A 70999-nucleotide genomic window follows, 5' to 3' on the forward strand; every position below is an offset into this window, starting at 1 on the left:
GTGCTTTGCCACTGTCCTCGATACACCGGCTGTCACTAGCGACCGCGTTGGCACGCCTTGACGACAGGCCACTTTCAGAACAGTCAGTTTTGGAATGCCGACGTGAACTGTCGTCGCAGCAAAAGTCGGTCAAGGCACTGTTGACTTTTCTACGTGACAGTGGCCTATTAGAAAGACTATAATGACCCCATTTCGTCCCTTTTCATATTTTTTTTCTCACGCTTTCATTTTTGTCACGCTCTTTGCGTCTTTACTTCCCCTTTCCCTTCCCCTAGCGCAGGGTAGCAAACCTGACGTTTTAAGTCTGGTTAACCTCCCTGCCTTCCTCTCATTTGCATCTCTCTCTCTCTTATGTGTACTATTAGATGCAATTCACATAATTGTATTATCACTTCTCGTTGCTGAGTTACAGAGTTGTAAACATGATAATATAGTTTTTTGAAAATTTTCGATTTTTTCCAATGTTTAATAAATAATTGACGACCTAACTAAACAATTCGACACCAGCAGTCACTATATCTTAAGTTTTTCTTTTAAATGCAACAAACTTCGTCAAATTTGGTGCAGTGGTTGCCGAGAAAAACTAATTCTCCTTTTACATGCATTTAGATAGGAGCACCCGAGCTAAAGCTTCCGCTTAAGATGAAGACGAAGACGAGGTCCTGAAGTGATATTTTAGAAGACAGGTTCCCTTAAAAGCAATTTCGAACACCACTTAAGTAAAATGTTCCCCTCGCGACTTCTGAGATGTCCCTCGATTGACTAGACTTCAGGAGAAACCTGCCTCTCGAAATTTCAATCCAGCTCCAAACGGACGTCTGCACTTTACTGCAGTAATTGAGCATTCTTCGCTACCTACCATCGTCTCGAGAGTGAAAAGCTCCGAAACCTGCCGTGGAACACCGCCTTCTCCATTCGCGAGTTCGTGTTTAATGCTTCACCGATAAATTTATCGGAGTCCTTGTTTGGAAGCGTCAACTTCATACGGTCTTTGCCTTACTTTAGTGCTCAGAGTTACTGGGACAAGAAATATTTTGAAGAGCGGTTCGTAATGATGTTAGCCTCTGTTCCACTGATTTCATTTGGAACAATTTAATCTGCCTGTCTATAAAAAGGCACCAAATAAATTTTCTACAATAATAGTGCTATAGTGAGAAAGATCTGGCTTCTTTGACATGCTGACAACATTGAAAACACCGGCATTCAACTGATGACATGTGTCTAATGCCGCAAACACTACACGTTTGATGGCCCCTCCACACATGCATGTGTCACCTCGCACACTTCACAAATTTCAGCTAAGAAAACAATCCTCGAAACAAATCGAGGATTGTTTTCTTTCGCGGTTATTTATAGTAACTGAGTCTCAAAGAAAAGCCCCATTCCAAGTATATGTTCGAAACAAGCAACGGCTGGCTTCATTGTGAGAACATCTGAAATTAACATGAATACAATTAGAATTGTACCGCAAAATGTCGCCTATTCTTGCATATTTTATTGCTATGTAATTGTAGTATTAGCTCTTTCTGTATTATCTGAGCGTATAAATGTGCTTGATGTTTTTGATATACTCGAGCCAGGAGTATTTCTTGTCTAAAGAATTAACTTTCTTCAGTCGTGCGCTGATAATAGACTGAAAGGGTTAACAGATGAACGTATGTGGCTCTAAGTAGTAAAGTCAAGGCGCAGAAGACTAGGACTCAGGAAGAAGAACACAAACGACAGGACCGGCGCCTGACTGCGGCCAATATAATATGCTGTAAGGTAGATGAAGGCAGAATGGTGCTTATTTACAAACTAAACCGTCGGCACTTTAACATGATGTTTTAGTGCGGCAGCTCCTATCTAAATATATGGGAATGGACAAAACATTCTTCCCAGCCACCACTGCACCACATTTGATTAAGGATGAAGTTATAACCTGGTGATGCAAGAAGAGCATCTTTTATTTAGGCAGTCAGGTTTTTTAGAAAAAATTCTTCAATATTACAAAACCTCAAACGGAATCATCAAGTTTCATATCTAACTCAACAACGAAACAAGCTGTCTTAATTCTTTTAAACTGTACCTAATAGCGCATCTAAATTGGCCAAAATTTATATAATAAACACCGCTTTCAAATATGCCACTAATTTGTGAGTAAGGCTTTTGCAAAGCCTCGTAAACAACACAAAAAAATTCGTCTAAGCTGCAAATTTATATACAAATATTTATCCACTTTGCATGCCCTAAGAGATGCAGTTTACAAAAGTGCGACATTTATTCGTGATGTAGAATTACGAAAGCGTACACATCAAGCCTCACCTTCCTTTACACTTGTGAATTTTGGAATTTTTTTTATTGTGCGCATGAAAACAACATTCCGTTTCCTACAGCATCTAAAAGTTACTCTTTTCTCTCAAATGCAACAAACTACATTCAAATCATTGCATCTGATTTCTCATAAAAGTACTTCTGCGTTTTACATGTATCGGAATTCGCGGCGTCGGAGGCGACCCCGAGCTAAAACTTCCTCCTAACATGCGCGCAACAAGAGCGGCGAAAAGAACTGCCCGGCGAACACGGATGACAGAACCACCTGCACGCACACAAGAAAACCTATTTCAATTATTTCACATATCTTGCTCGTTGTGTTGCTATGTGATTCTGTCGGAATGTTTAGCTTCAAGTGTCTATGTAATTGCAGCATTAGCTCTTTCTGTATTATCTGAGCGTCTGTCAACGTAATAATATGTAGAGATGTAAAGTTTTTTCTCGTTAGGCGTGAGCTAGAAATAAGACATTCGAACAGGAAGTACATCAAACTCCTTCACACAAGCAAGTTTTCGTTGCAAACCTGCGTAACTAAAATGCGACTTTTTTTTTATGCTTCAGCTGGAATTCAGCAAAAGAAGCGATAGAGCTATAGTGATTGAACAATAAAATGAAAGAAAGAAACGTTAAACTCTTTTTATGCCCATTGAAACTGATTAGAACAACGGTGACGTGGATCCGCCCAATTAGTACTATTGATGACAAAAACACTATCTTCCATCCTCTAATGGAATGATGAGAAGACTTATACGCTCGCTTTTATCCGGCGCACCCACACTAAGTGCCCAACCAATTCTCTGATTACCCGAACGGTAACCCAGTGAGTTTCCGATGGGCCCACTCTTTCCACTTTTTCTCTTTCCTTTGACATTTTAATGCCTGCGGGAAGTAACCGCTACTCGGCGATCAATAAAAAATCGCCGCTCAATTTTTCTTTTTGTTGGCTGCATTCAAGCAACCTGCTTTAATGGATCGATCAAAATCCATTTCTCCTCCACCACAAAATTGAAGTGGCTATGTTGACCGGCAAAGTGCACGATATATAATATTGTCACGTGTATGTTGTTTTGCTTTCTGATGTGGACAGTGTCGTGCGAGATATTAGCTGTGATCGGTTTGCAACTCGATGTAAGAAACGCCTGCTGTAACCGAATATTGTCGCGGATTCAGCAGAGTAAGAGTCTAATCTAATACGGTTGCGCACTCCCACCTCCGACACTATTTGGTTTTTCACCGCAACTATAAAGTGATATTATACAGGTTGATTTTTTTATTTTTACACTTAGTCTTCAAATGATTAGAAGTTGTGCAAAAGTGAGATTTTTATTTTCGTTTATGATGGAAGTACAATACCCAAAGATCGCTACGTTCAGAACTGAATGGCAACGGTTGTCAGCGGCTCTTTTCACATTACAGCTTTCACATAAGCCGTAAGGTGAAATGTACAATTTATGTATCAGCTGTATTTCTTTCGCCATAAGAAGCAAACAAAGCTCCTAACAACCTCCATCGTTAGGGTGGTTGGGGCTACGTTGTATAATTTGTCGGTGTACAAAGTGACCTAAGTGCAGTACATTCTAGCTCACCCGCAAGTGCAAATGTGCAGAATATTATGACAGGTGAAAGAAATTACGCAAGCTATGCCCTGCCCAAATATTAGTTCAAATAGGAATGTCTAAACAAGTAAACTGTTCGTGAGTGGCTGGCAGCTATAGCCAATATATGTCGTATTACGACTGGCAGGCAGCATTTCCCACCATCATGTCTCGGGAGGGAAACGTTCCATGAATACAGATGTTGGGCTCATGTTTATAAAACAGTTGTAGGTCTGAAGGCGTTCAAGAACAGACACTGAATAATGGCGAAAAGGAATGCGGCATAAGCGAAGGGAACTGGCGAATGAAAAAGAGTTTCGCAGTAACAAAGTGTTTTTTGAATTAACTACTTTTTCTAGTCGAATTTCCTCACTGACCAGCTTTCGGGTGGGCGCAAGTCATCATATAGGTCAGTGTAATATAAACACGTCTGTCGTGTTCGGTAAAGATACAGAAGAAATAAATCTTTCGTTCTTTTTCTTTCTTTCTTTCTTTCTTTCTTTCTTTCTTTCTTTCTTTCTTTCTTTCTTTCTTTCTTTCTTTCTTTCTTTCTTTTTTTCTTTCTTTCTTTCTTTCCTTCTTTCTTTCTTTCTTTCTTTCTTTCTTTCTTTCTGTCTTTCTGTCTTTCGTTTATTTGTCCTGGCAATAAAGACTTCCTTTCGTTCAGTACTCATTTCGACACTGTGTGTGTCCTCCTTTTCCTTGTGTTTCACCAGAACGCTGGTCTTCCGAAACATGAGCTGCGCTACAACCGGACCAAGTTCCTTTTTTTTTTTCTTTTTCGTGCAATTTCCTTGCGGCACAGAAAAATGGTTTAAACAATATTTATAGCGTATAATGTGGAATTAAGGAATTATCGTAGTTGTTTAGCAAACTTGTCGTTTATGAGTAAACGCCTATAACTGGCTATCAGATCCATTCGTACACCTTGGCGGCTCTTAAATTTCAAGTAACCCACATTTGTCGGCAGGGGCATACAACAGGCGGTTAATGTCCGCTGTGCAGGAGAAGCGGAAACGTTTGGAAAGTTCAATAGGTCTTCGAGTGTTGGATGTAATGACAAGCCCAAGTGACTGTGAAGTTTCTACCTTACGGAAGTATTATATCTGTCGCATAGCTTTTCGCATTGCTAGAGCAGCTTCCTTACGTGCAGTGTGGGCCTGAAATATCAGGCTTTCGGCATCTTATCCGTATTTGTCACTGAAAAGGACATTTCTACCATGAATCCAGAACATTCCGTCCCATATATGAATCGCGGATGCTCAAGGTAGTATTAAATCGCCAAAAGAAACTCCAAAATCATGTGGACTAGGTCTCATACACATAATAAGAGCGAAGTGTAGGCGGACTGCTGCCTTCCGCGATTGCGCACATTTCAATGTGGTCCCTAGTGCTATGGAATTGCCGCGGTTGGGTTTCGAACCGGCGACTTTGTTGTTAGCAGCATTGCGCCAAACCCCTTGAATAAATGTGTTCGGTGCACATTACCCTTTACGGAGCGTCTTACCTTGTCGGTTATCTATACCATTCTGTTTTACTACAAAATATAGATTTAACGAAGTTGAAAGTGCAACTTGTTTTTCTCTAGGTGACTTGTAGACTATAGTGTGTGGCCCATATAATAACCCTTCATCTTGTAAATTCCAGGTGCTATGGACTGTCATCTTCTTTTGTCTTTATGGTCAGTGCGCAAAATGTACAAGTAGTTTCATAACGATAGTTACAAAAGGTAACCATAAACAGTGATGGTTCAGTAACACCTTTTACGCTTACGCACAGGAAGTATATTTAGATGTGAAAGCGCTTTTTTACATTTCGTTTTCCCGCGGCAGTATAAGTGATTCGGGAAAATAAAAAACACAGTAACTTCCTCATGGCATATTCAGAGTTTTCTAAACTCTCCCAAATTGCCACGAAGAAGTGGGAATCCTCGGCAGGCGCAGTGACAATAAGAAAAGCCTTGAAATGTTGACGGCATCGTCAAAAGGTACTAAACGGACTCGTTGTCCTAGCGTTTTGAAAGGGTCGAAAAGGACGTCTGCGACGTCGTCCTCATTAGCGACGGGCGACCTAGTGCAGGGCGCACGGGCGATTCTCGACCGGGTGCCGCCGCCGGATGCTGCCCTGGTGGACGCGTGCGGACGGCCGGCGGTAGCAGTCCCGTGGGCGGCGTTGTCGTCGCCACCCCCGTACCGCCAGTCAGAGCGGATACCGTGCGCGCGGACCGATACTGCTCGGACGACGAAGACAGCGAAATGCCCGACGTCTCCGTGGCGGTGGCGTAGACGTCTCGCTCTGGCAGTGTCGTCGCCGCCGTCTTACGTTGCGCGTGATCGACGGTCGAGACGCGAGCGGCGTCCGACGGCGGCATGAGGTTCGCGAAGGCGGTCTCCATGGACGGCGCCACGACCGGGAGGTCTCTTCCGGGTAGGGCTAGCGCCAGTTGCCGCGTGCGCTGCCGAAGCAGCGGCAAGATGGCGCTTTCCGGGTCCGGGTAGAGTTTTGTTGGGAAGCAGACGCCGTCTCCCGGAGTGCTGTGCACGGGGAAGGGCCACAGGATGACGCTGGAGCCAAAGACCTGGAAACCGTATACGACGGGCCCGATGGTGTCAGTCAGCGCAGCGAAAGTATTGCCTCTTTCGCTAAGTCTGCCTGGGCGGCGTAGACACGTCAGGATGCTCACAGATTCTCGGGCCTTACAAGTCTCGAGAAACAAAAAGTCAGGTTAGCTCGCTTGAAGTTTGTTTCTTCGAGCGCAACTACAACGCACAACTGAAAGTAAAACAGGACAAGTGCTCCTGTCGCTACGGAATTTCTCATCCCGACAAGAAATAGTTAAGCAATAGCGCGTAGAGTGCGTAACTTGTCGTAATCAAAACCGAGGCGTAGGGAACAGAAGCTGTTATCGCCGAAATACGTGCGCGCTGGCGCTACTCAGAACTAATAAAGCTTTAACGTAGCTTTACCTGTAAAAATACCATTGCGAATGCGCTCGTCGAGTCTTGCTTCATGATATTAGCCTCCTGTCTTCCATAGCTGTGGTTCAAAAAATCTCAAAATGCGTTGTGAAGACTTTTCAAAGAAGTTACGAGACTTATGTGAACGGAACGCAAATGAAACGGAACATGCATTCTGCGCAGCTTGGTAACAGGCACCCAATTAGCGCAATGCTACAGCCGACGGTAACTACTGCAACAACTTATAACAAACTTATACAGTTGAACTTCTTAACTGGCGGTGTAACGCTTCGCTCTTCATTCTAGCTTTGTTACCTCGACGACGTTTCTCCGAACGCCGAGGTCGAACGAGTCGAGGGGCTCGACGAACACGAAAGGGCGCATGGTCTCCAGCGTGGTCTCGTTGCGGCCCAGGATGCGCAGGTGGACGATGAAGAAGCCGCCTATGAGAACCGTGAGCGCAGTGCCCGCCAGCAGCAGGAAGCCGGTGTGAACCAGGACCTCCGTGGGCAGTCCCATGGCGCTCGACGTGTCCAAGGCGTACGACGACACGCTGACGAGCGCGTACGACGCCAGCACCACCACGTAGAACAGCGTGAGCAGGAAAAACTTGTAGGTGCTGAAGCCCACGCAGTTGTTGAGCCAGGGACAGTGGTGATCCATCTTCAAGATGCACCTGCGCGGCACCAGTGATGCCGATGGGGGAGGGCGCCACCTGAAGTTCCGTTTACGCGACATTGCGCAGAATACCTGTACCATACATGCTCCGTTTTGTACATATAGCAGGCGACGCCGCGGAAACTACGATAGTAGTGCAGCCGTGCAAGTTTCGCTCCACACGCGCCCTTTATCTACAACGCTTTTGGCGGAATAATGATTTCATGTGTTGAAACTTCAACTAGTGGACGTAAGGTTACGTCAAATTGTGCAATATTTGCACCCTTTCGCGTGCTACCAGTACACGGCGTGCTATGTTTTGGTCGTGATTTTAAGCGGTTAGCTGCGCGGTCATTGCATCACAAAAACGCGTTACGTACTCCGCTCTCGCTTGAAGGTACTATGTTTAGATCTACGACACCTTCCAATTAATAATTATTTCGCACAGTTCGAATTACGAATATTAACCTTAGGGACCGAGAACGTTAATCTATTCGAATCTGTTTTTATTCCACTCTTCCGACGTCAAACTTACATAAACGCCGACGCAAGCGTCGGGCATTAACTACCAGTGCTGTTCAAACAGCCTTCTCAACCCTTGTACTCGCTTAGAGGAGGTTATTTTCAAAGCGAATAACATTGTCTACCTTGACAGCTCCTTCTTCTCATCTAATTGGCTGACGAGAGGCGAGGAGTACACATCTGTACGTAGAGAATATTTCACTGGGGCTGAGCTAGCGCACTGAGTGTAGATAACTGGATGAGCAAGGTAGTGCCGGCGTGTACGATTGACTGGTTTCGCTTTGCTTAGCTTGCGGTGACTGGTAGAAAATTGAGACGGTGTGTAACGGAATATTAAAAATGGCGCTAAAGCGGAGCCTCAGCGAAAAAAAGTTGGCTGCGTGATGTAGTGAACCTGTTCAAAGGGCTCGACATCGTTATATACGGTCATGCAGAAATTGCTAATATACGCAAATAAATTCATTTTCCCCTGCAGCCCCGAGCAGCCAGTGCCAGAGTGATTGCCAAGCAGCCATTCCCTATTCCTGCTGGAACGAGGCAGTCTTCGGCTATTGCGAAAAAAGTTCAGTTTTCTACGGCATATTAATGTATCTTAATGCGTACGCGTCACTTTGACGTGGTGGGATCTTGCCGTTTTGCGACGTCACATGATAGACAAAGTGAGCGTAGTTCGAAAACATTTCACCAGCAGAGGCGGGCTAATGGCGAGAAAGGCGTAACCCGATTTTAGCACTGTACAGAAGACGTTTCGATACTTAAATTACCGTATAATGCACTCGCACTCAGCGATCACCATGTGACGCCGAGGATATGCTTTTGCTGTTAATAAGCGTTAAAATGCTGCTGACACTATTACGAAGGCCTCAATGGCAAGGATGAGAATCCCTTGGGTTCAATTGAAGATCTCTCTATGCCATAGCACTCGCCAACAATACTATTTCCCCCGTATTGGTGCCTGAACAATAAAAACTTTCCTGTGGCTGTATTCTGAATCCTTGCTCTTCTGTTTCGACCTTCTGACATCGTCCACCTTAATCAAGCACACTTGCGTCGCAGACGACAACACATGCGTGTCACATGAGGGAGCACTATAGAGTCGTTCTTGCGTCAATTTTTATTTTATTTTTATTTTTTACGACAATAACATTGAAGACCTTTGCTCAAGGATGCAAGTAACACCGTCGACACCTCCCCCCCCCTCCCCCGCAAAGGCTCGCCATTTGCAAGCTTTTTTTTTTGCGAAATGCTGGAGAACACAGTGACGCTTCTGACGCACCAGGCGGGCACTTAGACGCTCGTATTTTCCAGGCAAAGAGGAACCGGCCAATTGCGGTAGCGCGCGGAATATTTGCGAAGACGGCCAGCCATTCAAAACACATTCGCGAAATAAATGTTTACGCCCTTGGAGAATTGACTCAAGGGCACCTGAGTTGGCCGCCTATAATACAGGGCGCATAAAATGTTTCAGGATTGCAGCTTTCGGGCGTGTGTTGCAGTGCCATTTAGCGCGAAGAAAACACCGAATAAGAAAATTTGAATCGACAATGGTGAACGAACACGGTGTCTTCATTTGATATTCGAGATATCGACACTGCGTACATGGTTCTGCCGTTATCGCTTAAAAGAGCGCATCCGATAGAGAATCGTCCACTGGTAGATAGAGAATCAATAGAGAATCGCCCACTGGTTCCGCCAAACAATGCCCGTATGCGTTAAGAAGCTCTTCAAAGCTGGCCATTCTGCAACAGTGCTATCAATATTTTGTAACATTTTTGTTTGGAGCTTCGCTTAAAGTATGCGGGTTAGTTGAAATTCAATTCCGAGACTTGTAATTATTTTGTAATTTCATTCATACTCTTTTTCTTCTTTTTAACAGAGGCGCACGTTGCGGTGTAGAGTTAGCTTGTTTAACACTTCGCACGACCACACAGTTGGGTAACATTGCCAGGAAATACAGGAAAACGGTACCAAGAGGCCCTCCTTGTAAACAGGTGTCTGTGGTAATAAAAGGCAGTAGAGTTGAAGTCCGGTAGCGAGAAGACGCTAATGGCCTGTCGCCCAGCGATAAGACGTCGAAGCGGTCTCAAGCACTGGTGAGTTTATGGGTGCCCTTTGGGGCCCGGGTCATCACAAACCCGCTACGCATGCCACCACCACTACTGCTTCCACTGAGAAATTTCAGTGTGCAGCGAACCCCACTTGACAGATTTCTTATTTCTTCTAATGAGTCTAGCGCCCCCCCTCCTTCCCTCCCCCACTTTTTTGGGGGGGGGGGCGGAGGGTAGGGGAGCTACTGTTCCTCATTATAATATGGACCGAATATCTCAGATGGAGACTTACGCTGCAAGATTTCTGGGTCAGCTGCAAATTTTGGCACTTTGTGGGTGGGACGTAAGCTTGCGAATCACAACACAGCGAGCATGTTTTTTGAGCTCTGCGGCGCAGGAACTCTCTCCCTACATGTACTATACTTCAACTCAGTGTACGTTAGAAATATCATTATTTACCAAAATATAACCTTCACTGCAATGATCTCTGCTTCACATTTCGACAAAGTAGAAGCAAGACTTCCCAATCTATTTTTTTCTGGAGGAGCGACCAAACGTTGTCAGCACTGGAACCGTGGAGCCCAATGGCGTCCGCCTGGCTCAATTAGCTTCAAGCTAAAATAGCACGACGTTGTGGATCTACAAATTGACCCTACTTCATGTGCTCCTGGAAAACTAAAACACGGCGACCATGATGCCTCAGGAGATTCGTTACCTCCGGCAGGAGGAGCAGTGGTGGCTGCGGTCGGGCTTGACGAGTCCGCACGGTTCGCAGTAGCGCACGCTTCCGTCAGCAGTGCGCGTCAGGATGCCTCTGTTGGCGCCCAGTCCCTCGAGCAGCTCCTTCTTCTCCTCGTACGTCTTGCTCTCCTCTATCATCCTGCGGTTCGCTGCGTTCATGTAATACCGCGCTGGCACGGGCAGGTTTGACGCCGTGACCGCCTGCAACGCAGACACATACGAACTCCTGACCGTTGTCCAATGCTCCTGGTAAAGAGAAGGTTGGCTTCATGGTTTAACAACAGGAAATGCTCGGAAACAAAGAGAGAAGAGAAAGACGGTGTCTGCGTTGTTCATTTCGTTTTTCTCGTGTTGACATGTTTTTTTTTACGTCCACCTTTTAAAGCTGGTGAATTACCAACTTGCTCAGCTTTCCGCCGTTCTAAGCAAACACGTTTTTCTAGGATCTGCTTGAGGGCATAAAATGATTGTCTTGAGTGCTACAAGGTCTCACTACGCAACAGAAAACGTATTTGTTTACTACCGTCTATATGTTATTCCTTCTGTTCGTAGGTTATTTTATGCGATAGCTGTAGTTACCCTCTTTACCTTGCAGTGACCTAGGTCATAGGCACTCGGCATCGATAGAAAATGTGAAGAAATAAATGAAAGATAATTCCGCAGTGTACTTATGTGTACTATTAGGTTTCGCGGCAACTTATCAGGTGAATAAGAAAAGAGAATGTGCACTTTATTAAATAAGGTTTAGTTCCCGCCAATACCACATCTTTGTCCAATAATTACCACCAGCACTCCTGGCGAAGTTGAAGACATATAGCTGTCGCCGTTGCTATGTCGCACCCGACCGATTCTGCACGAACCTAGGTTGTTCGAAACTAGTAGTTTGCCTTTTCAACGTTATCTAAAGAAATCAACTTTAGAAATCCCTTTAGAAACTACAAAAACCCCTTTATAGATAATTAAGCAGGCACTGTCTCCTCATTATGAAACGGCGAAAGAGTTAGAATTTGCCGGCAACACGAAACGCTTCGCACTTCAGCTTTCCCTGGCACTTCGTTAAGTATGTTTTCATTCTTCCATCTTCTCCCGAATTCAGCCGAACGAATTTTTCTTTTCGCTCTGATGATTCTTTCTAGCGCTACTGGCCGTACAAGTGAATTTCATTCTCGCAATAAAAGAAGCTTCCCAGCAGCGCCTCACCCGCAGGAAGGACCAAAGAGTGAGCAGGAGGATCAGGTGGAAGAATGCTGACAGCGAGACGCGTTCCGCGTGGTCCGCGACCAGGACTGGGAGGAAGACGTGCACGTAGGCGTAGTAGGCCCAGCCAAACCCGCTCAGGGCTGCGAGGACCGGCAACCAGCTGTACAGCGTTCCACGACGGTGCAGAAAGCCGATCACCGCAGGCATCGTCATTTTCTTCTTCTATTTGCTCTGTGCTGTTTCGAACAATGGCTCTTACTCACTACAGGGGCCCTATAACGTAAAACTATTCCAATATGTTTCTATTCCAATCTCCTGACGTCAAATTTGCGTAGCCGCCAACGCAAGCATCGGGCGGTCACCCGCAGGCTTATCCGAACAGACCAATCAAGCGCTCTCCTCGTTCATAGGAGGTCGCTTTTGTTTGCTTGAAAAACGAATAACATTGCCTACACTGAGCGGCTTGTCGTATCTAGTTGGCTGACAAGAGGCGAGGAGAACGCTCAAGTGGAGAGGGATTCGATGGGGCCGAACCACTACACTGAAAGTCGATAACCGGATGAAGAGGGTGGTGCCGGCGTCTACGATTGGTCAGCTTTCCCTTACTTAGCTTTCGGTGGCTTGTCGAAAATCGCGGCGGCATGCAGCGGAAGCTCAAAAATGACGCTAAAACGGACCCGCTGCAAAGAAGAGTTGGCAGAATGAGGGGGTAAACGTGCCGAAAGTGTTCGAAAACGTTACACGGCCACGCAAGAAGTTTTATTATACGCAAATGCACCCCTGCTCTCCGGCAGGTGCGAGTAGCCAGCGTCTGAGCGATCGGCGGCAGCAATCTTTTATTCCTTTCGGAACGGGGCAGCCTGTGGCTATTCCGAAGAAAATTCAGTTTTGTTCGGCATATTAATGCATCTTTATCGTGTACACGTCACTTTGACGCGGTGAGTTCTTGCGGTTTTGTGACATCGCGTGACAGGCAGGTGAAGTGGGTGGAGCCCGAAAGCTTTTTACCAATAGCCGCGGGCTAATGGCGAAAAGGTGTCGAATAAGAAATAACCATTTTTCTTTTTTCTGTCAAATCATGCATAATCAGTGTGTACACGTCATATCAGATGGGGAGGTATCGCGGCTTTGGTGACGTCGCGTGACAGACAGGTGAAGTGGGGGTGGTCGAAAAAAGTTTTTGACCAATCGTGGAGGGCTGATAGCAGAATTGGAATAGAAAAGTTTGGAATAGTTTTACGTTATAGCGCCCCAGGTCGTTGACCAATGAGCCGGCCGATTTCGCACGAGCGTTGTTTCAATAACCAAATAAACCTCAGAACATTAGAGCACATGTAGTAGATTAAAGAAATTGCAGGAATAATGGCAACTAGTACGATTTTTTTTTCTGAGAAAATGAACGTAATTTCATAATGCAGCTTAACGTAATGTTCCTTATTACACAGCCTTTAAAAAGTAGAGAAGAGAGACAGCCTTAAAGGTGTCCTCACCAGGGCTCATCGCAATGTCTGGTTGTGCATTGGAAGTTGCAGGACACCGTATAAGAAGTGCATTAGTGCAAACATATTTTTTTCTCTCGAATTTGGTAGTTATTACATGAGATTCGAGAAATTGAAGTGTCGCTTTACCGCGCTGCCAGGTGGCTGCCAACGCAGACATTCTCTGCTTCGGCCTCGGCAAGAGTTCACAAGTGACATTTCTTCCTTGCCTTCTCTCATACAGAAGCCGAGGGACCGTGTCACGTTAGCGTCACAAGCCTCGCTTCTTGCTTTTTTTTCTGTATTTTTTTGTCTTCCCCTTCTTGTTGCACAAGGCACTCCCAATGGCGGAATTGCGCGTTCTGCATTGGAAGATTTTATAGTCGGCACGTGCCATAATCGGTGACGTCGCAGGCTCTGGGTCTTAGGTAGAGGCATTTGTGCGTGTAACGTTGGCTCTCTTGCTGAAAGCAGAACTCCTTCAAGAGGAAGGGAGCGCGGGCATGGTTATGAATTTTCGCCTGTGATCGCGTCGTATAGCCGTGTGATACTTTCCAGACAAAATAGTCACGGCATGATCTACGAACCACGCTTGCCTATTGGCAATTACCAAACCTGGGGAGGGGTCTTTTAAAAACAAGTTAGCAGGGAGAGACAGTCACCTGCCCATACACTTTATTCTCTAGAATTACGCCACTAAGGGTTTTCACAACAAATCGTGTGGTACAGCAGTTGCCGCCTAACCGAACTGCAGGACTTCAAAGATACCGCAAAGATTTTACGGAAGTTGTCTTGTCTAAGGCGAGTGGACCGTACAGTGGGGCGGACTGGAGAGATCGAAGAGCAGTGCCGAGGCAAACATGCCTAGAGCGCATCCCTAGAGATGGTCAGGTTGGTATATGAATTTGCGTGCCAAGACTGTGCAGGAGTAATTCTAATCCGACTTTAAATTGCACCTCCATATTTTCCGCAGAGCTATTTCTGCAGTTGTCTCAATTTCTTATAAACCTTTAATATGTAGTTTACATGTTTTCGTAGTAAGCTACAATGTTTACATGTTTTCGTAGTAAGCCCTCGAATTGCACCCTCGTGACGGTTTGCGCATGAATTTTCTTATTTCCTTACTTTATTTTTATTTATTTATGAACTGTGTTTGTAGCATCGACACTGACGCAACACGCACTTAGGGGTTACCGTATTCTAAATAAAATACACTTTGATTACTTCCTTTCTGTGTTCTGTTGTAGAAAGTATCGCCAGTGTGGCTGAATATTAAACAAGGGAAGAAGAAGAAGAAGAAGGCTCTACATGCAAGCAGTCGTTGGCCGATCGCCGGAGGCTCCTCGACCGGGTCGGCGCAGTGGCTCCAGAGGTCTCCGTTCCTGGCTACCACTTCTGCTCAACTGGCTTCCACTAGCACTCGTTGCGTGTCTCTTCTTGTGGGCCTACTACGCCTACGTTGTCGTGTTTTGCGTATCCGTGGTCCGCGACAATGCCCTGAAAGCCGCCGCCTTTGGCATCGGATTTCACCTGCTGCTCTTTCTCTGCCTTTGGTATGCATCATCTTCGGAGTGTCGAAGTCATATATGATTACGGCTTATTACGGTAACGACTGTAGTTCACAGTGTTCATCACCAGTCGCGTGGTTGCCTGAACAACGCGCCTCGAGTGGCAGCGGACGTGACGTCACGTAAACATGAAGTCATGTGCCCTTTTTTTGTGCCACGTTAAATTGGTCCCATTACGAGGACGACTGTTGCACGACGGCAAGCAATGATTCCCAATTGTGAAAGCCACGGAAATTAGCATGCCTCAAAGCACGCAACGCTAGCTTCCTGCAACAAATGCGCATGCAATAAAGCAAATGGCAAGGGACCGCTGTCACTCGACTGCAATGCGACTAAAGTAATTGACACCACCTGGTGCCTCCCACTGCAAGTAGGAAGCACATTGCGTGCCTCCTACTGTGGTGGTACGGAAGCAATAAATGTAATTTCCTATTTAGATTCCTCTAACCTGAAACGCTATTTTTAACGCTGTAGAAATCTGCCGCATTGTCAAATTCCACATCTTGCTTGTTCTGATTGGCTCACAGAGCCAATCATTTCTTTTACTGGTTAGAAAAGCAAACCTGTCGGAATCTGACACTGTCTGAAATATCCCTTGCCGTTCTGCCTTCTTATACTTCACAAAAATGTGCAGGTCTTACGTACAGACCACGGTGGCGGTCGTGGCACCCATACCACCACTCTTTCGGCTGACCGTAGGCGAGCAACAGGCGCTGGAGAACTGCCACAACGAGCGCACTCGCCGAAGCGTCCTCGACGTGATGGCCATCGAACGCGGCGTGCTCACCCTCGGTGCCGATGGCTGCGTGCGATACTGCGAAGAATGCTGCCTCATCAAGCCCGATCGCTGCCACCACTGCTCTGCCTGCCAAAGGTATACCCAGGACCACGTGGGACAATTGAAAAAAAAACAATCATTAGGGATAATCAGAGGGAGTTGCAGCAATATAAATTGAGGACATACGCTAGAAGATGGTGCCATGGCTACGCAATCGCTTGTTTTGACGTTTATTCGGGTATGGGAATGGGTATGCGTAAACCACTTCGAGAAACTATTCCTTCAACTGTAACGCGAGACCCATTTAGACAAGTTTATTAGGCCCACGTGACCAATGTATGAGGCCCACGTGACGAATAGAGCCGGCTTACTCGTCGCTCTTGTTGACGCGCGTGGAATATACGCTACTCTGCTCACTACCGTAAAACCCAGCGACCCACTAACACCAACTGCCGCAAGCGCAAAATTCAACATAGCTCACTGCTGACGCACGAAAAGAGATGATGCAATGGCGAGAGCCCAACATCAGCAGCAATACGCTCACGGCTGGTGGTCATCTTCCTTCGTAGCTCATCGTTTTTCGTCTCCTCTGTATCTCTACGTTCTTGCTTGTCTTGCGGCATTCATCGGAGTGTTCGTGGCTCTTTGAATGTTGCTTGCAGCTCTACTTTTGTGACAGTTGTAAATTCAAATACTTGTGAAACGATGGCACGCGCCCATCATTGTAGCTAGCAATGACAGCCCGAGGCTTTGTTTCTTTTCGCGCATCTTCACAGGTGCATCCCCAAGATGGACCACCACTGCCCCTGGTTCAACAACTGCATCTGCTTTAGCACCTACAAGTTCTTCCTGCTCACAATTTTCTACGTCGTGGCTCTGTCGCTTTTCGGTGTCTTCACCGCAGGAAAATACGTGATCGAGATGTGGGTGATCGCGCGCATGACACCGTCGACCTTCCACGTCACTTTCCTGACGGTCTTGGGGACAGCGCTGGCGCTGGGCCTCGGCGCTTTCCTGTGGCACCACGTGTCCATGGTCTGCAGTAATGAGACCACGCTCGAAGACATGCGTTCCCCCATCTTCCGAGACACCAACGACTCGTTCAACGTCGGCTGCTGGCAAAACTTCGTTCATGTGTTCGGTCCCCGCAAGTCGCTGTGGATGGTTCCAGTGTTCACCAGCGTGGGCGACGGAGCGCGATTCCCCACAAAGCTGCATCCCGTACTCGGCGCGCAGGAGGAGTACGAACAGCGCTCAGTAGAAGCCACTTACTCTACTGGCTCGTCCGTCGATAACCCGTCATCGGCCACAGTGACTGTGATGCTTTAGCTAAGAATCGATAATACAGTCCTGTTAACGTCCTTATTGTACGCAAATTTTATGGGATGCTGTAGGTAACCGATAGTTTACCCTAAAAGGGCTCTCAGAATGTATGAGTAGGCGTACCTAATATACATGCCTGGTTCCTTGCGATCTCTTCAAGCACGTTCCCTACGTTTGCAACATTTACCCGCCGGCTTTGAACGGGATCTCACTGCAGTTAACATGAGAGTGCATCACGTTCACTGCGCCTTGCAAAGCAGACTCGCATAAGCTGTCGGCTTTTGTGAAGTCTGCCTCAGTGCGACGCCAGAGCTGGCTTGAGAGCTGCTGCGAGACATCTACCACAATTTTAATTCAGCACTATCTTCTGTCTGAAACCTCGCCGGGTTGGAGATGGGGCTGTTATCAGGCGTAGTCCCAGGTGTCGCAGTGCACTAAGGTAGTTTTCTGGTTAAGTTACTGCGCAGATGGCACAAAAACTGCGCAAACCAGAGCCGCGGACACGGCTGCGTTTTACGTAGAAGTCATGTATTAAGTGCAATTCTGTTCGTTTGCGTCAGTCATGCAAGCGCACGAAATGGTAAAGTGACTACAAAAAAATGTGATGCAAACTTTAACTCAGAGAATAGGTCCTCCCCCCCCCCCCAAAAAAAACAACAATATAGGAGAATAAGTCGGGCGGGGAATGCCTCAGAAGCTCTCAATAGGTATTATTGAATATAACATGATTTTCAATGTAAGTGGCGCATATACCTGCAACTGAACTTCTATTTTCATTTGCATGTATTCATCCCCTTCATGACTAAATTATTTTAGCGACTATGAGCCATAGGCTAAAGAGGGAACAGCAATACCCACAACGATTGCTTTCTTTTTTTCTTGAACGAGAACACCACGGCAAGAACAATAACCGTAGCCCATCATGTGGACTCTTCGGCCAGGATATCGCAGACGCACTCAACGCAGGGAAGTGAGTGCAGACGCAGTCCCTTCCGTAGATCTGTATATAGTTATTCTAAGACAGAGTGCTATTACATAGACAAAAATGGCGTAGGGGACTTCATGTTGCAGAGCAGGCGCCTATTGATTCTATGTAGCTTTCGTTTCTTGCATATCCACGAATTGAAGCAAACAACCATATAATTTATCTACCTCGACGTGAGCGATGAAGCTTTCGACGGACCTTTTTCTCAGTTAGAGTTGTGTTTCTTAAAAACTATAATTTTCCCAATGTACCACCCAGTCCTAAGACATGTCTGCTAATTTCGATAATGCCTTAACTGTCACAGTATGCACGCAAAAAACGGTAAAACCTTTAGTTGACGACAGTTCGCAGATATTGATATTCTTGATACAAGGACCAAGTGTATTTGCGTTCTCATATGAAAGTTTCAAAATGTGCAAGGATAAGAGTATTGTGATTATCACCCATCCATGATTTCACCCAACATTTTTTAGTTCTATTTCTTTCATAAATACATCGCTGTAATACAAAGTCCACAAAGTATGTAGACTATTACCGAGAAAAACTACTCGATGAAACTGTCATAAAACATCGTATAATCTATTGTAAACGTGCAACAATATAATCAGTCTATGCCAGAGTAACACATGGTGCATTTCAACCATCATTTCTATGCTAAAATTCATCTGAAGACGATACATAGTTGCGCTAATATCGTAACATGCTGCTGAAAGCAATTTGTGGCAAAATAAACGGACCTATTCATAAAAAGACTGGAATAAACCGAGCGTTGTATACGTCACAACAAAATTATACAAGCCATCCACAAAGAGTGTTCTGTCATGAACTAGTGTCCTGTCAACAAGTGGTGCGCACGGCAATTGTTTTCTAACTACTGTAGACTAGAAGATAGAACAATGCACACTGCTTCGCCTCCAGCTTTCTAAAAAATGTCCAAGTGTCCGGAGTCCTTCAGCGTTTAACAAAAGCCGCAAAGACAGTCATGCTTATTTCGAAGCTGTTTGTCAAGCCTTACGTGGTTTATGGAGATGTTAGAAGTAATTGCGGAATAGTAAGTGGTCGTGCGGCTTACATTCAGGATCGTCGGAGCTACATGTTGAACGAACGTGCATCCTGAGAGAAGTTCTTCATTCTTGACAGTAATATTCACCTTCTTGCTCTACGACCTCACTCAGAAAGGAAGGACTACTGCTGTTCGCCAATGCAATAATTTTCAGCTGGCGCAACCACCATACTGCGAAGTTCCTTTTGCTGTGTTTGGCAGTCACCAAGCTAACGGAGAGTTTCGTGGTTGTGCCCGATGAAGACGCCAACAGAACTACTGTATGTGTGTTCATTCAGACATTGTCTCAGTGATGTTGACAATCTAAGCATAGTGAATCGGTTTGTAATTAACGCTACAAAAGAATACTTAAATTCCATACATGTGCTTTTCATTAACTCTTACCAAGGTGAATGAGAATACCCGAGAAAAAGCTCTTCTACGTTAAAGATAAGGTTCCTGTTAACAGAGCCATGAATGCCTTACTGATATCTTTCTAATCAGGATCTAACTTTGGCATCATTCACTAAATTTGTTAGTACGCATTTACGACTGGAAAGAGAAACCAGGGCGGATAAAGCAATGGTACAAGCAGTAATAGGTTCAAGAAAGGTGCATTCAGGGGTAAGTGTTCTTGTTAAAAGATTTCACAGGCGATGAGTTTAGGACCAAAAAGAGAGAATGGCCAAATGGCAGTGATTTTTTTCTGGAAGCACCAAAGCCTGGAGAGAAGGACAAGCCGGTTGTTATTTAAGGGGAGGATTTAGTTCAGGAGCCACTATGCAAATGCATTTGCAGAATCATCCTAAATATTGTATCAATATCGCGTAAGCTGAAAATACATGCATAAAAATGTTCGCTCGAAATGTACTAAACGATGCAATATATATATATATATATATATATATATATATATATATATATATATATATATATATATATATATATACTTCTTGTAACGCATACACAGAAAAAAAGCTGTGTTGCGCCAATATCGGGGTGCCAGTTAGCGCAAATCTTTTCAGGCAGAGTTAATAGCAAGCAAGGGCTACCCCGTGGAAGAGTACACCATCACGACCGAGGATCACTACGCCATAACGGTGCATAGGATACCAGCAGGACGGGGAGGAGTTCAAGGATGGTCAGGAACGCAAAAGACGGTGGCCTTTTTGATGACCGGGCTCGAAGGAAGCAGCGCAGACTTTGTGGTGAACATGCCACATCAGAGTCTTGGTAAGCTCTACTAGAACCTACATCGCTGATCTCGTAGTGCTGTTGCAACATCTTGGAACTATAGCGGCGTCAAAAAATCCCTCGGTATTGGGTTACGACGTATTTGCGAAGTGACTTTGCCTCCTCGTTTCACTAGGCCCAATTTTCATTGGATTTGCTATTGAATTTTTTTGTTATTATTATTGAAAGGAATATTAGGAGAGGTTGGCGCCTTTATGGTGGCACCGGCTACTCCTTGTCACTTGGCAAAGGAAACAAACATGCGTAAAAAGGGAGAATAGCGACACGAAATATGGCACTCAGTAGAACACTGGATGAACTCGTCGTGTTCAACAGCATCTTCAAGAACCGCTCACACTCGCTACGGTAGAGAAGTGGTTGTGGCGTTCTGCTATTGGGCACGAGGTCGAGGGTTCGATTCATTAACGGGGCGGCCACATATTGCGATTAGGACGAAATACAAAAACTATCCCTTGCCGTGATTCCGGTGCACGTGAAAGAACTCCAGCTGGCTAAAATTTCTCCGGGGCCCTCCATTACGCGTCTCGCTTTTCCCTGTCTACGTGTTTTTTTTTTGGACGTATAATTTGATGAATGACCACTCCTTTCCTGCCACAATCACTTACTTTCTCACTAAAAGAGGGAAGAAATCTCACACTTGTATCCCGGCCACGGCGGCCGCATTTCGATGGGGGCGAAATGCGAAAACACCCGTGTACTTAGGTTTAGGTGCACGTTAAAGAACCCCAGGTGGTCGAAATTTCCGGAGTCCTCCACTACGGCGTGCCTCATAATCAGAAAGTGGTTTTGGCACGTAAAACCCTTAATATTTTTCTCACACTTGTGTAAATTACAATCTACGTTGGCTTACTTTCACGGCGCGCAATCAGCAGTAGTTCATGTAAGCCTGAAGCTGCGGCACGTGCGGTTTTACAACATCGCTTCACCATGCCTATAGCCGCTTGTGATGCTTCAGATTGACCCTGCGAAAGCGTTCGTTCCGACAACGGCCGCCATTCTCATCTGGTTTTGCTTCCGAAACAAGCTAATGCAGTTCCCATTGTGCTCAGAGACGTGACCTTCTTACAACGATTGTTCAACCCTCTTTGCCGTCAATGGCAGTCTCTGAAAGCTCTGCTCAGTCCAGTCTCTTGTAAAGTGAGGCTGTCCATTGTCTTCCCGCCAATTCTACCCATAAAATCAGGCTGCTGTGTTTGGGCACTCTCAGTTACGAGAATGACCGAGATTTTCGCGTCTTTAAATGTATATTAAAATTTTGAGTAGATCTCACACTTTTTTTGCGCCGAGAAACGCCATATAGCCAACTTATTTGGATGAAATTGATAATGTGGGCAAATATATTGCCGCCGGCTTTTCCACCAAATGTAGTACATAGGTCTTGAGGGCACAATCGGTTCTCTCCGCGCTCGCAAGGCTTTATTTCGGTTCGCACAATCGTTAAGATTTTTTGAGAGTTTGTATCTTGCTTGACGTTGTCATTAAGTGCTAAATGACTAAGATAAACACATTAAATGAAGAAGAGCCACATCTTCTGGTGTCCGGCTATATTTCAGCTCACTTTATAGCATCAATGTAACGGAAAACTTATGGTTATCAATAAAATAACCATTAAAAAGAACATGCTTGTAAACTTCTAATGTAGGCACATTAAAAAGAAGTTTCCTTAACTTTCTGTTTAGGTTTCATCTTAGCCGACCATGGCTACGACGTGTGGTTGGGTAACGTCAGGGGCACCAAGTATTCAAACCACGCCTGGCTGAGAAAGGAAGGAAAAGCTTTTTGGGATTTTAGGTAAGTGCGTATATCAACTGAATTTGTTATTCTAATAGCAGGCTCAACGGAATAAACTTTAGGATATTGTGTAGAAAAAGAAACGACTTTACTGCCACAAATACATTCTTGTAAGCCGACTCGGCATCTCCTTGATTGTGCAGAACCACTTGCCCCATGTGTCCGATCATCATTACCATTGTCATCAGCCTATTTTATGCCCAATGTGGAACAAAGCCTCTCCCAGTGATCTTCAACTACGCATACATGTGCATTCTATCAGCCGACACCACCCTGTGTCTACAAATGTCATAATCGTATCGCGTAAATTCATCTAGTGTTCTAATTGATTGCGTTTTCTTTCACCTAGTATAAATTGTGGTGCTTGAACAGACAACCGATTATCTACTTTATGGATATATTGCGCAAAGCAAATATACGTTAAGGCTAGAGGACGTTCTTTTGTATAACTCGGTCCGTTTCTCGTTCGAACCAATCACGAAGGATACACTTTGTCTATGATTTGCGTATAATAGTCTCACTTTTTGTTTTTGGCCATAAATACAGATACAGTCCCCTGAACGCAACACCAATATAGCAGCCGCACACGCGATGTTGGATCCGTAATTACGCACTTACATGACACTGCTGAGACAGCAGCAACGTTGGCCAAAACATGATTTTATTGTTCTCTGTTTTTTCCATCCTATCTTTACATCTTCTCGTTTCGACAGGTTACGTTGCGCATAAAACGTTGTGCGAAATATAGTCACTTTTCTTCAAGCACGTAAAATTTGATGACGTCATCATTCGTATTTTGCAGTATCGACGAAATGGCCGCATACGACCTACCAGCACAATTAGACTGGGTACTTCAAAAGACGCAACAGTCTTCATTGCAGTACGTAGGGTGGTCCCAGGGATGCGGCATCATGTTTGCCTTGCTTGCGGAGAAGCCAAAATACAACGACAAGGTGGGAAGAAAAATAATATACCAGAATTACCCGCGCTCTACCGCAGCTATCAATTGCAAAGATGAACCAGTTCATGAGAGCCATGTGGCTGGTATATTTGCTTCGTTTCCAGAATCAAATGCCTTCATTCGAAAGATTTTTGTTTGGAAGGTGTATTTGTAATTTTCTGGCGCCTCGTTTTATCACTGTTATCGCATCACGAAGGCGTTAAACGCAGCGTAGCTAATACATGGACAGAAAGGAAGAGCCGGACACATACACTTTTGCGTAAATTATCTACGTTCATGTACTACTTCCTCTGCGTCCATGTAGCAGTTGCGCTCGACTCAATGCCTCCTGACGATATACTAACAAGCCCAGATCACAACCCCGACTGTAATGGCTCTTACGCCATTTCAATTTACCGCGGGCTTATCTGTCATCGCGGCTCACCGTCATGTTATGTCATCCTCAAAGTTCGCTGACTCAGAAAAACTTTTATACAAATAATAGGACATTTCTCACAAAATTTTAAACAGCCATAGCAATAGTATGATGGTTCACTGGCTTCCCCAGTTTTCGAAAAAATTCAGGTATCGCAGTTATTTGCACAAAAACACAAATGAATCATTAAAATGTTTACCGGCAGATGCAGTCGTATTGCTTATCGGATGGCCTGCGTGGAAACACGGACCACACGTGCTACAATTAGAACAATCACAATACGCTTATGACCGGTGAATGCAAGAGATGGTCCTTCTGCAAGAGCTTGTTGCGCTTCCTCTTCCGCTGCTTCGCATTCCAGGGAAAATGTCTCTTTACGATAGGCACACTAAGAAAGTGGAGGCAGCCAACCGGTTCACCAAAAAATAAAGAAAGAACACGCCGCGGTCACATTCAACCCCCCCCCCCCCAAACATCGCCAAGGTCAAAATACATGTGCCAGAAGGAGGTAGCTCATAGCACACACATAGGCGCGGTTGTACGGGGATCTTTAAAATTTTGGAGGGCGTTTAAGCTTCGCCTTTAGGGGGGAACGCGATAGCATTCAAAGATTCCTTACTTCTTCTCAGGCTTCCCGGCAACTGCAGCGTATGTAACCGTAATGTTTACCGGAAAAGGCTGGCGGCAAACGCTATGCACGAAGGCGGCATTTCCGGTAGAAGTGCGGCCACTTGCGTGGGCCGGGATGCGGCGGAGGCGAGCTTCAGCTGGAGGTGTTGCAAGGAATAGGGCGCGCCGCTCTGTTGCCTCTGAGATACGCCGTGACCGGTCTATGGATGGTAGAAGCGCTGCAAAAGAGATTTGAGTTTTCACGTAACAGAATTATGTTTTCTCGCATATTCAAATTACAATCCGACGCTATCATGCCTGTAAGTTGCGTGTATGTCGTACTTTACAATTCTTTACGTATTTTAGCTTGAGAAATTCAATTAGTTCAGCAACTAGCTTGCGCCTCATGCAAGGCCTGGGTATGTGTGGTTCGAAATTCCTTTTTGCCGAAACGACGTCTGACGCTGGGTGCCGGATGCCGGCGCGAAACACCGACGCCGGGTTTTCTGCGACACGGGGCCCGTAATCGTTGAGTCTCATTCACACCGGTGACTGACAGCGGTCACGCGACCAAGTTGGTCGCAAATGGTCACTTTTCTCGAAAAGCGACTATTCTGGGCCAGTCACTGACTGCTCGATTTAAACCAATCAGCGGCACGCCGAAGTTATAATAAAGACCGACCCACAAAAGCCCACAAGCCTCCTTTGAACTTCGTCGTCGTCCTCTCTCCTGTTGGGCTCCTGGCGTATTCTTGCGTTCCTCCTGCACTTCGCCTCGGCACCACTGCACTATTGAAGTACGGCAAGGTGAGAAATTTTTGTTGACAGTCTGCGACGCACTTCAAGCAATTTAGGCTTTTACGGCACGGAACCGCGACTTGTGACGCAGTTTGCGAAAAACATGCTGCAGTGAGTTTGAGTTCATGACTCGTACTGGGAGATGTTTGCGACTGTTTCTGTGAGCCCAAAATTATTGCAACTTATTTCGGTAGTATTTGGGCACGCTCACCGCACCAGGCGTTGTGACGCAATTAGCGAAAACCAACTCGGCCGTGTGACTCAGTTTCGCGTGCATTGAATCTTACTGGAACATGTTTTGGCGCTTTCTCTGACCTGCTTTATTATTGTAACTAATTTCGGTACCTTTTTGGGTACTTTTGAAGCACAGTGGGCGCGCCCGGCGTTGTGGCGTAGTTAGTGAAAAGCAGCTCGGCCATGCGATGCAGTTAGTTTCGCGTGTACTGAATCTTACTGGGACAAGTTCGTGACGCATTCTCTGACCCCGAACATTATTGTAATTCGCTTATTTTTTGCATACTTTTGAGGCACGCTTGCCGCGCCTGGCGTTGTGACGCAGTTAACGAAAAGCAGCTCGGTCATGGCGACAGTTATTTTGGCGTGTACTGAATCTTACTGGGACAAATTGACGCTTTCTTTGGCCCCGTAACATAAACTTTCTTTGGGTACTCACGGTTGTCGGAAACGCGGCAAGTGATTGCCAAGAATGATAACACACGGAGTGTTCATTGCGGTGGCGGAAACGCGCAAAAGATAACGCCGAGGAGCTCAAAAATCAAAACCTCGGAAATTCTGCTTTCTGAAAACCAACGCATTTGTCTTGAGTGCGCATAGAAGGCATTCTGGGAGCGTCTAGCATGGTCTGGCAGAGCGCCTGTGTTGTGGCCACTTCTGTGTATACGTAGCGTACTATCGCTTCGGTTGAAGCCAAGTTCCTTTGGAAACGCGCAGTCGCTCGTATATTTGTGCTCTTAAAGTGCAGAAAGTAAGACCCAGGAATAAGGGAATGCTTGGAAATCGAACGTTTTCGTGATATGGTATGTACCGTATTGCTTAGAATGAGTCGGGTATATTGTACCCCATGAGTGTAAAAGCGAATTAGTTTGATTTGTAATGCCGGCCATTCATTACTTTGGCACGTTTCACCTCTACACGCAGTATTCCTATAAGGTCTAAATACCAAAATGACACATGCTTGTAATTTAATTTTCTTCAGCTGATGCCATCCGGTGGAGCTTCGTGCGGGAACTATTACTGCTTACCTGGTGCCACGACGTCGGATAAATGCTCAAAAAACCCGGAACAAGCATTTCTACAGAGCGAAATAAACATTTCCTCATTTACAAGGCGTCTTACCTTATGAAACTGCACGCGGCGTAGATTCGATGGAAGCTTGCAAAGATCGTTCACAATCATTTTTAATAAATAATAAAACGATTCCCCACCAAGACTGCGTGCGGTTGAGCAGAAGACGGGAAAAAAAAGAAGAATGCCGCGCCGATTAGCGCAGCCGGCTTAGCGCGGGCCAGCTAGAGTTCAAAACGCGTGCGCCAAAAACCAAAAGTGGGAGGAGTTGATCCCATTCGTTTGGTGCGGCGCATTCAATTCGGCCACTGGGCTCTGTGTGAGTGTCCGCTTTTGTTGAATGTCTTTCTCAATGACCAAAGTGTGAAAACGAGTTTGCTGAGCAGCCAAAAAGATGCACCACGCGTGGGCAGGTCGATTGGTCGAAGTAGTACGTTTCTTTCGTTCACAAATGATATGAGTATTATTACCTCCGTGATTTATGAGCGAACACAACGCAATCCATCGCCCTCCTCCACGTTAATAGTGCGAGGGGAGATGCCATTGGTTAGGAGTACCGAAAAATGCGTTCAATTTTGTCCAAAGCGGTATGCAGGCGGATCATAGCAGGCTGGCAGTTGACATGAGCCCATGCTTTTCTTTCTTTTTTTGTCCGACAGATTCAACTTTTCCAGGCTATAGCACCTGCAGTTTTTTTGGGTCACATGACGTCGCCTATGAAACGTCTTTCTGCGCTTTCCAAACCGATGTATGTAAGTATCCGGCTCAGTGTCACGTTTTTTCTTCAACGTACCCACCCCGACAACGGGAGATGAAGGGCACTTTCAAGCCAAGCATAAAACTGTGTGACCAACGTATACACACGTGATTCCTCGCTTAGCAACATCAAAATAGGCACAAAATTAACAATAACTTGGCGCATATATTTTCGTTGCTTCTGTCATAACAGGTTGACCTGCAATGAGCTGTAGATTAGGTTCTTGCGACAGAACAGTTCGTTATGTGGATGCTGTTTATTTCTTTTTTTCGCGAGAAGTTCGAAATTCCACTGCCACACCGTGCATATGACATGCTTATATGGGGTGTCCCAGCTAACATTAGTCAAGCTGATAAACGAAAGAAACAAGATTTAAATAACACGGTGCAAGATATGATATGCACACCTACGATTTCCGGTCGTTAGACCTCCGACGACCTAGCACGTTAGGCTTTATAACTGCATTTTGCACCTTCTTTCTTTATCATTATTATTTTCTTTTACGTTCAACAGCTTGGCTACCCACCCACCGCGGTTGCTTAGTAGCTACGATGTTGGGCTGCTAAGCACGAGATCGTGGGATCAAATCCGTACCGCGGCCGCTGCATTTCGACGGGGGCGAAATGCAAAAGCACCAGTGTACTTAGGTTTAGGTGCACGTTAAAGAGCCCCAAGTGGGCCACATTTAATCTTTTTTTTAAACAACTTTGCTAACGTTAGCTGGGACGCCCTATATGCACATGTCTTAAAACGTGAAGATGAAAACATTTCCAAAGCATGTTTAGAATCCTGGGTCAGATGCTGGATCCGCAACACGCTAGCCGGTCGCACAGCCGAACCCTCACGATGCCCTGAAAAGAAATGTAAATCTAACTGCACACTGCTGTGAAACATTCACAGCAGTGTGAAAATTTCACAGCACTGCTGTGAAACATTCACATTTCACAGCAGTGTGCTGTGAAACATGCACACTGCTGTGAAACCGAATACCACAAACAAAGTACGACTTCAAAGCGGTGCTTTGCATTCTGCACTACTGCTTATCGAACACTCTTGCTCTTTCCTTGTTTCAGGATATCGGTGAGGTTATATTTCATGGAACAATACTGGGAAGACACAACGACTTCATCGACAAAATTAAGCAAATGTCCTGCAACCCAGTTTTACCAAGCATCTCCTGCCAGGTGGCTTTCTTCTTCGTCAACAGAGGATTCCCTGTTGACATAAACATGGTAACGCTATAGATAGCACGGCATTTTTTAAACAATGCACTTAATATTGCCTTTTCAGAAGAAGCTGTTTTACACTCAAGTAGAAAATTGGCAATCACCATTGTAGTTACACCAAACACACCCTAAGCGCATACATGCTTTTTCTGCGGAGGGTGCTAAATATTTCACGCTGAGGTAACTGTAATGTCTGCTTAAAGCCTCTTTCTTCAAATTTGAAGCGGCTATATATGGGTCTTCATTGTCAGGGTTGCCTGGCGGCAGCTGAACGTGTTTATTTTATAATGCATCGTTTTCTACAGTTCTGTGTGATTTGTCTATGATTCTGACTTGGCTCAGAATTCTGACTGAATCAAATATTGCGTTGTATTCAAACTTTGCAGATTATATGGCTGCGTATGTTTAGTTCACTTGTACAGCCTGCATAGTTATATGTTCGTGTTACACGTTCGATAACTAAATAGCGCATATGCAGTCCCGCATGAAAGCGCTTATACTTCAGCGGTATGTTAAAGCTATATGTGTAGAGATAAACTGCAGAGTAAGGATTATGATGATGGTTATTATCCTGAAACTAAATCCTTGTGAGTGTAAGTTTGACATTTGCGAAATATAACAAGGCAGGAACTGAAGGAAGCTAATCTAAATCTCGCACAAAGCCCTTCGCTTACTGTGTATAAGAAACTTTTGGAAATATCCCGACTTCGAGCAGCCGTCACAGTGCTTGATCCAGTCAGCGCTCGACATACGGTAAACGTAGTGTAATCTGGCTTAGTAATATTACACAACGTTGCACGCCGTGACAAAAACGTTGCACGACGTGACAGACAGCGGGCCTTAGCTTGAAGGTCAGCATTTGCAAACAGTTCATTAGCGAAAGTTAATGGTTGTGTTTGGCAGGAGACATTTTTTCGAAAGCCGTGCTGAGCAGTGTTAAAAAATTGGTTAGATTCTAGGAACATTGCTAAATTATAATACATGATATGTTCTGATAACTTGTATGGTATTTTTGTTAACGAGATGGGCCGCTAATTATTAGGAGAGAGCGCGTCACCTGATTTGTGGACTGGAACCACCTTGCCTACTTTGCAGTCGTCGCGAAGAACGGAGCACTGTAACGCCTTTGTGAAAAGTTTAGACAAAATAACAGAAGAAAACACTGCAGTGCACTTGCTTGAATTTTGAAGTTTACCTTCTCCACAGACCAGGCTACCTGTGTACCTGGGCAATAGCCCATCTGGGACATCCGTGCGCAATATCCTTCACTACAGTCAGGTAGGCTGCTATGTTTGTGCGCTCAATATATCCGATACATTTTTGTATACTATGAGACTTAGGGCAAGAGGATTATCGAATATGTGTGAATGCCAGCGTGGCCAAAAAAGAACCACATAAAGTGCGACCACCAAAGAAGGTGTTGCAGTAATTCTCGCATCACGTTCTCGATGATAATAGAATCACTTTAACTCAGTATCATTGCACCAGCGGCCCTCTTCGTGCATCGAAACGCACTATACATAACTCGGACTGCACTGCTCTATGTTCTGCAATAAAGCTGTACGCGTCATTTCTTGTTAGATCAGTTGCCTCTGAGAACGCATGCTTTAGTGATAAGCAAGATGTCCCAGCAACCATACGCAAAGTTTTAAAAAAACGCCAATATTTTGCACGAATAAAATTAAATGCATGTTCTTCACAGTCATGTTAAGAAAGCACACGTAATGTTTAGTCACTGACGTCCATTTTTTTATATAAAATCAATCAGCTAACTTTTTCATTGGTCGAATTTTTGAAGATACAAATTACTGGGTTATAGAGAAGAAATACAAAAATGAAGTGCTTCCAGCACGATAGAGCAAGGTGGCAGATAAAGAAAGCCCCATTAAGATGAAAAAATGCCATGTCACTGCGGATCCATGCGCGCAGGACAGCGGTGCCATCAAACAGTTTCAGTGGGAAAGCAAACTATTCATCTGTTACTGGGTCAAGTGGTGGTGATAACAGGAGTCTCGTTCTTTTCACGATGCGCGAACATCTCCCGGCTATTATTGCGCTTCGAGATCACGGAAATGCGCTTCCTTCAATGGGGAGTCTGAGAAGTGCAGATTGTTTTGCCGTAGAGACTGTTTGGAGGCGCTGATATTACGTGCGCTCGGGTGCGCACTGATATGGTAGTTTTCATATTTCGCGCGCTTTCTCTATTTGCCGGTAAAGGTAAACACAAGAGGTGTACCTTGCTGCAAACGCCTCGATTTGAAGTGTCTTATGAGTCTATACAAACGCCTGATTGACATCTTGCCAACTAGGACAACAGCTAAAATGCTAGATAATAATTTTAGATAATAGATTGGGTATCAGTGACTAAAACATCACTGCATTTCTCTGCAAGAGTGTAAACAATGTGCATATTGTATTGTTCATTTGGAACGATGGATGTTATTTCTTTACTCGGTACATGAAGGCTACCCAGTATATGCGCTCGGAAGCTCTGGTCCAGGCGTCCATCGTCTTCCTGATATTTTAACTCCAGTGCGGTCAAGGTACACGCTCAAAGGACGGGTTGTTAGATGAATGTGAAGTACGTCTTTACAATTTGTTTACGTATTCTGATTTATTGGAACAAAATATTTACATGGCATAGATTGAAGGTGGTAGGAGTTAAGTGTACCTACGTTTCGAAGTTTTCAGTACACAAGAATTTAAAGCTAAAAGCATTGCTTAAGTGAAGGAGTGGTGTCCCTTGAAGACGGTGGCACAAACGACGTCCGCCTTCACGCTCTGATGTCATTATTCATTTCAGTTAACAAAGTCGAAGAGATTTCAAAAATTTGACTGGGGACCAAAAAAGAACTGGAAAATGTACGGAAAGGTACGTGCTCCCGTGCAAGATCGTTTCGCGTTCAGAAATTTTGGCTGGAGAAAAAATGTACAGTTGATTTGCGTACCCTCTCTTAAAGTGCAAGCACCCCGCTTGCACTTTAACAGTAGCACATCAACAGCAATTTACAATAGGTAGCGAAGCACTGGAAGTGGTAAGGGAATACATCTACTTAGGGCAGGTAGTGACGGCGGATCCGGATCATTAGACAGAAATAATCAGAAGAATAAGAATGGGCTGGGGTGCGTTTGGCAGGCATTCTCAGATCATGAACAGCAGGTTGACATTATCCCTCAAGAGAAAAGTGTATAATAGCTGTGTCTTACCAGTACTCACCTACGGGGCAGAAACCTGGAGGCTTACGAAAAGAGTTCTACTTAAATTGAGGACGATGCAACGAGCTTTGGAAAGAAGAATGATGGGTGTAACGTTAAGGGATAAGAAAAGAACAGATTGGGTGAGGGAACAAACGCGAGTTAAGGACATCTTAGTTGAAATCAAGAAAAAGAAATGGGGCATGGGCAGGACATGTACTCAGGAGGGACGATAACCGATGGTTATTAAGGGTTACGGACTGCATTCCAAGGGAAGGGAAGCGTAGCAGGGGGCGGCAGAAAGTTAGATGGGCGGATGAGATTAAGAAGTTTGCAGGGACGACATGGCCACAATTAGTACATGACCGGGGTTGTTGGAGAAGTATGGGAGAGGTCTTTGCCCTGCAGTGGGCGCAACCAGGCTGATGATGCCCCGCTGTACAAATTTGAATGCAAATTTATTCAAAAGTGGTACCTAGCTTTGTTATTTAACCTTGAAAACAGATGCAGAGATGCAGAAAACACTGCAGCCATTCCAAGTCAAGTGACTTGGAATGGCTGCTGTTCTGCTATCACGCAGTGTGGTGACAAAATGTGTATGCTTTGGCATTCATTCCCTTCTCTGCCAGTTTTCACTTCAGCTATCAAGTGACTTCCCCTGAATCAGCGAGGTTTCTGTTTATTGCGAGAACCACTCTGCGTATATCCCAGGACGATTTCTTTTACTAACATTTTAGACGACTAATTTATGCTAATGATGTTTCAAGTGATGGTTTATTCAGTTACGTTTTGTGTCAAATGTTCTATGAAATCACAGAACCGCAGCACGCAAATGTGCTATCAAGATGGAGCTTTCAAGAGTTTTTCTTGAAATTACACTTCCGTCCAAGAAAATGGACGCAGCATTTCAAAACTGCTTATCGTGAATAAATCCCACAATCGAGATTGTTCGGTTTTTCAGTCGGTTGTCGTGGAAAGATTAATATCGAAAGTACGTCAGCTACTTCATTTCTTTCGCCTACAGTGACAGAAGAAAAATATGAAAATATAAATTTAGGCGAAAAAAGATGCAGCTGCCATCCCGCACAGATCGAGAAAATATAAAAGTGTGATCTACTACAGAATGCCAGATCTACGTCAGCTAAAGTATAAGCAAAGAAGATGCAGTGCGTACTTGATTACTACGCATACGATACACTCTTATTAGGCAGCTGTTGATCACCTGATAAGTTAATAATTATAAGGTGACGCGTGAAACAATGGCTGAATTCACAAGGCTTCCGTCCGTGAGTGCTCTTTTAAATGGCCAGCCGGCTTCGTTAATGATGTGCTCCATATTAAGATTGGCTGGTATTTTCTCCTTAGAGCAATACTAGCGTAAGACGCTTTTGTGAATTCGGGCTCAATTCAGCAAAGACAACGCAACAGTCTCGCGCGTGGGCACAAAATAGTCGTGAAAAAAATAATGCTCCTAAGTTAAGGTTGTTTGTTGGTAGGTATATACAGGTAACGGTATCGGGTTTTTTCTACGGTTGGCTGAACTACATCGCCTACCGCAGTGGTTTCCTGAAGCTTATGCCACTTTGCTTTTCGATATGGCGCTTTCAGAAAGTGTCCTTCATTGCAGCTACTACCACCGAAGTACGACCTGCGCAAAGTCAGAACGCCAGTAGCCATCTACTGGGGCGATGGAGACGTGCTCGTCACCCCACGTGACGTAGCCCGCCTCGCGAGGAGCCTGCCCCATGTTGTACTCAGCTACAAGGTGCCCGTCCCCGGCTTCACACACTTTGACACTGTGTGGAGTGTCACCGCTTGGAAGCACCTTTACAAAAAAATTTTAGAACTGATGACAAAGTACTCTTCTTCTATATCAACTGTGCACGTCTCGCCCGAACATTCAAACGAATGAAATAAAAAAAAATGTGCACACCATTCACACTATGGGAATCAATGTTATGTGAAGCATTATGCAGGTATCTAGCTATCCAGCGCTATTTGGGGTTCGGCAAAGCGATACGAGATGGACCAACGTGTTTGTGGATGTTGAGTAGTTGAGTGTGTGGGTCAGGATCATATTACGTATGCGTGACGACAGCCGGACCACTACGGCTGCGTCGAAGACTGTTGTATGGCGGCAACGGCACAATTCCTATGCTGGCCTTTAGGCACGAGCTTACGATAGGGGGATTGTTGGATTCGAGACGGTTAGTGGACGAGGGAGTAAGCGAGAAAAACGCGGTTCTGACATCATGAATGACTACGCGTTATAGAACTGTATGGCTATGTAAAACAGTGTATGCAGTGTAGTGCAGTGTACTCCAAAGAAACGTTAAAACATGATTAAATTTGTCGATCATGAAGTTGGCACAACGTTGCAAAGTTTCAAGGTAGCGTTAGCTGCAATGAGGAGAGTACTGTGGAAAGTGGGCCGGTCACGGAGATAGTTCAGTCTAACACGCAGCCTCAAAGCATGAGCTGTCACGAGGAAAGAAAACGAAAAAGTGGCACGGGATGTACCTGTCCAGTCTTTCAAAGAGCTAGCTGGCTTTGGAACGCGTAAAGTATACTTGCGATGAGGACCTAATCCGGGCAGGTGCTAGGAATCAGGCCAAGATCACGCGATCGCATGCTCGAAGCATTTTTAATGCTGCGATGCATATCTGACCAAGCAGTCATTATGCAACAAGACTTAGAAAACGAACAGAAAGGGGATTAACCGAGGGGCCCGATTTTTATTAGTCATATCATAAGAAGCCAATAAACATTGACGCCGAGGACAACATAGGGGAAATTACTTGTGCTTAATAAATTAAATAAAAAACGAAACATTAATGGAAATGAAAGTGGGTGAAAAAAAAAACAACTTGCCGCAGGTGGACAACGATCCCACAACCTTCGCATTTCACGTGCGATGCTCTACCAATTGAGCTACAGCGGCGCCGTTTCCCCATCCACTTTTTTGGGTAGAACCCTGGGAGTGTTAGCCAGCTCCACCACTCACAGGACTTGTCGGCGGACATGGAACATCCTTTCTACCGCAGACTTAGAAAAGGCTTTTGTAAGAGTCAACCACGAGAGACTTCTTTCATTGCTAAATTATTTGAAAATAGGATCGGTTATTTCAGAAGGTGTTCAAATGGCCTATGAATATTGTTATAGAACTGTTGTTGTCAACGAACGCGTGATTGACAGTTTTCAAATTGTACGCTCCATAAAACAAGGAGACTCAATATCGAGTTTGTTATGTGATATTTATCTGGGGTGTTTTTGTACAAAGATAGTACTATGCCAGGAAATACATGGATTCAATTAAACGTCAAGCAAAATAAAACTCTTTCATACGTCGGCGATATAAGTTTGTTTCTTTTGTGGCAAAATGCGTGCAGAATATGGAGTGGTAAAATGTTTTATATGTCTTGTAAGCAAACTGGTAGCGCTGTCAATAACGAAATATGCGTGGGCGTATGACATGGTTCTTCGGAAGCAACACCTGAGAGGTTTTAGGATATGTGCTGTACTTACTCACCCGTTAGGTATCTTGATGTGCCGCTTAAGCAGCACAAAGATCAAACGGACTTATGAAAATAGCAGACTGAACGAGCTTCAGAAAAGACACAAAATGGGGGTGGCAGCAAACTGTCAATATTTTCGCGTTTGGCGGTGTTTATTCTGTTTATTTTATCCAAGGTGTGGCACTTGCTCTAAGTGTTAAGCATGTCTCAAATGAATTACAAAAACTGCACAGAATGGTGGCAAATCTCGTGTGGGGATCAGTGTGAGAACGCGCCAGTAGAACTAATTTGTTTGGCGCAGTAAGAGGGGGAGTATGTTTAGCACCATTGTTTTTCCGACAGATAATTTCGCGAAACATTTTCCTGAGCTATCAAAGTAAATAATTTTTGAGAACGATATTTCAAGTGAGGCTTTCTCGAGAAATTTGGGAATATTTTTGTGCCATCAAGAACAGTTGGTCATGTTGGCGTTCAATTTTAATTACTTACGAGAAGCGGTGGCTGCCTTTTACCGATTAAAAGTTAATTTCTCCTTTGAATACTTTTGCAGAGTGTCAAGAAGAAAAATTTATAAGGACCTAGTAAGTACGATGCTGCCAGTGCCGGTATATAGATTACTATACCATGCAGGTAGTCATGAAGATGTTATGAAAATGGTTAAAGAATGCCTGTCAAAGCACCTACAAACACAAAGGCAATACATTATAAAAAGTGTTGACGTTGCAAGTTTCAGGACCAGAAACAAGAATAGTTGCTTTTGTTGGATTACCAGGCAAACTTGAAGCCCTGTTAGTACTATCCGGCAAGAGCTTTGCTGGAATCGTATCTATTCATATGATTATTTTTGACTGACTGTTTAATTTGTAGCAAGACCGTAATAGAGAGAATAAAAGCGATTGAAGCCTAGAAGTTACAGCTGCGAGCTGCTGTGCTCGAGATAAGAAGTTCGATCCCTACGTCGGTCACACAATATTTCCTTCTTAATAAAGTGAGGCAAGACGGGAACCTACCTGCCTACCTACCGCTATGTGCCCAAGAATTCGGCAAAAAGATGCTTCACATTAAAACATCCGATACCCTCACTATACTTGTGCTGCTGTGCATTTGATTTTTCAAGGTACACTTTTACCATTAAAATCATTGCAGAAGCTGTCGTTTTCCTATACTTGGAGTGCTGGAGATGATAGGTAAAACATAATATATCCAGTTCTCATGTCCAGTCAACTTTCGTTGAGCACCGCAGGATGCTTTTTTTTTTTTCGTGTTGCGCATAAGTACCAGCCACGTCTGCCTGCTTTAGATATGCATGTAGAAGTTCAGAAATTTTGAAACCGGGAAAGATAAACTGTGAGAGTACGAGTTTCTTTGTTGCCCAACGAAGTTTCCAAACGTTGGAAAAGTATCCTGAAGTATTGCAGCATAGCCAAGCAAGAATACCAGCACAAGGGGTGCCCACAATTAGGTAATGATTATTTCAGCTTATACCTTTTATCGAAAATTTGTAGTAAATTGTTCGAAACTCTCACATTGTAGATTGGAAGATGTTCTTTTGCCCTTTTAATAAAGAGTGAAGGTTGGCTACCTGCACATACACAGACCATATTTTATAGCTGCTTGTCCAGACGTGGTGCACACTGTTGCATTTCAATTTAATATTACGATTTCACCAATGCGAAACCGGAATCAAACTTGTCAGCAAAAAAAAACAAAAAGAGAAGAACTGGCACAATTACATCCCGTTCATCGACCCTCACTCCCGATCGAATCTCCCAAGGTATCGAAAGTCTGCATTTAGCGTTGTCTGTCTCTCTAAGACCTCTCCCTGAAGCATGATCCTACATATATTGCTCAGACAGAAATTCGCCTTCGAAATGTGACAGGGCAAGAAATTCAAAGTCAAAGGAAGCAAGAAACCTCTGTGGCAGCTTCCTCACTAGAATAAGGCAGAAAGCTAAGTTAAGTTCAATGAATAACTCAAATAAGCGGCAGTGTTAGCGGTACGCCTTTCTCAATTACGGCCAACAATAGATGCAAGATTATTCCCGCTGTTCGGGCTCACTTTCGAGGTTCGGGCTCGCTTTCTGGATTTCGGCTGAAACATCACGGCATGGAAACACCTTTACAAAAAAATTGTGGAAACAATGAAACAACACACCTAAATAAAGTCGTGCATGTCATGTTTTAAGAATCAAATGAGTAAAAAATGCGTAGGTATCTGCATTGCACAGCTGCAACTGTTCACTTTCGCCTTAAGATATACTCGCTTTTACCGACTGAAAATTGTCGCAACGATGAGGTCGTTCATGTATGATGAGAGGCCACAGAGAAGGTATGCAACAGCAATCTATACCATTTACATTCTTTTTTTGTGTTGTTGTTGTCTCCCCCCTCTCATTCATCTCTCATACAAACTCAAACCATAGCCTTTTCCGAGCATCACACCGTTCTTTTCTGGCTAGCTATTCTCTTCCGCCACGACGTGGGGCAGCATCTAAGGCTCTTACTACTCCCTTCTCGCGATAGTTACTTGAGCAATCCACAGGAAATCTGATAAGGTTTTACTGTAAACTCTGCACCAAATCTATTACAACCCTGGCACATATTGTTCTAGTCTTTTGATCGAGTGTTGTACAAAGAGTTTGTGAAAACGACTGCAGGTACGTGTACAATACAGGTAAGCGTCACATACATTCTCACAAAAAGAAGCAAGATTCCAAGGCATACGCTGCAGCAAAAATGAAGGATTCTCCAAGAGATGACCCTAATGTATCGAAAAAAAAAACAAATTTAAGAAAGTACCTACGAAAATGTAAGATGAAGGGTCTCTCTTTTATATTTCAGGCTAACTGGTTATTCCTGAAAGGAGCCTAATGACGCCGCTACTAAAACAGCTTTTATCACAGCCAGGTGTTTTAACGTAAACGCGAGCACGTGCGAGTAGGGCGTGGAGCACGACAACTGCAACAAGAGACGCCGAAACGAGCGCTATTATTCCAAAGGCCCTTTCGCGTTCATGTCGTCGGAGGACACGACAATAGCATAAGCGTATGCTTTGCTTAGACGAGAAAACCGAAGAGAGTATAGAAATTTCGTGATAACGCCCTTTGCCTATGGACATTATGCGTGCCTTTCTGTGCGGCTGCGAACTGAAATGGTAAAGGCGTACGCTACGTCTCGCTCATTGGACCGTCTATATGTTGACAGAAAAGCAAAACGTGAAGTGAAGTTGATATAGTTAGAGTCACCGTTATTTCGGCTCCTTTCAGTCAAGGCATCGAGTCGAGATTCCTGGGTGCAGTATTACAAGAAATTCAGAAATCAAGCTGAGAAGAGACGAAATTACGATCTGAAGTTTAGGCTCACCTCGAAATGGAAAAAAGATGTCTTATTGACTTCCTACTTCTATATTTAGCTTCGTATTGCACATCGAACGAAGTGTTCCTTACGACCGATCCAGACAGCAACAAAAATACGGTAAGCGTTCTGAAAATTGCTGTAGTTTTTATTATTATTACTTTTTTTCTGATTGTCGTACAATATGACCTAATTGAAACCTTAGCAACGCTGGGAGAGTTCTTATATTTTCATGAATACGAAAACTTTAGCAAAAAAAAAGTAACACGACAAGGGAGTCGCCGCGACGAATCACTCCCGCCTTGCCGTCCTCGTTGTCTCAGCGCTTTTTCGTGCTCCTTTCTCGAAGAATTTCATTCATCGTGTTGATGTGTTGTTTATACAGTTGTAATAGCTTAATTGCTTATATTTGCGATAGAAACTACAAGTTCATTTGTTAAAGAAAAGTGTCAGAAAAGTATTTCTTTGAACTCATCCCCCTGTAGGAGAAAACGCATAGTGGCACTTATTTTGTTGCTGAACGAGAAGAAATCCCAAGGGATCGATCTTTTGTTAGGCTCAACAATTCGAAGCAACCATCTATTAAGCCAGAAAAAATACATAGGAAATCAGCTATGTTTAATGTAAATGTAGAAGTTATAAGACAAAGGGGTTCTTTGCGCTGAGAGAAAATAATCGGGAAAACACTGAAGAGCTTTACCTCCTCGCCACAGCTCAATGTCTGACGGAAAGCATAGGAGTAATAATCACGCTGTTTCAGTCAAGATTTCTAACTGTATCATGTCGGCTATGTTTTAACTTTCTCCTAATCATCATAATAATGGCACAATAGAAACACTCAGTGGGAAAGTGTCAAAAACTTGGTATTGATGGAAACCACGCCGTGACACTTCCAGTCGCAGCTAATAGCCGGCAAAGGGTATCCCGTGGAGGAGCACAATGTCACGACCCGAGATTCCTACGTCCTTATGATGCAAAGGATACCCGCGGGACGTACTGAACGAAATGTTCAGCTTGATCGCAAGCCTGCCGTTATCTTGATGAGCGGCCTTGAAGGGAGCAGCGCGGACTTTGTGGTGAATATGCCTGATCAGAGCCTTGGTAAGAAGGTATAGCCCATCGTGTGGGATATAGCTTATCGTGTGGGATCGCAACAGAATTCCAACAAATTTCTCTTGGGAGTAGTCAGTGCTCTTTTTTGTTTGTTTGTTTGTTTGTTTGTTTGCTTGTTTGTTTGTTTGTTTGTTTGTCTGTTTGTTTGTTTGTTTGTTTGTTTGTTTGTTTGTTTGTTTGTTTGTTTGTTTGTTTGTTTGTTTGTTTGTTTGTTTAACAGAAAAACAAGAACTAACATTTTTTCACATATCCTTATCCTTCGCGATTGGTCTGTAATTTGTAGCGTCGTTTGAACAAACGGAATACGAATGCGACCTGGAGGTCCTCATACGTTTGTGCTGGTACTTTCAAGCACTTGTACCTTATTTACTGCGTGTAAGTCGCTTGTGATAAGTCTGCAGCATTTGGCAATGCACCCACTGTGTTGCAGTATTTACCACGTTGTTTCAATGGATCACGAGCACGTTGGACAGCATCGTGTGCTATTGAATTAGGAAAAACTTACCCAAAAGCTAAACAAATTTACGCTTGTGATCAAATTTCTATTCTGAACACTGCACTTAGGATTCATCCTAGCAGACAACGGCTACGATGTCTGGTTAACCAACGTGAGAGGCACCAGATATTCCAGCCACCTTCACCTCAAGAAGAGCAGCCGGGAATTTTGGGATTTCAGGTAACCATCATGCTTTTATCAAAACAAACTCCTACTGACGGTTCTTAGGGCTCTTCTTTCCCCTCTCTTCCGCACATGTCGAAAATGACTCTGATGACCAGTTCTTTTGAGTTCACTTCAAAACATGCACGTTCGCCTTATCTGTACCGCTCGATCGCTTCAAATTTCTTGCGGCTCACATGTAGTTGTAATTTTAATCTAGGTGCACTCAATACAGAAAAATAACGACTAAAATAGACTCCTAATCACGTGAATCTATAGAGAAGGAGTTACGCGGGAGAATATGTCAGTTTGCATTATTCTGCTTGCAGTGTCTTGTTAATTGTAATGCATCTGGGCTCCTTGACCTCACAGAGCCTTGGATAATGCTGAAGTGCATATACGATATTCTGAGTTCAGATTTGTTCTCTTCAAGTTTATTTTTAATTTATTTCCGCAAGCAGTCAATTTTGTGTCAGTGCTAGAGGTTAAGCGAACTAGTTCGCGGATTTTCACTATTCTTTGTTTAGATGTTTCACGCTTCCACCTTGTTAACAATTTGCAGGAAATATTCTGATGAAACAACACACCCTCCAGTGAACATTATTCTGCACATTCCCGTGGTTAGGCTCTAAAATACTACACCTTAACATCCTGAATCTTTTCTCTATAGCTTAGATGAAATGATTAGCTACGACCTACCTGATCAAATAGACACCGTGTTGAACGTGACGCAGCAAGAAGCACTGTTCTACGTCGGGTATTCTCAAGGAACAGCTATCATGTTCGGGCTGCTTGCGTCGAAACCAGAGTACAACAAGAAGGTGAGCGCCCTATGATACCATAGCTACGTCAACTGGTTTGCATGAAATACAGGCGCAAGGGTGGTCTAACATAAAGCAAAAGAGAACGTATTTCAGAACATGGGCGTCTTTTAAGACTTTTGAGCATGGTCGAGCGATAAGAAAAAGGAAGATATGTCGAAATAAGGGAGGGTGACTCGGAGCCCGGTGATTTTGTTGACAGATTACAAAAAACACGGAAAAATACCATAAAGTCCATATCAAGGAGCCACCGCCGAAATAGGTTAACATAGAGCGAGGTTAAAAGAACTACGAAGAAATAGATTGCATTTTTTAGGCGTCTAAAGAAAAGCATAGAATGAAATCTCCTTTTTCCAGCACGGGCAGGCCGCTTATGCCATCACATTTCAAAGACGTTTGCGAGCATTAGTTGTTTGTTTCATTCGCAATACCGCCGAAGTGCGCGTCGTATGCGGCGAAGCCACTAAACAAATGTTAAGTTTGCTGCAACGGAATAGGGGCAGCAAAATGGCGCCATGGAACACAGTGGATAATCAAGGAGACCGAATAATTAACAAGACTAAAAGTTTACTAATGATCACGTAGAATGAATGCTGGCTTACAGGCAATAACCCGAACCTACGCATCAGAACAAGTAAAAACTGAAACAACCCCACTGCGACTAAACAAATAATGGAAGTTCTTGTAGGCGCTTCCCGCCCCCACACCCAAATCTATGCAGATCTCAATCGATCACGCTTAGGATGCTTCAGACGAGGTCGTATCCCTCGCGAGGTTCCTTAAGCAGGATTCAACCAGAAATTGACCCACAGTGCCCGGATTGTGGGGAGGAGGTTAGCACTCTATCTCATATGCTCTGGCAGTGTCCTGCGTTACAGGAAACGTCCTTCAGCAGCGAACGGGACTGGGATGAGGCCATATCTAGTATGGAACTCAAGCTCCAGTCCATGGCCGTCGAGAGGGCCCGTGAAAGAGCGGAGAGGCTTGGCCTCCCTATTCCGACATGGGAGCAGCCAGCGGCGAGCCGGGGGCCCCAACGGGTCTCCGCCGGCTTGTCCCTCAGTACTTCAATAAAAGTTAATTGTCTGTCTGCAGATAAAAAGGCTAGAGGAAACTTGTGTCAGCATGATCTCTGTCACGCCTTCTATTAGCACACATATGTCAAGGACGTGTGCTTCATCTTGGGATCTGGTATGAACATGCAGTACGCTTGTTTCGCTGAGTACTTGTACTGCTGTGTATCTTCAGTTTATTGTTTGTCAACCAGCATTTATTGTGATCGATCAAGAAATTAACCTTCAGTTGCGAGTACATCTTTTGGTTTCCTCAGTCTCCTTGCTTTTTTCCCGTGTTCTCTGGCACCGTTTGTTAACGCAATGAATGAATTCGCCCAACAATACGCTCTGACCAAGTACGTTGGCGCCCTCTGTTGCCCACTTCAGTCAAGGCGTGTTCCGCTATCGCGGTGAAAGATATCCCCAGCGTTTGGGGGCAGCAAATTCGAGTGCATTTAGTGTGCGTCGCGGCATACGCTGTGCACTTAGGACTTATAGTGAACGAAATAGGCAAGTCATGTCCGCAAACGTGTAATAGAGTGGACCCACCACAAAGCTATACCTCTGTGTAAACGTTTAGCACCAACCAGCCATTGGTTTAGCTAAAATAATCATGCGCAAATGAAAGTCCTATTTTTGCGACACTCAGTGTACTTATTCTCCGCCCGTTCTTTCAGATTCTACTATTCAACGCTTTCGCACCGATAGCATTTATGGGACATATGACAGCGATCCTGAAATACTTTGTTCCGTTCTCGAATCCGCTGGCGGTGAGTATGCTTTACCTGTATACGCAAGGAAGATGGCAAGCCAAGATCAAACTTTAGAAAAGAGAGCGCTTTATTAGGTAAACTTGTACTAACAAAAGTTAAGCATCGAAGATATCCTTGATGGTGATAGTGCTTAGCAGGGTTGGCAGTCATCGTTCGAACTACGCTCCTGGCATTAAAGTGTGCATTAGACAACAATCAGACAGATCATGATGACAATTCGATTCCAGAAGAAGATGTTACATTCAGCGCCTGCCTCTGATAAAAAAAACATTCCCCATTTTTCAACACCGGCGAAATATCTCATAACCTGAGCTCGTCTTCCGCAAAAGTGAAATAGTAATCCCAGTGATAATAAGAGCGAAAGAAAAAAAAAACAACGGACATATGGTAAAACATAATTAAAAGCGGCTCTATCTTGCAAGTGAAAATGATAGACGACCGTAACTATGAAGCGAGCGTAGGGGACGCCGTTGTAAAATCATTAGCACGTCTTCTTCAACGCGAACGCTCCTAATGGCTCGGGTGCAAGCACAGTATGAAACGCGCACAATCTGAGTAGCTCGAGCAGCTTGTATCTAACGATGCTGCACTCACCCCTCATTTTCACCAATTAGTTATTGAGCGTAATCAATTCCACAGGATTTCCTAGAAATACTACTAGAGGGAACTGTCTCTGTAAAGTGCCTGCGGGAGCTGCAGGTAGGACGGTTCAGCCCGCTCGGGAACAACGGGTAGTACGTTCATTTGCCGAAACATTGTCCTTCTGGCTTCAAGTGGCTTCCTCACTTTGCAAATCGATCATAATAAAAAAAAAATCAATTATTTTGTTATAAACGGAACAATTCGCCATGAATATGCATGTGCACAGAAACTTTTCCCTTTCATGTGTTTACAAAAAAAATGATAGCTTTTAAAGCTTAATTGAATTCTGGAGTCTTACGTGCCAAACCACGACTTGATGATGAGGCACGCAGTAGTGGGGAACTCCGCATTAATTTTGACCACCAGGGAATCTTTAACGTGCAGCTTTAAAAATGATAAATACAAAGCCGCATGAATGTTTATAGTTACAAGCACGAGTGTTAAATAAAACCATGGACAACCAATGATTCTCATGGCAGCTGAACACTCGCATAGGTAGATTTCGCTCCATTAAAGTTTGTACAAAATTCATATGGTCAGTTCTTTTATCACGACTTTTAAGACCAGCTACAAGTAGCTACAGTGAAGCAACATGTGCAAAAATCAGTGCAGTAAAACCAATTTAGACAGAGTGAAAAAAAAATACAGAGCTATATGTAGCGGGAAAGATCCTTTCATGGCCAGCTTCCTGGTATTTAAGCAAAACTTCATTATCACAGTATGAGACGTCTGTAAACTCGTCAGGCCTACGACGTACCATAAGGCACCGTTGGTTTCGGTGGCCCTTAATATTTCCTATTCAGTGAGCTGTCGACATTTTTCCTTGCGTATGTGCAATGAAGAGACCACATTTTATACTGTTAATTTCAAGATATTCAGTTTGGTTGAAGAATTTGAAGAAGTAACAGGCGCTCTTTGCCAAAAGAGGCTGAAATAAATTTCTGCTGACAGAAAAAGTCGAAATGAAGCCACCTGAGTCGCGCCTAGCCCCGTAAACGACATTCAGTCGTTCTTGATTTCTGCAGTATACATAGGCTCCCTTAAAGACGAACTCGATGGGAGCACGAAAATTTGTTCGTCTTATCAGAAGTTCGTCTTAGGAGAGCAATAATTGACATGACTAGGTGCATCCAAATGTCTTACGTCAAAACGATAAAGGAAGTAGACAAAGCAGTAAAAATTACATAAGATTTATTTAGCTGAACGTAATAGAAAACTGTCTTCAAATGGTACTCTTGCTTGGTTTCATCCAGTACAGAATGGATGTTTGTCGCTTCTATGCGAATCGGCGAGCAGCAACAAACGACGTCATCATGCCTACTCACCGTAAAAATCCTTCTGTGCCTTCGTGCTGCTGGAAAAAGCGCACTAGGGCATCTACCGCCTTACAGGTCATCAGTGCAAGCTCTGCGCTAGCAAAGATCGCTCGTCAAAGCAATGCCACCTAGAGAAAAGTCTAGGCAACGTTTAGCGAGGCGAGGAAGGAAAAACGAGGCGAAGCGTCGCGGAGGAAGAATCTAGGTGAAGGTACCACCCTGGGTTGGCCTCCTCTAGCAGTTTCTTTTTGTTTTTTTTTTTTAGTGCGAGGATAAATGCCTCAGGGCATACAAGGGTATGGGATAGGGGTGAATAAGGATGATTAAATGAATGAAAAAAGATTTGCTGACTTAATGAAGTCGAAGAGGGATCGATAATGCGGTCCCATGCGTCAAAGCAGTGTAATGGCTCAGATTATGCGGCGAGAGTCCCGCTGCTGCGAGGTGCCGGAGCCTCGTCGATTTCAGTGCAGGGCAAACCCACAGCAGGTGGTGGATGTCGGCTTCAACATTTCGCGACTTGCAGAGTGGACGCTCAGGACGAGGATATAGCGGGCGAAAGTGCGGCCACTTCCTAGTTACCGGGGTGGGTTACCGGGGTGGCTTCCTAGTGCACGGGGGTGGGTGACATTGTACTAAAGTCGCGACTTGCGACACATTTCGCGACTTGCAGAGTGGACACTCAGGATGAGGACATAGCGGGCGAAAGTGCGGCCACTTCCTAGTTACCGGGGTGGCTTACCGGGGTGGCTTCCTAGTGCACGGGGGTGGGTGACGTTGTACTAAAGTCGCGCGCTTTCGCGTGGGCTTTTTTGAAAGTGATCAGCTTTGGAGGCACAGTATAGGTGGAGCTGACGGCTCGTAGCTTTGCATGCACTGTGTTCTCGCCGCTCAGTTTCCGTTGAAGCGATAGACAGCACGAAGGTCACTTCGCTCTCTGCTGCTGCCACAATTCCGTTCGCCAGCGATTTGAACGTAATCGTCCTCGGTCATTGAGTATGATGTGTTCATGTTTGTCTGTGCGCACTGACACCATGTTTGTCAATTTAGTTAGTAAGCGAATGTTTAGAAGAGAGCGTTCCACTCCGTTGGTTGCTGCGTATGGCGCACCGCGCAAGCCCTGTCTTGAGTACGATCTGCGATGAGGACAGTGTAAACGTCTAGGAGCACCGAGGCCCGATAGCTTCGTGTGCACTATACCACCCATACGATTGCACGGCACACGTGTTCACAAAGTGAAACATCACTAGCTCTTTTGTTTCCTCCTATTGTTTTCACCTGTGTCCATGGGCTCTCGCTTAACACTCACTCTCAATTCGTTTAATTTAACTAATCTTCGTCCTCAACTGTAAATGTAACATCAGGTATTCCACAAGGTTCTGTTCTGGGACCCTTAATTGTTATTGTTAATATTTATAAATGACCTTCCTAACAATATTCCTGCTATACCTGCTATACCTGCTTCCTGCTATACCAGGTAATTTATTCTTCTAGCGATCACGCCTTATACTTCAGGATTCCTTCGACAGATTTTGCACCTGGTGTACGGACTGGCAGATACGCATTAACTTTCAAAAAACCATGGTTGTGTCATTTACAAACAGCCATTTTCCTTCACGGCATGTGTACGCTTTCAATAACGCAATAGTTCCCCGGGCACAGGTGTACAAATACCTTGGAGTTATCTTCACGCACAACATGCAATGGTTCAGCATGAATCACATTACATCTATAGCACTAAAAAAATTGGGTTACTTGAGACGAACATTATGTAAATCACCAAACATTAAATTGCCAATGTATAAAACCCTCATTCGTCCTGTATTAGAGCACGCTTCATGCGTCTGGAACCTGTATAAAATTTGCGACATTAATAAAGTTAAATCGGTGCAAAGGAAGGCTGTTCGTTTCATTTGCCATCGCTACGATTGTGATTTTTCGCCCGCATCCGCAATGAGTTCCTTGAATTTATCTGTTCTATGCACAAGGCGTCATATGGATTCTATGAAACAATTACATTAAATTATTCACTCATGTTGTCGTCTATCCGCTGATGATTACATCTCGTGCGCCTGTGCTCTTCCAACTAGACGTTGTCACACCCTCAACCTAAAGCCTTTCTTTGCGCGCACTAGCACGTTCAAGCACAGTATTTCCCGAGGGTTGTCGACTGTTGGAACGAGTTACCCGGTTCTGTTCATGAATCGGCACTGTCCGATTCTGTAGAAGCACTAGTCTATTTATTTATTTATTTATTTGGTACATACTGCTAGCCTTAACGAAGGCTTTGGCAGGAAAGGGTACATTCGTAAAAGGGAAAATACATCATTCACACAGGGTTCAATGATAATCGTTTGCAACAGGCCTTGGCTTTAGTTTAGAAGTAAGCTTATACATACACACGTACAGCGATATAGACAATGCACATTCATGGTGACAATAGAACATAATGTAAAAACCACATTTCATCATGTAGCAACAAAGATATGGTTAGACAGCTTAGACAAAAAAGAATCGAGGGTGGCACAATCGACAACTTCTTGTGGTAACATATTCCATTCTCTAATAGCTTGTGGGAAGTATGAATATCTGAAGGTGTCATTGTGAAACCTATACTCAGATAATTGTTTATTGTGTTTCGTTCTTGAAATTCTAGCGTTAGCGTGTACTAAAAACTTATTTTTGTGTATTTTTAGGGCATTGCTCTGGAGAATAAACAGGAATTTTAGTCGGAGATATCTAGCACGATCGCTAATTGTTGGGAGTCCGGCTAAGCGTAGAAGTTCAGTTGGGGAATCATGACGACGGTATTTATTATAAATGAATCTTACTGCTTTTCTTTGTACGTTCTCTAACTTCGCTATGGCACATTTAGTGTATGGAAACCAGCATATGGCGCCGTATTCTATAACGGAGCGAATGAGTGACGTGTACGCGAGTAGTTTGGTGTTGGGTGAAGCGTATCTGAGGGACCGTTTGAGGGAAAAAAGCGCTGAGAGTGATTTTGCTGCCACGTATGACACGTGTTTGTTCCATTTTAGATCGGAAGAGATAAGTATACCTAAATGCTTGTATTCTTCTACCCTGTGTAGTTCTCTTTGCTGAATTTCGTATGGAAAGGTTAGTGGTTCTTTCTTTCTCGTTACTGTCATGCAGACAGTTTTTTCTGCATTTAGCGTCATCTGCCAGTCTTGACACCATTTTGCTATATTTTTAAGTGCGTCATTCAGAACAATTTGATCATCCTTGGTATGTATTGGTTTATAAATAATGCAGTCATCTGCGAACATGCGTACCGTTGCGTCAATGCCGTTTGCGATGTCGTTAATAAAAAGAAGGAAGAGAATGGGAGCTAAAACTGTGCCCTGAGGCACACCGGATAAAACTTCAACGTAGTCTGAGGATTGCCCTTCGAAATGAACGAATTGTTGACGACCTGACAAATATGCTTTTAACCACTTTGTAAGAATACCGTGCCCCAGAATTCCTTGCAGCTTATGGATTAGTTTTGGATGCGATACCCGATCAAAAGCTTTTGATAGGTCTAGAAAAATTATGTCTACCTGTCCTCGGTTATCGATTGTTAATGCTAGGTCATGAATAGTTTCTATTAATTGAGTTGTTGTAGACAAACCACTCCTAAACCCATGTTGGTTAGGGTTAATTAGAGAATGACTTTCAACAAAAGTTACTATGTGTTTTAATATTAAATGCTCAAACATTTTTCCTGCTGTACAAGTGAGTGAAATAGGACGGAAGTTTGAAGGATTTGTAGCATCACCTGATTTATGTATCGGAATAATTTTTGCAATTTTCCATTCTTGAGGAACCTCAGAAGTTTTCAACGATTAAACGATGTAAAAATTAGCAATAAGTATTTGGAAACCCATTCAGCGTACCTTCTGAGAAAAGTATTTGGAATGTTATCTGGGCCGCTGGATGTTTTTATATCAAGATTAAGTAATAAAGAAAGAATTCCCGCTTCCGTTATATTTAGCTCACATGGTACTTCACCTATGTCACTTGTCTGTGCGATGTTGTCTGGGATAGTGTTATTGTCTACTGTGAAAACTGATTGGAAAAATTGATTAAATTGGGTAGCCTTGGTTAAGGCTTCTGTTGGCAATAGGTTGCTCTTTTTCGGAACCCTAGATTTGAGATAGTGCCAAAATTTCTGAGGGGATTTTTTAATGAAGTTATTCAAGGTTTCATCTAAGTACTTTTGTTTAGCAGTTTTCACTGCTATCTTCAACGTCTGAGAAAGTTCGCTAATTTTTCTTGTACAATTGATGGAAAAAGTTCTTTTGTTTCTAAGCTTTCTGAGCCTTGCAATTCTGCGTTTTAAATGTATAATCTCTCTCGATATCCATGGGTTCGTTTTGCGTACGGTTTTTATTTTCTTAGGAATGAATTTTCTGAGACAGTGATCAACATTGGCCCTGAAAAGCACCCATAGGTTATCAGTTGGCATGCTTTCATCGTGGAAACACCGAAGGAATTCTGGGTAAGATTCTTCTAGGAAATCAAGAACACTAACGTCATCGGCATTTGTCCAGTCGTATATTTGAGTCTTTTTCTTTCGCGCTCGCGGCCGGTTGTGCAATTTTAATGAACATATGGTTGCTTTGTGATCTGCAATGCCATTGACTGTTTCCCAAGAGATTGTGTTATCGGGAATATTGTCGCTTAGGAAGGTGAGGTCTAATATATTGCTGGTGTTCGTGGTTACACGTGTTGGTGCATGTATTATCTGCTTGAGGCTAAAGTTAAAGGCAATTTGAAGCAGTGCTTCTGCGCAGGACGGATCGGCAGTTCCACCGTCAAGCGTTGCCCAGTCTATTGAGTGTAGGTTATAGTCACCCGTGAGTATAATTTTATGAGTATCCTGAAGATGACGTTGCATGTAATCAGCCAGTGCGTGAAGCGTACTGCAATCGGCGTTTGGGGGCCGGTACATAGTTCCAACGAAGAATACAAATTTACCGACAGTAATCTTACACCACAATGCTTCTATACCATGTACGTCAGGCATGGGCATCGTTGGAATGTCGTCTCTCACCAAAATTGCAACACCCCCCCCCCCCCCCCGGGTGCATCTATCTTTGCGCAGGACAATATAGCCGGGTGGAAAGATACCGCTGCTCGGAATTCGTGACGACAGCCATGTTTCACTGATTGTGACTATTTGCGGAGAGTGCTCCAGAAGAAATGCTTCTAATTCTTCGGTTTTGTTTACAACGCTTCTTGAATTAATGTTCGCTATAGTTAGCTTTTCTTGTTGGTCAGGCTGTTCCCGTTTTTTGCAAAGTTCTGCTTTTTTCTGTTAAATGGTACTTTGTCACCACTTTGTTCGTCCCAAACGAACACGTTATCATTAACCTTAATTTTATCAAAAATCAATTTGACTTTATCCTTATTTTCTCGATTGGTCTTGCAGCTATCCCATAGTTGTTTCCTAATATTACGCACCCTCAACGAGAAATCTTCGCTGACTGATATGGTGGTACCTTTTAGTTTGGTGCAGTTCTTAAATATTTTAGTTTTATCTCTGGAATCAAGCAGCTTAAAAATAACAGGACGTGTCTTGTTTTCTTTTTTGGCCCCAAGGCGGTGAATCCTCTCTATTCCAGAAATAGTGACACCAAGTTTATTTTGAATGAGTTTCACACATATTTCATTTTCAAGGCGTTCGACAGTCTCCTCTTGTTCTTCCTGAATTCCGTAAACGATTAGGTTCGATCGCCTACTTCTGTTTTCGAGGTCGTCAACCTGCCGTGCTAGGTTAGTCACGGTTCGTTCCAATCGTATAATTTTGTCTTCTACGTCACCTACCCTACCCTCGATGTGCGACAGTCCATCCAGTTTGGCGTGAATGGTTGCTAAGGATTCAGAAGCCGCCTTGTTCTCGCTTTTAATGTCGTTAAGATCTGCAGCCATTTTGCGTATTTCGTTCATGACTTCTTGAATAGTAAGGCCAGGATTACTTTCTATGTCTCCAGACAAGAGTAATAAATTTCTTAAGGAAACACCATACTCGGCAACAAGTGAACACATTTGCCATGGGCACGGCAGCACCACAAGAAACACATTGTTACTACGAAAACATTTTCCGTAATCCTTCCTCACCTGGACGAGAAAGATGAAGTGGTTCGTGAGCGCCATGCTCACTGCGGTGCGGCCGTGCCCAATGCCGACGATCGACAAGTTGCTCCATTTATACGCCGTTGGTATCGCTGCCATCTCAGTTGTAGAAGTGAAGCGGTAGGGTGCGCTCTCCCGCCAGTCCATCTCGTCGAGGGCTGCGCCGGAAAGGGTGCGCATCCGCTGTGTTCCATGGATTTCAGCAAACGGAAGATCAAGCAGCGAAGCCGGGCCGTGATCCTGTATGCAGACGTTGTGGGGCAACAAAAAACCAAGGACCTGGACGAGAAAGATGAAGTGGTTCGTGAGCGCCATGCTCACTGCGGTGCGGCCGTGCCCAGTCTGATAAGATCGCTGTTCCTTTTTTAATCTATTGTGTTCAACTGCCCTTTTTTGCGGTTGTTGTTGTTGTTTCTTGCGTATTGTTGTACTCCACTCCTGCAATAGCCCTGAATAGGGCTGCAGTATTTGAAAAGAAATAAATAAAATGTGCGCCACAGCCACCCTAGCTTCCAGGATCGGTAGCGGTGGCGGCCACTCCAAATGTTCGTCTTAACAGAAGAGTACGTCTGATGAGGTTCGTCTTAAGCGGTTCTTCTTTTCTTTTTTGCACTGAGTCTATGGGAAACCAAACAAAGGTTTCTATGTTGTTCGTTATATGCGAGAATTCGGGTTAACCGAATTCGTCTTAACAAGATTGCACTCTATATGTTTTCAGAAATTCTTTCAATTCCTATTAAACGGGGCCGTTGTTGAGAAAGAAGGAGCCATTTTTAATAAAATAAAAAAACTATCTTGCGGCAGAATTAAACAAAATCCACTCTGCCTCACTGCATTCTACAGCTTTAATGGAGGGTTTCCGGTAGAGTGGAACAAGGTAAGCCCATTTTTCATTCTAGAAATTACGCCTGATCACACTTGCTCCTTCACGAAGGACTACAGGGGAAAAAAAGATATTTAAAAATGACAATCCGGCAGTCAGATGTATTGAAGTGTTTCTTACGATACCCTCAGCAAATGACGTTTTATAGGCTACGCACTTGGTCGCAACTTCGCGGAGGCAATGACGCGACCAGATATGTTGTCAAAGCTTAAGGAAAATGCATGCTGGTTGTTACTTTCCAATGGGCACCATAATGCACTGAAGAACGTTGGAACTGTCCTTGCCTATTGGCAAAAGTTGATACCAGCGACAAATCGACATCATCATTTACAGTTTATTATTGCAGTTTACTGTATAAGTTACCGGTAAAGAAAAGGATGAAGCGCGGTGCAATTTAGAGCTGCGCTATTGTTTATAGTACAGTCGCTTTTCCACAAACGATGACTTGAAGTCAGAAAGTGCGAGGACGTCAACTAATGGACGTGGCATTGAGCTTTCTTTTTAAAAGGACAAGCATCGTAATAGTGCGCAATGAAATTTCACAAGATAACTGATACCAGTAGCGAATATTTCAGTACTCACAAGTTGCCTGTTAGAAGTAACAATGCACAATATACTCGCTCCAGCGCAGCATGCTTAGTATGACTTAGCAATATACCCTCAAATCATGGCGATCTTGTTAGTCATCTGTTGTGTCATTACGCGTGAGAAGCAATCGTATCATGCACCCCAAACCCCCGGTATGCATCTAAGTTGTATTTACCCTTCCCAAAGACAAAGACATTCTTGCGTGAAAACGGTACTACGCCTATTTTGAAAGCGCATTCAGCTGGAGTGCCGGAATGCTATGAGGACTCGACAAAAGTGCCTTGCTCAGTGAAAAAGCCGAGGCAGACAGAGAAAAGAAAAAGAGAAGGCAGTGATGTCAGAAAGAAAAGTGCCTGGTTGGCTAACCTACCCTTGGGGTAGAGAGAGAGAGTCGGCGAACTTGTGACATGTGCGCATACATTCAAAAAGCCGAGCTTCCCGACAACGTATATTGACTCCTAAAATACACGTGCTTTATGTCAAATAATACACAAGAGAATAACAATCCCTCTTCAATTGATCAAGTCCTGGATCTTGCGAAAAACTCTGCAGAGTGAGTTGTGGAATTTAATATCCCAAAACAACACGAGGGCAATTAGAGATGTCGTTGCAGAAGGCTGCAAATTAACTTACACGACTTGCTGCTCCTTAGTGTGCAAAAAATGCGCAATAGACTAATCTTAAACTTTGCACATTCGGGCATATCACAACGCTGTTACAGAAAGCGTTTCTGAAAGTCCACAAATGGTATATTGAGAGTTTGCTAAAATCACTCTCAAGATGTGAATAGCCAACGAGAGATATGAAATTTGGAGATACTCAGAAAAAGAAAGCATGGCGTTTCATGTACCGACTGTCTTTGGTACGGTAGAAGTAAATAATTATCTATTCGTACACGACGTTTCATGAGCGACCCTATCGCTCTCACGATGACATAGTTTAAGCAGGAACAATTAAACCAGGTTTACACTTTCCGGCGCCACTAACTGCTCGGACTGCGCTCGACACAGACGAGACTTCCGGTATACCTGGCGAATGCTCCTTCTGGAACTTCTGTACGGAACATCCATCATTTTGCGCAGGTAAGGTTTCTTTTGTTGCAGACTGCTACAGCTGCTTTAATCAGTACGTCTGCGTTGCTTAGATAGTAAATGTAAACATAATGACATCTATTTAAATTACAGCAGTGTAAGAAGTGCAGAAATCACTGATGCAAGAATAATCGCTATTAGTAACGTTGCACGCTATATTTGAATTCCAGCTAGTCAAGTCCAACCGCTTGCAAAAATATGACTGGGGACATGTCAGAAACATCGATAAGTACGGAAAGGTACGTGCACATTTACGACATGGCTTTAGTGAATGACTATACAGTTATTTCACGTGTGTGTTGGGTGTATAGTGTTTCTTTAATCTCAGTAATCTATTTTTCGCAGTAAATTCTAACAGCTCCATTGACTTTTAGCAATGTTTCGCTTAATGTAACGCGCCAGCATGTTCTTTTCTATTGCGAAAGCAAGGCTGGGCCTTTCGATTGGAAAACCAAAAGCCCTCAAGTGCTTTCGCGTGACACGCACATGATTCGAGCAGGGGCTGCAACCAGCTTCTTGTCTAAACGCTGTCAGCCCCCTTAACCACGTTAGATGTCCAGCCACATTCGAGCCGTTTGTTGTGCTTAGACTGAAACATCCATGGCGATGACATTCTAGAAATGTGACTCAGCGTGTTTGTTTCATTTTCTTTAGGCAAAGCGCCCGCGCAAGAAAAAAAAAACGTCTGTAACGCACTTTGTTCTTGACAGCTGCACCGCTTTCTTCTGATCAAACATTTCCTCTTATCTTCATGTGTTCATGTCAGTAGCCATGGCCACCGGCATACGACTTAAGCAATGTCACAGCCAGAGTTGCACTCTACTGGAGTGACGGCGACGTGCTGGCAACACCAAGGGATGTACAAGACATTTCTAACAAGCTGCCCAATGTGGTCCTCAATTACAAAGTGCCCGTCAGTGGCTTCACGCACGTGGACTTTGGATGGAGCGTCAAAGCAAAAGACCACCTCTACAAGAAAGTGCTGGAGATGATGTCAGCGTACTCTCTGACTCGACAAAAGGTGTCATTGCCGAAGGGAGCACCAGAGCTCCCGCAGTAGGTCATCGACGCTGCCAAACTGATATTGTATTTCTGTTCTTTCTTTTCTTTTTTTTAAGTTGCTATTTATTACAAAAAATAATGCGCACTCCATGTGGAATGTTTATCTGCGCGCAACCAGCAGCAAACTTACCCAGGCAAACAACCACCGCTGAGCCCGGTCAAGGCTCCAGTGACCTCTCGAGTCAGAAAAGCAATGTCAGAAATAAACACTGCCTACGGAAGAAATCAGCTCGTTAGCCTGTCCGCAGAGCACCTTTGTACCGATAGCTAATAAAATTAATTGATCTTCTTAATTGTTAAGCAACTGGACTCAAGACCGTTTTCAAGAACCGAAATCCTTCGACGTTGTCCATGTCTGCCGCTGGCGCTGGAAACAGCGAAAGTACTGCTGCAATACGTCAAATAGACATGTCTCTCCGACGATTCAGAGACTTAGTGTACACATCCGCGTGTGCATGCAATTAGTTCTTTTTCTCATAGTATGTTGTCGTCGTACTTTTATTGCCCCCCTCCCAGCTAATTGCAGGGTAGCAAACCGGATGTGCGTCTGGTTAACCTCCCGACGTTTCCACTCTTCTATCACTCTGATCTTCTCGAGGAGTAATAGATTTCGCTACCACCTCTGTCGGTTTATGGAATAACAACGATGGGGGGTGCGTAATCCATGCTCGCTACAACGACTCATTCTCCTTTGCTTTCTCTCTACCTTTCTCGTATTGTAAGTTATATAAGCTTCGTGTTGCTTTCTTATCTTCCTATTTGATGAAATATCAAGAGAAAAACACATCACCAAAGTAATGGTAACGTTTGGACCACCGCACGGAAGCCTTGCTCACATTAAGACTAAAATCAACAAAAAGTATTTGAAATACGTCGCAAAACGCCACGGTGACGCCTAGCATACGCTGGTGGCATATCACCATCGGTTATGTTGAAATTGTCCGCCGTACTTTGAGTTTAAAGCGACTCTAAATAAAGGTGGTAGGTTAGATTCTTTGCGATCGCACTTTTCCAAACCCAATATAGATAATAGCCTGACAAAATACAATTTTCAGCAAGCGAGCTCGGTGACACGTGTTGCTCGAAGAGAGGTCTTTAAAGAAATAAAGTGAAAGTGAAAGTGAAAGTTGCTTGTTGGCCTCATTTTGGTGCTGCTTCAGCCGACTCTGAAAATTTCGACTTCAACCGGTGCAATCATACAAACGGTCAGAGCAAGGAACAGTATACAGCACAGCAGGAAATTTTTCGCCTCTTCGTGTCTTCCCTTCATCTTTCATCATGTTGCCGCCCGACACGGCAGTGATTCTGTCATGCTCTCAATTTATTCTTCCTATCGGCGCGCAGAGCACGCTCGCCCCCTCCCTCCCCCCCCCCCCCCAAACGCAACTCCTCGCCTCCCGAAAACGCCTCGTTGAGACATCGTACACATATCGAATTCGAAAAACGCGCTCACAAAATGCGAACAGAAATATGCCGGAGGAGCTGCGCCATCTCCCGTGTAACTTTCGTTATTTTCAGCCGGAACCTCCGAGATTCGCATCAACCCGCGAACCTCGCGCCATCTAGAGATGCATTCAGTGATGCTCACGTTCTTCCTTGCTGCCTCTCCTAATAGGCGGCGTTGCAAGGCCCTTTCTGAGAGGAAGCTGTTAAATGTTATTTAAATTGTGTATTACGTACCAAAACCGTGATAAGATTATGAGGCGCACACTGTAGTGGAAGAACTACAAATTATTGTCAACCCCAGTGTAAAAAAGATTGGCGGAGGGCACTCAAGAAAAATGACATTTTAACGCTTCTAAGTTTGTTCGTAATCTTTGTTGCAATGAAAACACTCTTGCATGAAAGTCATATGCATGATACACCATGCACCGAAGTAAACTTATTTATTATTCTCAAAAGATCATTGACTGCAATGTCATTTATCAGCGACTAGAGCTTCGCTGCAGCAGATAAGCAGCACTTGGCATCTGCATTCTCTTTCTTACTGACATGAATAAAAAATTGTATTTTTCACACAACCCAAAAAGATGGTGCCTGCTATTCCTTATCATTTGACCAGCTAGAAAACGCATCAGAAGTGACGCAAACGAGAAGTGAGAGAAACATATAAAACGACAGGATAGAACCTTGATGCACGAAGTGTCTCACCGGAGAAATACAGCATAAATCTCACAAACACAGCAGGTGCACTACTTAGGAACAAAATATCACGAGTTAAATTTTTCGCAATGAACTGTTTGAGAAATAAAATACATACATACATACATACATACATACATACATACATACATACATACATACATACATACATACATACATACATACATACATACATACATACATACATACATACATACATACATACATACATGCATACATGCATGCATGCATGCATGCATGCATGCATACATACATACATACATACATACATACATACATACATACATACATACATGCATACATACATACATACATACATACATACATACATACATACATACATACATACATACATACATACATACATACATACATACATACATACATACATACATACATACATACATACATACATACATACATACATACATACGTACGTACGTACGTACATTATGATGCGATGACATTTTCATGAAGCGAGAATACGTTTCCTTCTTAGTATTGATCAACAATATTGTTGAGGAACGTGATGGGTTGGCCTAGTTGTTGGCTTTACATGTTTTCATGTGGGGATATTACTATCCTCAAAAAAGTGAAAGAGGTGCAACAGATGTATATTTCTGAGCATTTCCGGCTATCCATGCTACGAACGTTTTCGTTTTTCTGCGGAGGTGCCGTTGTACAGTGCACCTATGTGACTTTTCCCGAAGCGTAACAAGGTGCCATTTAATCCATTTTCGAATTTCTCTAACAAACTACGAAGTGACTGACATAAACTTTAAAGACCCGGATGACCTGAACGACTTCACATCCCTATCCTCTTTATAATGCATGCTCCCGCGCATATTCGAACCCTTTGATGAGGCTTATAAGTAGTTTAAACTGAACAAGCTGGTAAGGCAAGGGACGTATACCCCTTATGGTGAAAACCCGGAAGGTACTATTAGAAGATGGCGCCCTTCCTTTGACGTCAAAACACGCGAGCTCAAAAATGCAGCGCAGAACTGTCAAACTCTCAGTTCAACCACACAATGCAGCAAGTTTAAGGAATGCTGAAGTGCTGACACGAAAATTTCTGGGCCCAAGGGCGGATCCTGAATCCCGCCATATGTAACGCAAATCGATGTTACCTTTGTGAGCAGAAAACGATGGAGATGCAACTCACCACCGCCATATATAACGGACGTTACTCAAACAGGATCGAACAATATGTGGCCTGAACGTGTATACCAACAAAGTGATACTATCCGAATGTTCACATAATTTAAATGAATAGACCTAATTTTATTAGATAAATTGGACCCCTTGTCTTTTGGGTTGCTGAATTTTTATTTGCTTTTTGTGCCATGGTAAAGAAAACGAGAAAGAAACATTTTCTTTTCGAGAATTTTTTTCGAGCCCTTTCTATCTCTTGCGCTGACTGTCAACTAAGCGTGTGTCTTGAAAGAAAGTAGAAAGAAAAAAAAACACTGGATGCACACTTGTATTGCGCACAAGTTCTTTCAGAAGAGGCAGGGCATAAGTGGCGTTACAGAAGTTTAAAAGCACAACAGACAGTATTTGCGGAAATAAATAAACATAGTCTGATGATATATCCCTCGTCATCTAGAAAGGTTACGTCCTCACGCAATGATAATGGAGGCCGGCTCACACATGTCGGACCCGTTCTTTTTTATGTGGTATGCCTCATTGATTTCTCTGGTCAATTTGTCACCGAAGGTGAAAAAGCAGATGTACAACCTAATCCACCGCATATCTGCAGATGTCAGAAAGCATGCATGGCCAAATGGGATGAACACACTGGTTCTGCGAGTAAGAGAGAGAGAGAGAAAGAAACGAAGAAGGAGCGGTAGGTAGGTTAACCAAGGACGTGCACGGTTGGCTACCCTACATTTGGGTAGGGGAAAGGAGAAGAATAGATAATAATGAAAGAGAACAAAAATAATGAAGAGTCAGTTGTGCTCACAGTCAGTCGCAGAGAAAAGTCCGTTGTCACAAGCATTCGTACAGTCCAGTGGCCTTCAAGAAGTGCAGAAGGGCTTCTGTGGTCTTTTGCACTCAAGAAAACAGTGAATTATCGTGGTCTCATAGGCGCACATTGAGGCAGCAGCCAGTCTGTCCCTTGCGTAATTAGCGATAAATTCTGAAAAATATATCTTGCTCGATCAAATCCTGTTTCCCGCAAATGTTAATCAATTAATGAAGAAGGAACGACGTACAACAAATTGTTCTCCCGAAAATTCTGTTACGCACTTTACCTCGTATCGCTGCATCGCTCGTATCGATATTGAAACCCTCTTCGACTGATCTCATGGAGGCCTGAAGAAGCGGTACTAGCCCTCTCTTTCCCTCTTTTCATTCACTAGTTTCTGTATTCCACCTACCCGCCGTGGTTGCTCAGTGGCTATGGTGTTGGGCTGCTGAGCACGAGGTCGCGGGATCGAATCCCGGCCACGGCGGCCGCATTTCGATGGGGGCGAAATGCGAAAACACCCGTGTGCTTAGATTTAGGTGCACGTTAAAGAACCCCAGGTGGTCAAAATTTCCGGAGTCCTCCACTACGGCGTGCCTCATAATCAGAAAGTGGTTTTGGCACGTAAAACCCCAAATATTATTATTATTATTATGTATTCCACCTAAGTATGTAGACAAATGAATACCCCCCCCCCCCCCCCCCAATCGAAAATACCACGGAACACATTACTAAAATCAGAGCCAGCGACAGCATGTATTCCTTCCGAGATGCAAAACACTTTTAGTCTCGGAGGCGATACGACAATGTGTATAAATTATTTAATTCGATACCAGTCGGCGCCACGTGCCCCAAGGTTCTGGCTGTCTGGCTACGCCTGGAAACAGCTGAACGGCTCCACGAGTAGCACGGTGGAGCCAGGATCCAGGAGTTGGAGAAAGTGGAAGGTGCTTATTTGCATCTGGCTCGCGTGCGGAAAGCAAACCGCGATTACGTCAGGGTATATTTTACACAGTGACGATATGTGTCGCATGCGTTGTTTGCCCTCGTGACGCTATGCTTTGTAGCTTAGGTAGGTGAACATTTAGAAACAAATACAATCACATTTCTTTAATAGAAGTATCTCGGGAGCTCCAAAATACTTCGTTATACAGGTTACTTCACTGTAAAGGTCGCATACCGTACCACTGGCAATAAAGCCAGGCCAAGCACGTTTAACAAAACAGAACCCGTTGTGTAACATGAATTCAAGAGAGACTAAGTATAGTATAGTAAAGCATAGTAAATTTTTTCCTACACATTTTGTCTGACATAATGTGCGACTGCAGCGAAGTTGACAGCATCTTCTGCGGCCAAACGCAGGAGCTTCGCAAAGTAATGCTGCCGATCGTCGAATACCGCTATCGCATTCGCTGCCGTTGAAACTTTTGTTTCGTTTACAGGATCTTCACCCGTGTTTGTTTGAACAACACCTGATTTTATGTATTTTCTTGTTGTTACAGTATATTTACTCATTCTCGTTTTTGTACTGATTCTCAGTGTTGCTGCTATTTTGAGTTTCATTTGTGTCATCTGCCTTATTTCTTGTGAATTTTTAATGTTATTGTTTACTTGGTTTTTTGTATGACTTTTTTTTGTATAACCCACTCCTGCGATAGCCCCATATAGTGGCTGCAGTATGTATAAATAAATATTAGCAGGCACTCACGTCCTTTCCGCCCGAGATGGCTTTGAATATGTTGTCGGTCATCAGTTAAGTTACGATCACGTCATTACGACGTCATTAACTGCGACGTATTCGTCAGCCGTCGAACCAATTGATGCGTTACAGGGCGCAGCATACGACTTGAGCGATTCATGGAGCAGTGCCGCAGGAATACTGCTGACATCGGCACATTCAGCTAGAGCGTAGCAAGCGCTCCCGTCAGCGCTAACATAGCGCCCCTTGGCGACGTCTGTGCAGGGCTAGTTGTGGGCTTTGGGAAGTCCCTCGGCATGCGTAAATAATTTTCAAGCTTTAGCTTCCGCAAAAAACAAACAAACACACAAATAAATAAATAAATAACAATACGAGTGCGGGATGTGTCACGGGGTCAGCAAGTTAAGCTCATCAATCACTCACGCACTTGGAGATTACGTTACGTACTGCGCCAAGGCGCTACCATTGATGCATACCGATCTAAGAGGATGCTTGAGGACACAAAGTTACAGCCCAGACGCGCTCATGCGTTATGGTGCGCAACCCGGTCAAACATTAATTAATTCATTGTACTTCAAACTTACACCTATCACTTCTTTCATCTTCGGAGCCATTAAAGGCGAGCAGCACCAAAAAGAGGTGAAACATTTTCAATATTTTGGCGCTTTTTTTTTGTCTGCGCAAATGCCAACTCCACGAAGGAAGTTCAAACACCATTTAGCCACAGAACCGAGACTAACTGCTTCTCGTGCACTGTCGTACTCGGAAACGCCCGTTCAGTTCAGAAATTCTCCTGAGAGATATCATTCGTGTAGAAAAAACAACAAATAAGGAGAACCAGCAACATATTGTGGTGGCCCCATGCTTGGGCCAGAAGACAATCTTTCGGCATTTTCTATTTCAAACACACATGGCGCGAAATAACCAATCTTGAAGAACCCGTATAATAGCCAATGTCCTACAAAATAAAAAAATAATAATAATAATATTGAATGGTATTATTTTTGCAACTTTCGCTCAGTGACCGGAAAACACAATCGCGCTGAGCGCCAACAGCAAAATAGCGCGAATCCTTGATATTCTCGGGTGGAAAACAACAGACCGCTCAAGGCAGCAATGAAGCACCGGGAAAATTGGCGCCTAGCCTCTTCTATCGATCAACGTGGCTTGTAGGTGTACTACGGCGCCTCGTACATGACCTCGAAAGCTGTGCCATGCCCAAGCGCACAGGGCGTATCTGTTTTGCTACCCGAACACGTATATAGTGTACTTTTGTTATGCGTCTGTCGTTCGTTCGTATCTGCGGAAGCTCTTCAAAAAACCATTTTTCTCCACTAAAAGAGGGGAATTATTTATGTGTTTTCACTTTCCAAGCGTGCTGGCATAAGCGGTGACATTGAAAGAGGAAGTTGCTAGTGTCCTTTTTTTTTTACCACCCTGGCCAGCGCGCAAACGATACTGTAAAAAGGATTTGAATAACAAACGAAACGCAGAATAGGGTCATCCTTGCTTCAGGCCAACGTGAGTTAGTAATATTCAGTCTAATATGCCTTAGGGACAGGCCTATGGATATGAAGCATGTGTTCTTTTGTTCTGGTCGTTTTCGACAGTATATATATGTAAGTTCTGACAACACGTAGAGATTCACAATACATGGCAGTACGCAACATAGTGTGTAGTTCGAGGACAAAGAAGCCGTAACGGCTCTAAAATGCCAGTTACCTTTGGACTTGGTCAGATAGCATTACAAACTAGGAACTTGCATGGGTAGCAAAAGTAAGTAAACTTTTGGACTGTCCCAGACGCAAGAAACACATTTGTATTTACTAGCACGTACGCCGGCTTCTAAAGAAATGTTACCCAACTGGCACTCTATTTCTATAACTCTAACTGAAAGAACGTTTCATCGAGTACGCAGTCTCCTTTCAAGGGCCCCCTCGACAACAGTGCTTTCTATAGTTCAAACTGGTGCTCCTATCTCTTCCCCTTTCCTCTCTCTGCGGAGGATGTGCGCGCTTATGTCCTTATGTTCTTATGGACAAAGAAAAATCAATGTATGCCTCGACCAGAGAAGGGACCGCGCCCTTTCTCGGCGGCGTGCATCAGAAGAGTTTGTTTGTCTTTACGGTCGTCCCCGACGCACTGAGTCGTCGTAAAAGATTAGTCGGGTGAGAAGCCGCTCGCCGCGGCACCTTTGACTCCCGAGAACATAAATTACACGCCCGTGCCTGGCACGATCCGGCTGTCCACTTGAGGGCGACTACGTATACAGCGCGGCTCGCGCGGGGCCGGAGTGGCGTGGCAAGCATGTGTGGAGCCAAAGGACTCCGCCGCTTCGGGTTGAGTCTGCGGCTGAGTCCGCGGCTGAGTCCACATCCTGCCTAAATATTATATTCCTTACGAGATTTTTTTCCCTTTGATTTTGATGCCGATGACTTCCTTGGCCCCTTTCGTCAGTTTTCGTCCTGGTCGGACTTCCACCGCCTGTATTGGGCGCGAATAGAAACGGCGGCGCCATCTTCTGGAAGTGCCCCGCTGACGTAGTATGAGGGATGAGACGGAAAGTTAGGCTGCTGGCGCTCAAAGAGCGCGCCGCGCGCGCACCCTCCTGGGCGTTCTTGTGAGTGCCTTCGAAATAGCCGCGTTGGTAACTGCTAAACGAAGCATCCCGGAAAAATTGTATAGACAAAACGACTTATACGATGCAATGTGCAGAATACAATGCAAGGTCGTCACAATAGGACCCACCAAGCAGGCTCCGTGCGTGAAAGAAGCAATCATTGAGAGAATACAATATGAAATATATTCGTGTTCCTAGCTGCCTGCACAAGTGCTGCCACTGAAGAACTCAATGCAGCTAGCGCCCAGATTCACAGCGCTCCAGCGATTGCACGTGCCCGTGTATGTTAGCACCCGATGTTGATTGCTTTTTCGTGGAACGAGCATCGAGTGACACTCTTGTTTCTTGCGCAGCCCTTCCCGTCCACCTCCTGAGACGACCATGGAAGAAATAGAAAATAAAGCAGAAAATAATGGTAGAGTACAAAACTCATAAATTTCATTAAAGATATGATATCAGAGCATAAGTTTAGTTGCAAGTTGAGTTACTGAAGTGTCTGGAACAATCATAATTAATTATAAATCACTCATCACCGCACAACAAAACACAGAATCGTAGATTTTAGAAGTACGTCATGTGAGCACGAATTTGGCAAGATTTCTGGAATACCTAGAAGTAGAAAGCGGAAGTAATGACGTCACTAATTACGTCACACACAAGGAAGTGGTTTGATATTAAACCGGCTAATTAATGGAAAACAGTTGCCTCCGAGTTCGGTTCGTGCTTTGCGTTCGCCTAAAGTTCACCTAAATAACGCCGACGCCGAATTGCGAGTACCACTAAGAGACATCTAAGTTGAAGATTAGGCTCGCCTACCATGTTTTTTTTTCTCCTAGTGGCAGCGCCCGTATGTTTTTCTACTTGTAGTAGATTTTTTTCAGAATCTTCTGGAAAATGTCACAAAATTACGCCTGTTCAGGTGGCTCATGACGAGTAGGACATTAGCTAACAAATTTAAATGGTCATGTAGATAGTTAACAGGTCCCACTTCAAAAAGGTTTAAATTTTTGTTGAAATTACGAAATTGAAGAAGAGAAGTAGTACTTAGAATATATTATGAGATTAGCATCACTTTCCAGATATCCGTCCTCCAAATTTGCCAAAGTATGCACTGACGTTGCAACTGTTATCGTTGCGAACTGTTTGAAGCAGGCGTTTGGGAAACGCTCGGAGCCCCAGCATACTTCATTTCATACTTTAGAGATGGACATGTCGAAAGTTGTGGTGGTGTAAGGACTTCTGCTGAGCAGACATGTGTTCCCTTTCGCTCAATTTCATAATTTCAGCCAGCAATGAAGTGAGCAAATGAAAAATAACTCCGGAACGATTTCAATTATCTACATGATTGACATTTGCCGTAGTGTTAACCTGCGCCTCCTCAGATAAGGCATCGTTACAGGGCCGAATAGTGCCGTCAAGAAGATGTAGTTTTCGCGTGGCTACTCTAGTACTTCTTCCGACGCGGCCAACTCGGCACATGTGTCTTGTGCCGTCTGCTGCACAGTACGCTTACTTTCCTTCGTATTTCATGAACGCGGTCATACGTAGTGCACACATTTCCACAGTGCTGTGCGACTTGGGTCTCAGTACATGCAGCCACCACTGCTCGAACGCTTCCTAAGCTGTTCAAAAATGCGTTCGCTATGCAGGTAGATTTCGTCACACACGAGGACAATGTAACAGGCACAGAGGTTCACAGTTCGTCTTTCCTGATTTGTTGATCAAGCAGACCCGTTCGCCAACATCAGCAGTGCATGATAGCATGGATTAAGGATGCGATACTCCTTACTTTTGCTCTGCGGGTTTCGGTTATTAAAGAACATGTTTGCAGTTTATGCACCTTTAGGAAAACAAAAAAAGGAAGGGGGGATAAAAATGTGCGTTGAAGTATTTCAGAGGATATGAAAGAGGATTTCCCACATGCTGTAAACTGAGCGTGCACTTTCAACGAGCCGTGACGTCATATGTCCCCGCGTGTAAAAACGGGGGGGTATAGAGAGAATAAAACTGCGCCGAGTGACGATGGGCGTCGTTTGGCTAGCTGGCAGACACTGCTCCGGCACCGAGAGATGGGCTCTAAATGTTCCGGCGCTGGACACGTTCGTGACACATCTTTCCAAAGGACTAGCGCCGAGTTTCCAACACGTAGAACGAGCAGGAATGTTGTGAACGGGGCCCTTCGTGCGTGCCACCGTTGCTAGGCGATAATGCACGATCCTCATCTTTTCTCGGCTCGTTCCCCTCACGCTCTATTTTTAATAGCGACAAATTGTTCCCGCATTGTTGAAGCGCGAAACGCGACGCTGACACAGCGTTTATCACCAGGCGTAAACAAAAGGACTAGCGGGGCTGACAACAATCCCACCGCGGGACAAAGGCATGCCTCTCTCCACCATGTCATCCTTTGCAAAAAAAAAATGACTTGGTGTAACTTTATACAGGACTCCTTGAAGTGTTTTTTGTTCACAGACGTTTCTCTTAGGTTATATAGACTCCAGGGATGTGCTACCGCGAAAGGCTTCAAAGGAGTCGGCTTGCTTCTTGTGCGTGTTAGACTTTCGAGCTGTTTCTTTACAGAAAGTTCGCAGACATTTGTCTTCAAAACATGCAAGGTATACATCTACCCTCTACACACATTATATTTAAGTTAACGCAAAAGCTTCTGCAGGTCTTTTGACAGCGAGTGCAATAAAGTTCGTAGGGTAATCCGAATTCGCGTACTGTATTATAGTATGCGCTTGCTAGGGCACAACCAACTCCGATGCTGCTGCGGTCGCTTAGGTTTAATCTGCCTCCTTTGGTGTCATAGTCGCTGTACTCCAGGGCTGTTCCCTCTATCTTCTTAGGTATGTACATGTTGACGCTTTTAATTTACTGACTGGACTTACGAGAGCTGCTTCGTGCTGACCGGTAAGTTAGGAGTGTCAATGCCAGGCTTTTGTAACCTCGTAAGAGGGAGTGTGACGGAAGGGAAGAGCTATCGAGGACGGCAGAAAAATTATGTTGGTGTGATGAAATTGATGATAACGATGGCAATTCTAGCAGCAAGCTAAGGTACGAGGAAGATATCTCCATTGCGCGTACCCGTTAACGGTACGCTTCAATGTATTATAACACTGTAGAACTTTCATATGGGAAAGAGCATGTGGTGCGGCGTCCGGTTTTTCTATGACAGAAAACACTTCAATTTCGCCACGTATCTCTATTTTATTTCCTACGCCACATAATGGCTTACTCAGTAGTAAGATTCGTGCTTGCCAGTTGGACCAGTTGGACAACAAGATCTCTGTCAGAAAAGATAATTCTGGAACATCCATGTAGGACTCACCCACAAATCATAAGGCAGCGCCTGTATTTACTGTGCTTTTCTTCCACTTTCTCTAGCCTAAGCTCCCGTTCGCGCACCCCTGAAGAGCGGCATAACGGAAATTTCTATCTGGTAAACATTTCTGCCTCTGCCTCTCTTTTGGAAGCGTTGACTGTAGGGCCAATTGGCGCATCATGTAGTGTCTTTGCGTGGAATATGGGCGGGAAGAAACGATGTGGACAGGACAGTCGCTCTGTGGACAGGACATACGCTCTGAGGACAGGATAGACACTCTGTGGAAAGGACAGAGCGTCTGACACTAGCTCTGTTGTGTTGCCTGTATTAGGGTGAGGTTACATTGAAAATTTCCTCTCTCTCAAAGCAGTCTTTGCACTTAATAAATGTATAAGCTGCTATGAGCAGATGACCACCGGAATGTTACCATGAAGTGGGTGGGTCAAGTAGGAATGCCTTAAATCGTAAAGCTAAACCCCGAAAGTGCGACATTACAAATTGGTCCCATCTAATCAAATAATGAAGCCTCCTAGCTGTACTCAATGTTATAGAGTACGTGGAAAGTGATATGTGGGCAAAATTATAAGCGCGCGGGTTAATTAAGTGCTTCGTTGTAAATAACATTACTTTAAGCGCTCGCCCGATACATTCCGACGTTTCAAAGAAACGAGTATGGACTTTGAAAAACAGCTTAGCGAGAGGGCGACCAATTGCGTTGGACGCGCCCGGTGCGTCGTGCCTGCTGCACTAAATTAAATTTCACTAAGACTACCACGTGCTGCGTGTCTAACAACGATCGGGCGCGCGGTTAACCACGTATGCTTTCAAGAGGCAAAATGAGAGTGGTTAGTTTTCATTAGCGTAATAGGTGCCAATAGTTACAACGTATAAAACTACAGTCATTTCTTTTTTTGTTCGACAACTAAGTCAAGCGAACTATACCTATGCTTTATACTCTTACTCCTGGTGACCCTATATCTCTGCTCGTAATGTGCTAGAGCTGACGGTTAGGTACTTTCTGTCGGTTACTTAACAACTTCCTAATGACAGCTCGTTTGGACGGGAACGCACATTTGCGTGCTTCCGATCGCGAAGGGTCGTTTCGATGCCAAGAAAATTTTGTCCGGTGACTGCTGGGTAGGTTTAAAAGTTCCGTACACATTTCTCATTGACGCATGTGGCACAGTTATTAAGCAATTATAGACCTCTTTGAAAGTAATAGGGATATCGCCGCGGCTAAGTATGACACTACTGATTCAGAGTAAAACAAGAACTTACTAGTTTTTTGCCTATACGAGCAAGAACATTGGACGCTGTTAAGACAGAGAGAGAAGAGAAGAAGTGGAAGTAAAGCTGACTATTTCGCTTGTGAGTGCTGGTGATATTACGTCCCTCGTCTGAGGCGGACACAAATGATTGCCATCATTCTAAAGAATCGCTATTGTGCTTATAGATCCTACAATAAACACTGTTGTTTAAAGATGTTCAAGGTTCGGCTCGACTTTCCTAAAGGCTTAATTCGTCACTAGCAAACTATTTTGAATATGTGTTGGGCATAGTACCATCCCGCAATCGAAACAAAGGATTCGCCAACGTCCGTAGTACGTAGCCCACTACAAGGAAACGCGTTTGCGGACTTTAAAGGATATTTCAAAGTAGGAGCTGCGATTGCTCCTGGCATGATCCCAGCGAGTAGCACTCTATGTCTATTATATACCGCATTACTTGCCCACCTGTACGTTTGCGGTGGAAGAAAAACGTGCGGCCACTTTGATAAGGGGAATTTCTTCTTGTTTTTGGTTTGGAGCAGCTACACAAAAATGGTGATTTGGCGGTGCCCTAATCGACGTTTCGGTCGTGAACACAACTAGCACGAACGAGTTCAGAAGACCAAGCGTCTCTGAAGAGGGAGCCGAAAGTAAATGAAGGTCGTAGGAGTGAAATAGTTGTTTCAAGGAATCGCGAATTTAATGAATATGCATTGTCACCTTGCATCCCAAACCGTTTTGTGTTGAACTGGTAAACGCTAATACTTTATCGTTCTATTTTCGCTTCGGGTTCTGGCATGCTCAAAGAATACCGCCTCGGGTGCCGGTTCAGTTACGGAAAAAATGTCGATTCGGGTGAGGTTTTCAGTTCTATTTCTGTTGTACACCGCCGTATAACAGACATCCAGTTCCGAAAGGAATTATACGTGAGCAAGAAACAATGCAAATAAGATTTTTTCACCGTTTTGTTTCTTTTCGAAACGGACTCCAAGCAAACTCTACACTGTACTTAAGGTTAGGAATGAAAAAATATCGGATATTCGATTCTATATTAGATTTTTATTCCATTTGAATGGGAAAATTTGCAATTAGAACACCCCTGCTAACTGATTTTAGTATCATTTTGCATTTCATCACTTTATAGGTCTATGAGATCGCAAGTCACATTCATTCAGAAAGAATTCTGATGATTACAGCGTTTGACATATGCATTCCAAGTGGATGTAGCTGGCAAACTCATTGGCTTTGATTCGTAGATTACGATGAGCGCAAACATAATTAGCTAAAGACCAGTTTTAAGAACATTTTATTAACCAGTCAAAAATTCAATTTGCTTCTTTGTGCAAGCAGTGTCGGCCTCTTCAAGAAATCAATAGGCTGGTGCTATACGTCACCGACGAGTTTTCAATATTCCATTCTCGTTAAACAAGTACCTGGTATCTTGGCTGCTTTTATATTGAAGTCCTATATGAAATCTTATATGCGAGCTCTCCGGCCGTTCTCGTGCGTCAACAACACTCTCTGAACAATAGCTTACGGTGGTGCACGATTATACAAAGTGCGTGGGACGAAACAAGACAATAACCCGACGCGGTTGCTAAGTGCCTATGGTATTGGACCGCGAAGCACGAGGTCGCGGAAACGAACCGCGCCCGCGGAGGCCACATTTCGGCGGGGGCGAAATACGAGAACACCCGTGTACTTAGAATTATTTGCACGTTAAAAAACCGCAGGTGGTCCTAATTTCCGGAGCCCGCCCCTCTTCCCCCCGTACGGCGTGCCTCGTAATCAGATGGTGGTTTTGGCACGCAAAACCGTATGATAGAACTAAGTCAGTGGAGCACCAACTAGACTAGTAGTGTGCGTGCCATATCACCTTCGCAGGAGAAAGGATGTAAAGAAATGTAGGGAGGTTATCCAGAGGTCTCTTTGGTTGGTTGGCCTGCACGGCGGGAAGGTGTAGGGGATTGAGAAGAGAAAAAGAGCAGACGGGAAGAGAGAGCGGTGCAAGCACGAAGAAGGTGACCGCGCACACTCTGCAGCAATAGCAGGCGGCGCTCCTGAGGTCTGTCATGAAACTGACCAGGCTAAGGGTTCATTCATTTCATACGGCGCCACAAAGAAACATGAGCTATTGTGGCGCATCGGATGTGAATACTATGCTCAACGTGCGGATACAGGGCGGACGACGCTCCGCTCTCGCTTCTGTGTCGAAATAACGGTCATTCTACTCCCTTCCTCCGTGGTACACCATGGAGATCACGAGGTCACACTTGCTTGACGGGGTGCACACAGTGGCGTAGCTAGGTCGTCTGGCACCCGGGGCCATAGGTCTTCTGTCACTCACCCCCCCCCCCCCCCCCCGGGTGTAGTCGAGGAAGGCGCGGATATGAACAATTTCCGTGTGTCTTCAGACGTATATGTCACCCCCCACTGGTCTCTTCCACCCCCCCCCCCCCTTTGCTACACCACTGGGTGGACACCCACTAGCGGGAAGCCGAAGCCACGTGCAATGGCTGATCAGGCCAGAACGCTCCGGAAGTCCATGCCGCGCGTTCTTATTTCCGAAAGACCTTCCAGTTCGACGCTCTTCCAAGACTCCTCGATCGCCTAGTCATGGTGTCAACTGCGTGTTTTAGGACATGTGACAATTCAGAAAAGCGCCACCTTCGATACACATTCTGCAAGCCACTTGCCTTCGATGTAGTTGGACAGATTGACGACTGTCCGAATTATACCGTAAACGACACCAAATTCATCCAGTGCTCAGCTTGGTATCATGGTTGTTGGAAGACTTCTCAGGATTACACGGCAGTTAGTTCTTCATGCTGAGAAATATGACCACCACGGCGAAAGAGGTAAGCTAGTCGAGCTTCGGCAGTGCTCTAAGGATAGGTGGACCACCGCAGCCATGTGAGATCTCTTTCGGTGCAAAGTAACCCCGACTCCTGCCTCGAGGTAGGTGATTTGATAAACTTTCACCATCACCTGCTGCACACGTTCCACACCGAGGTGTGGTTGGGAAACATATTTACGGAAGCTTGCCCGATAACCGATCTGTGCAATGTGACCTCCCTTCCGATCTCGACCTTGATCATCATGCGCAGCAGTGTCTTTGCTATATCGGCGAATACTGGCTTTGTACCTACTTGTATTCCTCACTTGATAGAAGCAGTTCCGCATTGTTAAATGCGTAAAAATGTAATTCAATAAATTATGATGATTTATGTGCAAAAGCCACGATATGATTATGAGGCACGCAGTAGCGAGGGAGCCCAGATTAATTTTCATCTTCTGGGATTCTTCAATTGACACTCATTACAATCCAGAATTCGATTCCGCAATGTCGCTTTAGCAGCGCTAGAGCGAAGCCACTCTGTCACCTAGGTAGGTAAACACGTTAATGAGTTGTTGCTGACATCAAT

General features: G+C 44.3%; 4 protein-coding genes across 7 annotated transcripts; 3 read left to right on the plus strand and 1 right to left on the minus strand.

Moving 5' to 3' along the window:
• Positions 1 to 5657: 5657 nt before the first annotated feature.
• LOC135908384 (palmitoyltransferase ZDHHC20-B-like) lies at positions 5658 to 15958 on the minus strand. Its single transcript, XM_065440167.1, has 5 exons — positions 15867 to 15958; positions 12034 to 12173; positions 10808 to 11034; positions 7181 to 7541; positions 5658 to 6486 (listed from the first exon to the last, which is right to left on the minus strand). Exons 3-5 carry the CDS (start codon positions 10990 to 10992, stop codon positions 5917 to 5919), a joined length of 1116 nt encoding a protein of 371 aa, XP_065296239.1. The 5' UTR covers positions 10993 to 11034; positions 12034 to 12173; positions 15867 to 15958; the 3' UTR covers positions 5658 to 5916.
• Positions 14812 to 17218, plus strand: LOC135908385 (palmitoyltransferase ZDHHC2-like). Its single transcript, XM_065440168.1, has 3 exons — positions 14812 to 15064; positions 15714 to 15953; positions 16634 to 17218. The coding sequence occupies exons 1-3, from the start codon at positions 14820 to 14822 to the stop codon at positions 17184 to 17186; spliced, it is 1038 nt and encodes a 345-aa protein (XP_065296240.1). The 5' UTR covers positions 14812 to 14819; the 3' UTR covers positions 17187 to 17218.
• Positions 17219 to 19223: 2005 nt separating this feature from the next.
• Positions 19224 to 33437, plus strand: LOC135908391 (gastric triacylglycerol lipase-like). 3 transcript variants are annotated; one of them, XM_065440174.2, is made up of 9 exons: positions 19224 to 19492; positions 20233 to 20440; positions 22141 to 22252; positions 23055 to 23205; positions 27000 to 27092; positions 28171 to 28329; positions 29530 to 29601; positions 31127 to 31195; positions 33146 to 33437. In XM_065440174.2, the coding sequence occupies exons 1-9, from the start codon at positions 19466 to 19468 to the stop codon at positions 33428 to 33430; spliced, it is 1176 nt and encodes a 391-aa protein (XP_065296246.2). In that variant the 5' UTR covers positions 19224 to 19465; the 3' UTR covers positions 33431 to 33437. The 3 variants fall into 3 exon arrangements, with proteins under 3 accessions (XP_065296246.2, XP_070395842.1, XP_070395843.1); XM_070539742.1 differs by having other exon boundaries at positions 19242 to 19304; XM_070539741.1 differs by lacking the exon at positions 29530 to 29601.
• Positions 33438 to 38290: 4853 nt separating this feature from the next.
• Positions 38291 to 54823, plus strand: LOC139060594 (lipase member K-like). 2 transcript variants are annotated; one of them, XM_070539739.1, is made up of 9 exons: positions 38291 to 38507; positions 39284 to 39488; positions 40065 to 40176; positions 40829 to 40979; positions 42712 to 42804; positions 51625 to 51783; positions 53388 to 53459; positions 53639 to 53707; positions 54238 to 54823. In XM_070539739.1, exons 1-9 carry the CDS (start codon positions 38403 to 38405, stop codon positions 54526 to 54528), a joined length of 1257 nt encoding a protein of 418 aa, XP_070395840.1. In that variant the 5' UTR covers positions 38291 to 38402; the 3' UTR covers positions 54529 to 54823. The 2 variants fall into 2 exon arrangements, with proteins under 2 accessions (XP_070395840.1, XP_070395841.1); XM_070539740.1 differs by having other exon boundaries at positions 54235 to 54338.
• Positions 54824 to 70999: the final 16176 nt, after the last annotated feature.

The sequence above is a fragment of the Dermacentor albipictus genome, chromosome 5 (assembly GCF_038994185.2).
Source record: "Dermacentor albipictus isolate Rhodes 1998 colony chromosome 5, USDA_Dalb.pri_finalv2, whole genome shotgun sequence".
Taxonomy (NCBI): Eukaryota; Metazoa; Arthropoda; class Arachnida; order Ixodida; family Ixodidae; genus Dermacentor; species Dermacentor albipictus.

Excerpts from the sequence above, each read along its gene's own strand:
- LOC135908384 (XM_065440167.1), bottom strand. The coding sequence starts at position 10,992 with ATGAACGCAGCGAACCGCAGGATGATAGAGGAGAGCAAGACGTACGAG. Across the intron at positions 7,542-10,807 it reads CACTGCTCCTCCTGCCGGAG|GTGCATCTTGAAGATGGATC; the intron begins GTAACGAATCTC and ends GGTGCCGCGCAG. Across the intron at positions 6,487-7,180 it reads TTCGGAGAAACGTCGTCGAG|GTCTTTGGCTCCAGCGTCAT; the intron begins GTAACAAAGCTA and ends TACGGTTTCCAG.
- LOC135908385 (XM_065440168.1), top strand. The coding sequence starts at position 14,820 with ATGCAAGCAGTCGTTGGCCGATCGCCGGAGGCTCCTCGACCGGGTCGG. Across the intron at positions 15,065-15,713 it reads CTGCTCTTTCTCTGCCTTTG|GTCTTACGTACAGACCACGG; the intron begins GTATGCATCATC and ends AAAAATGTGCAG. Across the intron at positions 15,954-16,633 it reads CACTGCTCTGCCTGCCAAAG|GTGCATCCCCAAGATGGACC; the intron begins GTATACCCAGGA and ends GCATCTTCACAG.
- LOC135908391 (XM_065440174.2), top strand. The coding sequence starts at position 19,466 with ATGAAGACGCCAACAGAACTACTGTAT. Across the intron at positions 23,206-26,999 it reads AGCCAAAATACAACGACAAG|ATTCAACTTTTCCAGGCTAT; the intron begins GTGGGAAGAAAA and ends TTTGTCCGACAG. Across the intron at positions 27,093-28,170 it reads CGCTTTCCAAACCGATGTAT|GATATCGGTGAGGTTATATT; the intron begins GTAAGTATCCGG and ends TCCTTGTTTCAG.
- LOC139060594 (XM_070539739.1), top strand. The coding sequence starts at position 38,403 with ATGGAAAAAAGATGTCTTATTGACTTCCTACTTCTATATTTAGCTTCG. Across the intron at positions 51,784-53,387 it reads TTCCGGTAGAGTGGAACAAG|ACGAGACTTCCGGTATACCT; the intron begins GTAAGCCCATTT and ends CGCTCGACACAG. Across the intron at positions 53,460-53,638 it reads ACATCCATCATTTTGCGCAG|CTAGTCAAGTCCAACCGCTT; the intron begins GTAAGGTTTCTT and ends TTTGAATTCCAG.